The sequence below is a fragment of the Salvelinus fontinalis genome, chromosome 40 (assembly GCF_029448725.1).
Source record: "Salvelinus fontinalis isolate EN_2023a chromosome 40, ASM2944872v1, whole genome shotgun sequence".
NCBI classification, from domain to species: Eukaryota; Metazoa; Chordata; class Actinopteri; order Salmoniformes; family Salmonidae; genus Salvelinus; species Salvelinus fontinalis.
In genome coordinates this window covers 25,059,559-25,131,647 of record NC_074704.1, presented here as the reverse complement: position 1 = coordinate 25,131,647, position 72,089 = coordinate 25,059,559, and the positions used below count along the sequence as shown (strand labels likewise).

General features: G+C 45.7%; 1 protein-coding gene across 2 annotated transcripts; it reads left to right on the top strand.

Annotated features, from left to right (window-relative positions):
* The first annotated feature begins 17,465 nt into the window (after positions 1-17,465).
* Positions 17,466-53,198, top strand: LOC129839357 (protein jagged-1b-like). Of its 2 annotated transcripts, none has more exons than XM_055906741.1 (26): positions 17,466-17,788; positions 18,278-18,595; positions 24,351-24,408; positions 26,610-26,867; positions 27,693-27,753; positions 28,980-29,110; positions 29,433-29,552; positions 31,437-31,550; positions 33,484-33,597; positions 38,666-38,779; positions 39,520-39,566; positions 40,142-40,315; positions 41,022-41,172; positions 42,049-42,213; positions 43,589-43,702; positions 44,706-44,819; positions 45,039-45,152; positions 45,250-45,366; positions 47,205-47,232; positions 47,612-47,697; positions 48,253-48,366; positions 48,764-48,873; positions 49,030-49,263; positions 49,475-49,606; positions 49,849-49,999; positions 50,285-53,198. In XM_055906741.1, the coding sequence occupies exons 1-26, from the start codon at positions 17,717-17,719 to the stop codon at positions 50,818-50,820; spliced, it is 3,747 nt and encodes a 1,248-aa protein (XP_055762716.1). In that variant the 5' UTR covers positions 17,466-17,716; the 3' UTR covers positions 50,821-53,198. The 2 variants fall into 2 exon arrangements, with proteins under 2 accessions (XP_055762716.1, XP_055762715.1); XM_055906740.1 differs by having other exon boundaries at positions 50,282-53,198.
* Positions 53,199-72,089: the final 18,891 nt, after the last annotated feature.

Sequence of the window (72,089 nt, the reverse complement as noted above, 5' to 3'; positions counted from 1 at the left end):
GCAAATGATAAATAGCTGTAGGCATGTGTGCAGACTGCAGAGGCCCATCGGTTGGAGTCTTGACCACTTTGAGCAGGCCAAATCTGATGCAACAAGAACAGCCACAGACAGAAAACTCTACCAAGAATTGCAAAAGTGGCTGTCCTCAAAACAGTTTGTTATGAACTTAGGGATCACATACGATGCACTTGAACTCGCCCTACTGTCTGAGTGCTTAGAGGTGGTGCATTTCTGTAAGCTATCGCGTATGCAGACAAACTGATCCGCCGTGTGAACCTTATCATCCCACCAACGAGATCTAGGATCCAAATTCACTGCGTGTCTGCCTTGAAGTTCATAAAACTCCACGGGCCCCCTCTTGCGCAGTGGAACCCAGAACAATAATGTGACCACGTGGTTACGGTGCTGTCCATTCAGCACCACTATGCGAAGGGCGCTCAATTTGCTTAAAATAACCTCAATTTGCTTAAAATTGCCTATGCCTAAGTCATATTCACCACTTATTATGATTATATTACAAATAGAATATTATCATTTCTCACAATGGTGCTCATTTAGTAGGCCTAATGTTAGATCAAAACTGAATCAATATCTCGCAAGATCACATAATGATTCAGTAGTATTTTACATAGCCTAACAGAACCGAATATAACAGCATATACGGTAGCATAGTAGGCCAATAATATGTTACACCAAAAACACCTCCTTAGTCATTTCTTATCTGAAGCTTAATCGTCAACAACAGCAAAAATCCTGCGCCAAAACTCAACACCGCATGCCAATAGGCAGGATATATGCTTTGAATGAAACAAAAGAGGCCTATAAGAAAGGCTAATAGTTTGATAAGACCATCTGCTCACCAAACAGTAATTCAAGAAGATCTAAAGGCATATTCCCATAAAACTGATTGAGATCAATTGATTGGCAGGCAGATGCAGTTTGGACATTTCACCGGTAAAACATGAAGAATTATCATTCCCGATTGACAGTGAAGATGGCCTATTTAGAAATGAGGTATGCCTAATTTGTTGTTTAAGGGTATTAAAAATATAACATTTTCTTGGAATTTTATACATGGGCCTATCCTACAATGATATTCAATAGGCTACATCCATAAGTACAAACGTTGATTGAGAAATTATAACATAATTTTTTTTTTTAAATGCGCTCCTTCACCTAACAACATAGCACGACACTGCTGGTGGTTTTCCCTCTATCCATGCAGCTCTCCAGTTTGTACGAATGGAACAAGGTCGACCATCCCTACTCAAGTCTGAACTAGTAATGCTCCACCACTCATATGGGAATTTGATCAAGTATTTCCGGGGAGTCAAACTCAAGAGATTCCCTAATCTTGTTATTTTATTGGCTCAAGACAATGAACAACTCCTGCACTTTGAATCGGTTCCAATAATATGACGTCACATTAAAACCCTGCAATTTCTTCCATCGATTCTCCACTCAACTCTCTTCCTTTCTCCACCTTCGCTGGAATGACCAAGCCGCGGTAATGTGTAGCCGTACCAGGTTCCTACACAAGTGGATGGTTGATCATGTGATTCTTCACGGTGCAGCGCAGGGAAGCAGAGAAGGGGCATGTTGTTTCATGATCCCCCCCCCCGTTCCCCCGCCGACTGCCTCTCCGTATCGACCATGGAGTAGGAAAACCCGTAATGGTGGCATTAGGCGAGGAGAGAGGTTGGTAAGGGGAAAGAGACACATTTCCAAATATCAGAGAACGACACTCCTTGATTGCCTCCTTATCTCTTGAAATGAGAAGCCACATGTTGGCTAAGGATATTGCTCTCTACCTTTATCTCTCTATCTCACATTGGCACACCTTAAAGACCCTTAGGACATTTACGGTTGATTGCAACTCTATTAGGTAATGCCACCACATCCAGGGCGTATATTATGGGAAGACTCAGTCAACCACATGAGATTGTTGATTGAAATACATTGACAAGGCCGATTTAAGAGAGACCGCCACGAGAAAAGAGAACCTCAACAAACTGGATTAAGCTCCATTTCATTCAAGTACTACAGATGTTGGATCTTTTTTTAAATGTTTATTTCACATGTGTTTAACCAGGTAGGCCAGTTGAGAACAAGTACTCATTTACAACTGTGAACTGGCCAAGATAAAGCAAAGCAGTGCGACACAAACAACACAGAGTTACACATGGGATAAACAAACATACAGTCAATTACACAATAGAAAAGTCTATATACAGTGTGTGCAAATGTAATAAGATTAGAGAGGTGAGGCAATAAATAGCCATAGTGGTGAAATAATTACAATTTAGCAATTAAACACTGGAGTGATAGATGTGCAGAAGATGAATGTGCAAGTAGAAATACTCGGGGTGCAAAGGAGCAAAAAATAAATATGGGGATGAGGAAGTTGGGAGGGCTATTTACAGATGGGCTAGGGACAGGTGCAATGATCGGTAAGCTGCTCTGTCAGCTGATGCTTAAAGTTAGTGAGGGACAAATAAGACTCCAGCTTCAGTGATTTTTGCAATTCATTCCAGTCATTGGAGGCAGAGAACTGGAAGGAAAGGCAGCCAAAGGATGAGTTGGCTTTGGGGATGACCAGTGAAATATACCTGCTGGAGCGCGTGCAACGGGTAGGTGCTGCTATGGTGACCAGTGAGCTGAGATAAGGTGGGGCTTTACCTAGCAAAGACATAGATGACCTGTAGCCAGTGGGTTTGGCAACGAATATGAAGCGAGGGCCAGCCAACGAGAGCATACAGGTTGCAGTGGTGGGTAGTATATGGGGCTTTGGTGACAAAACGGATGGCACTGTGATAGACTACATCCAATTTGCTAAGTAGAGTGTTGGAGGCTATTTTGTAAATGACATCGCCAAAGTCAAGGATCGCTAGGATAGTCAGTTTAACGAGGGTATGTTTGGCAGCGTGAGTGAAGGATGCTTTGTTGCGAAATAGGACGCTGATTCTAGATTTCATTTTGGATTGGAGATGCTTAATATGAATCTGGTAGGAGAGTTTACAGTCTCACCAGACACCTAGGTATTTGTAGTTGTCCACATATTCTAAGTCAGAACCGTCCAGAGTAGTGATGTTAGACGGGCGGGCGGGTGCGGGCAGCGATCGGTTGAAGAGCATACATTTAGTTTTACTTGTATTTAAGAGCAGTTGGAGGCCACGGAAGGAGTGTTGTACGGCATTAAAGCTCGGTTGGAGGTTTGTTAACACAGTGTCCAAATAAGGGCCAGAAGTATACAGAATAGTGTCGTCTGCGTAGAGGTGGATCAGAGAATCACAAGCAGCAAGAGCGACATCATTGATGTATACATAGAAAAGAGTCGGCCCAAGAATTGAACCCTGTGGCACTCCCATAGAGACTGCCAGAGGTCTAGACAACAGGCCGTCCAATTTGACACACTGAACTCTATCTGAGAAGTAGTTGGTGAACCAGGCGAGGCAGTCATTTGAGAAACCAAGGCTGTTGAGTCTGCCGATAAGAATGCGGGGATTGCCAGAGTCGAAAGCCTTGGCCAGGTCGATGAAGACGGCTCCACAGTGCTGTCTATTATCGATTGCGGTTATGATATCGTTTAGCGTGGCTGAGGTGCACCCATGACCAGCTCGGGAACCAGATTGCATAGCCGAGAAAGTACGGTGGGATTCGAAATGATGTGTTTGTTAACTTGGCATTCGAACATTTTAGAAAGGCAGAGTAGGATAGATATAAACTCAGAAAAAAAAATGTCCTCTCACTGTCAACTGCGTTTGTTTTCAGCAAACTTAACATGTGTAAATATTTGTATGAATATTACAAGATTCAACCACAAGTTCCACAAACTTGTGACTAACAGAAATGGAATAACATGTCCCTGAACAAAGGGGGGGATCAAAATCAAAAGTAGCAGTCAGTATCGGGTGTGGCAACCAGCTGCATTAAGGACTGCAGTGCATCTCCTACTCATGGACTGCACCAGATTTGCCAGTTCTTGCTGTGAGATATAACCCCATTCTTCCACCAAAGCACCTGCAAGTTCCCGGACATTTCTGGGGGAATGGCCCATGCCCTCACCTTCCGATCCAACAGGTCCCAGACGTGCTCAATGGGATTGAGATCCGGGCTCTTCGCTGGCCATGGCAGAACACTGACATTCCTGTCTTGCAGGAAATCACACACAGAATGAGCAGTAAGGCTGGTGGCATTGTCATGCTGGAGGGTCATGTCAGGATGAGCCTGCAGGAAGGGTACTACATGAGGGAGGAGAATGTCTTCCCTGTAACGCACAGCGTTGAGATTGCCTGCAATGACAACAAGCTCAGTCCGATGATGCTGTGACACACTGCCCCAGACCATGACGGACCCTCCACCTCCAAATCAATCCCGCTCCAGAGTACAGGCCTTGGTGTAACGCTCATTCCTTTGACGATAAACGCGAATCCGACCATCACCCCTGGTGAGACAAAACCGCGACTCGTCAGTGAAGAGCACTTTTTGGCAGTCCTGTCTGGTCCTACGACGGTGGTTTTGTGCCCCTAGGCGACGTAGTTGCCGGTGATGTCTGGTGAGGACCTGCCTTGCAACAGGCCTACAAGCTCTCAGTCCAGCCTCTCTCAGCCTATTGCGGACAGTCTGAGCACTGATGGAGGGATTGTGCGTTCCTGGTGTAACTCGGGCGGTAGTTTTTGCCATCCTGTATCTGTCCCGCAGGTGTGATGTTCAGATGTACTGATCCTGTGCAGGTGTGTTACACGTGGTCTGCCACTGTGAGGGAGATCAGCTGTCCGCCCTGTCTCCCTGTTGCGCTGTCTTAGGCGTCTCACAGTACAGACATTGCAATTTATTGCCTTGGCCACATCTGCAGTCCTCATGCCTCCTTGCAGCATGCCTAAGGCACGTTCACGCAGATGAGCAGGGACCCTGGGCATCTTTCTTTTGGTGTTTTTCAGAGTCAGTAGAAAGGCCTCTTTAGTGTCTTAAGTTTTCATAACTGTGAACTTAATTGCCTACCGTCTGTAAGCTGTGTCTTAATGACCGTTCCACAGGTGCATGTTCATTAATAGTTTATGGTTCATTGAACAAGCATGGGAAACCGTGTTTAAACCCTTTACAATGAAGATCTGTGAAGTTATTTGGATTTTTGCGAAGTTTTTGGGATTTTTACGAAAAGAAGAAACCCTACAAAGAATACAACTATTCCAAAACATGCATCCTGTTTGCAGCAAGGCACTCAAGAAATACTGTAAAACAATTGGCAAAGCAATAAAAAAAAAATTGTCCTGAATGCAAAGTTTTATGCTTGGAGCAAATCCAATACAGATTACTGAGTACCACTCTACATATTTTCAAGCATAGTGGTGGTTGCACAATGTTATGGGTATGCTTGTAATCATTAAGGCCTGGGGAGTTTTTCAGGATAAAAAAATCAACAGAATGGAGCTAAGCACAGGCAAAATCCTAGAGGAAAATCTAGTTCAGTCTGCTTTCCACCAGACAATGGGAGATTAATTCACATTTCAGCAGGATAATAATCTAAAACACAAAGACAAATCTAAACGTGAGTTTCTTACCAAGAAGACAGTGAATGTTTCCGAGTGGCCGAGTTACAGTTTTGTCTTAAATCTACTTGAAAAACTATGGCAAGACCTGAAAATGGTTGTCTAGCAATGATCAACAACCGATTTGACAGAGCTTGAAGAATTCTTTTAAGAACTTAGTGACTTACCCAGAAAGACACAGCTGTAATCACTGCCATTGGTGCTTCTATAAAGAATTGACTCAGGGGAGTGAATATTTATGTAAAATAGATATTTCTGTATTTCATTTTCAATAAATGTGCAAACATTTCTAAAAACATGTTTTCTTTTTTTTAATGTGGTATTGTGTGTAGATGGGTGAGAAAAATAATCAACTTAATCTATTTTGAATTCAGGCTGTAACAAAACAAAATGTGGAATAAGTTAAGGGGTATGAATACTTTCTGAAGACATTTTAGCTAATTCAAGTGGCCCCAGGCACATTTGTCACCAGACATTCAAACAATCTCCCTCTGTTAACTTCTCTCAGCTACGGATCCCTTTTACGGGATCACTTTCCTAAACAACCGCTAGAATTGCAGGGCGCCAAATGCAAAAATATTACTACAAATATTTATAATCATGCAATCACAAGTGAAATATACCAAAACACAGCTTAGCTTGTTGTTAATCCACCTATCGTGTCAGATTTTGAAAATATACTTTACAGCGAAAGAAATCCAAGCTTTTGTGAGTGTAGCTTTCAATGCTACAACAAGCTAGCCTTATATTAGCTTGGTTAGCTTGGCCACGAAAGTCAGAAAAGCAATGAAATTAATCGCTTACCTTTGATAATATTCGGATGTTTCCACTCACGAGACTCCCAGTTACACAAGAAATGTTCTTTTTGTTCGATAAATATTACTTTTATCACAAAAAAACGCCATTTGGGTTGTGCATTATGCTCAGAAAATCAAAGCCGTTCAGTTCGACAAATTCCAAAAAGTATCCGTAATCGTTGTAGAAACATGTCAAATGTTTTTTATAATCAATCCTCAGGTTGTTTTTAACAAACATAATCAATATTATTTCAACCGGACCATTACCTATTCAATAAGAGACAAACGGAAAATGGGGAGCTCCTCTCGCACGTGCAGGAACTATTCGGAGGACACTTGACTAGTTTTGAAAAAACTCGTTCATTTTTCAAAATAAAAGCCTGAAACTATGTCTAAAGCCTGGTCACAGCCTGAGGAAGCCATTGGAAAAGGAATCTGGTTGATACCCTTTTAAATGGAGGTTAGACAGGCCAGGAAACACAGTTAAAAAAATATATATATATTACTTCCGGGTTACATTTTCTCAGGTTTTCACTTGCAGAATAAATATTGTTATACTCACAGACAATATTTTGACAGTTTTGGAAACTTTGGAGTGTTTTCTATCCTAATCTGTAAATTATATGCATATTCTACGATCTGGGCCAGAGAAAATGTCCGTTTACGTTGGGCACGTTATTTAAAAAATAACCCCTAGCGCTAAGAAGTTAATGAGCAAGCTAATCCAAGAGGGACTGATGTCACACACTAAGAAACACACATGCTTGACAGAATAACTTCCAGCGAATAAACCCTTTTGACAGCATAAACATTCACATAATTACTCCTCAATATTCTGAGATGTATTACTCGGTGTGTCATGAATTATGCTCATGCACAAATAAGGCTAATGTATGTGGCAAACAGTCATACAGCAGCTTAGCAGCAATCTCGGTGTTGTGAAATTTGCATATGACTAATTAATATTCATCATCTCATTTGGATCTCCTTTTGTCAGATGAGAGAAAATAACACAATGTAAAGTAAACTTCTTTGCACAATGAGTGTAACGTCTGCTTCCAACTCACACCCTCAAACACGTAGATCCCCTGAACGCAGCTCACTTTCCAGCCCACTTTCCAGCTCACACTCTCAAACACCTAGATCCCTTGAACACAGCTCACTCTCCAGATCCCAGTCACCTGAATTCTAATCACCTGTTCACACACCTGTATGTCATTATCACAGACTCTTTAGTTCAGTTCTTTGCACCCCGTCACTGTGAGGTATTGTTTGTTTTGTGACACACGTCTTTCAGGGCGCTGGGTTTCCTGTGATTTACTCCTCCCGTGTGTGATAGTTTTTGCCTGCCTCACTAATCACGCCTATTCCCTGCCTGTACTTTAGCCTTTCAGTTTTCCTGTTATCTACCTATTGCCTGATCTCCCGGACTACGTTACCAGCCTTTTCCCTGCCTGTACTGTTGCCCTTTTGGACCCCCTGTGTATGACCTTTCTGCCTGCCCCTGGACCCAGCCGCCTGCCTCCTCCTGTGGTCCTTTGCAATAAACACCTGCAGCGCCCCCACGCTTGAAATCAGCTCTCTGTCTCCCTTCATGTTCATTACAATGAGAACAGAAAAGCTAAAGAACACCTTCAATGAACTACTCTTCAAACCAACCGATTGAATCACCTGATCACTTTGCCACAATGCAAAATGGATGATGCTTAGCTCAACATTATGCAATGGCAGGTTTGTCAAAAATGTATGGAATTATAAACTGAGTTGAGCAGGGCAGTGGGAGATTGGACTCCACTGCCTAATACCTGAGATTTGACATATCTGGTTATATGCAAATCTAGATTGGGGGTGGGGTGGGTGACCACCAAATGTCCTTTGAGGTGGATTCGGTTTTATCTTACATTTTGGGGGGATGGATAGAGCAACTAACACTGGATTTCAAATGGTCTATCTGGACCAAAGCAGAGTAAGACAACAGTGCTCGGAATGCCAGATGGGGCCTACCCCCCCCCATACACACCCTCATTAGTTACGTATTGGAGCCCATTGAGGTAGAGATCCAAACAAGGAGCTCCTTCATGTTTATAATTCATTTGTTGAAATAATTTGTCAATTCATAAGAATACGTACCAAGAAAACCACTCCCTTGTCTCTTTTTATACTGTACCAATACAACCAGAAAAGGAGAGACTACGTCCCAAATGGCACCCTATTCCCTATATAGTGCACTACTAAAGCCCTTTGGGCCCTGGTCAAAAGTAGTGCACTATATATGGAATAGAGTGCCATTTGAGACGCATAGTGTTCTTTTACATGGAGTGTTGTCATTAAACATACTTGCCTCTATTTATACTGCACCAATACAACCGCAAAACCAGAGTACTATGTTATACAAAGTTTTGTCATTAAACAGACAATTGTATATAAATTCTCTGTGTTACATTGAGCCAGGTAGTTGACACCTCATTATTATTGAAGTCCTGGGATGCCCTGGCACCATTCTTTAGCTACACACTATGATTCCTCAAATGAATACGATAAATCTAGAGTGAACCAAAAAGGGAAACCCTTTGTCATAAGAATGCTATTTACCGATGGGTGCTCCTGCCAAGCAATTTAATTTGACAAAACAAAGAAGGAGCTTAGTTTAATTGCATTCCTTTCAAACAGACTCGAGGGCTCTCTCTGCATTTGTCAGTAAACACTGGCATATTGGTTAGCCCTGCCAAAAAAGACAGAGCTTGAAGTGTTTTCTAAAGGAGTGCACGCTAGATTAACTTAGTGAACACACTATCTGAACTGAAACATTTTGGGGTCTCATTTTAGCATTGCAAATACACAGTATACTGTTTTTATATGGGAAAGTAAGCCTGGGTTGCCACAATTCCTGTTATATTGACAGTAGGCCTGTCTGAGAAACTTCAGAATTATGTGACCTTTCTCAACACATTGAGAGTGGACTGATGTTCAGGGAACATCTGAAAAAGCCAATGACCCAAAGTCCCGTGCACAAACAGACACCTTTCATCCAGAGACAGGTAGAGGTTAACCTGTGCAATTCCAACAAAGCACCTACTGGTCAATCCAGATGAGCAGCCAGTGTCCCTGTCAGTAAACACACGACTCACAACATGTAATTGAAAGCAGATGGGGGATACTCTGAAAGCCAATGCTAGCTAAACTAACATAACCCTCTGCGAGCATTGATAACATTTCAATCATCTAAAGATACGCTACTATGGTCAATAAAGTGTATCAAAAGTTGTTTGACTACTATACACCCTCTGGTCAATACATGACTACTTGAATGACTACTTGAGGAATGCACTTGTTTGACTTGCATGTGATGCATAACCTACATACTACAGTACCCGACGACAGACCGCATTAAGACTACACAATGATTTCCCAATGAAGTCAGCCATTCAGCCATCGCCCTTGGCTTTCTATTGGACAATCTGTCTGGCTCTCCTGAGAAAGTGTGTTGACTTCGTGAACCAGTAACCGAGTGAATCATTGATGCGGTGCAGGCTGGAACATTACATTGGTAGCTGATTAACCCACCGGTAGAGCCGCCGTTTCGCAACCGACAGCCACCTCCCTACGGGAGGGAACGACACTGAGGTTGTAGGCAGAGCAGTGAGGTGGGAAAGCGTGGGAACTTTTCACACAGCCAAAGTGTTTGACCTTAGTGTAGAGAGAATCAGTCATTTATCTATGGACAGAGCCGGCCGCGCTGCTCAGTTCTTAGAACGTAGCGCTGTCTCATCTGGGGGTGGGGACGGAGGGAGGAGATAGAGAGAGACAGAGAGAGAGAGAAAAAAAGACAAGAGTGTGGAAAACTGGGCCAAAATACCGAAAGCACTGGGCAGCAGAGAATTAGAAAGTAATAGACCTGATGTCCAAACTTGCAGGCCCACCTCACTGCAGATTTACAGAAAATGTCCACTCTGTTGCTACAGGGGCAACTGCAATGAAAACAAACTAAATCATGAAATTGGCAGGCCTAATGCCTAGTGGAAGAGACAAAAAGGACAGCATTCTTATTAAATGTTCATAAAAACGAGACCAGACACACACGGACATATTAAGAGTCAACAATGGCGAATTCGTGACCTTTCAAATACAGTAAAACAGCACTTGTTAATCCACCCTAAAGTTTGTAAGGAAGGGCGGGAGAGAGGGATGACTAAACAAAGAGGAAGGTGACCAAAAAGACAGACAGTGGCTGCAAAGAGAGTGAGTCATCAGTAGGAGACTTGAGTTATGGGAGTGAGACTCTTAAACCGTGTTCACATTAGGCAGTTTGAAGTGACTCAAATCCTATTTGTATATCTGATTCAAATCTGTTATTTTTCCTGCAGTCTGAGCAGCCAAAAAGCACATGGAATCTGATATTTCAAGCCACATATGAAGGTGGTTTGAAGTCAGATAGAAATCTGATTCCTGGCCATGTGACGGTCAAATCGGATTTATTTACCCTCAAGAGTTTTTTATGCTGTTATTCGGCATATCTTGTTGCTTGCTAGCTCCTCTGTTGACAGTTTGACAAGAACATGACATTGTAGCTAACGAGCTTGTTAATTGCTTACAAACAAATTTGTGAATATACTGGAAAGCCAAACAGCTACCTAGCTAGCCAGTTGACTGCTGTGGCTAGCTGAAAAGGACTAGCTTTGAAAGTTGGATCATCTTGTCCTTTAAGGCTTTCAAAGTGTTCTTACCCTATGACTTTGAACAATCAAAGCAACTAGGAAACTTCCATGGCAGGCATTTTTGTCACCTTAGCTTGCCGCATAACTTCTGAGTGATAGGAAGCACCACCACCAATCAGCCTACACCACTGCACACACACCTGTCATTACTATGACAACTAGCGTATCCGTGTCAGCGAATGACTTCTGTCTGAACACACACAAATTCGATTTAGCCACGTGTAACTTGCTGTTTGGACAGTCAGTAGTCCCAAACAGATTTGAAGACAAAACTGATTTGAGCATTAAAGCCAGCAGTGTGAACAAGGCTTTAGTCGTTTGCAAAAGAAGAAAGCCCATCAATGATATTGTCCATCTAGCAATGTATGACAATAAGGTATCTTTACACACCACCACCAGGGGGTGGCGTAAGTAAGGAGAATAGTTAAAAATAGACTTGAGGGTGTGCTCCCTCTCTTGAGAGTACTTCTCTTGGGGGATGTAGATGTCTTTGACAATTTGGGAGGTGGCCAACAATGATATTTCAATTGTTAGGGGGGGGGCTGATTTGCCATGGGGGTGCCTAGCCCCCTTGTTATTTGAACCGTGGGGTAAGGAAGGTGAACAGAGAGCAATAGCAATGGCAAATTGTTGTATGCACTAACTCCACCATGGTTAGTTGGACAAAACCTATGTGGAAATGAATAGAGTTTTTGGAGGGTTTTTGGATAAATGCCGAAAATAAGGTCAATGATAAACACAGTCTTAAGAGATCCTATACATGTTGTTCCTATGAGATCATCTGAATCAGCTAACTTCACTGTTTTGTGAATTTTGATGCATTTATGTCATCAAAAAAAGGACATAAAGCACATATAGGCTTCATAATTCACAAAGGTCATGTTAACGGACTGATATTATCTCATAGAACCAAACTTCTAAGATCTCCTAAGCCCGTGTTAACCTCAGCCCTTATTTTCGGCATTTATACCAAACCCCTATTCTTTCCCCATTCATTTTCCCCATAGAAATGGCTGAACAAACCAGAGGTAACCCATTTCCGTTTTTTTACAACTGCAAACTGGTGAGCTCTACACTGGACAGACAGCACATGAAATTAGAATAGTGATACCCAAACGTTTCCTAGGTCTGGGAGTATCAGTGTGCTGTGGGTGGCACGTAGCCTAGCAGTTAAGAGTGTTGGGCCAGAGAATCTCTGAGCCGACGAGGTGAAAAATCTGTCTATGTGCCCTTGAGCAAGTCACTTAACCCTAACTGCTCCTGTAAGTCGCTCTGGATAAAAGTGTCAGCTAAATTACATAAATGTCATGTGGGAAGTAGCCCAAACCATTTCTGAAGCTTATTGGTTGATATACTTGGAATTGGCAAACCTTTTTGCACAATCCTGTACAATGTTATGATGAGAAACCCTTGACCTGGGAAGCATAAGCACGGTAACAAAGGGTTACACAACTTGTTTAACAACTGCTCAGAAGACAATCTCTCCTACACCACCCTGCCTCAGTCTCTCTCTCAGCTCGTAAAGCCACACACACGTGATGGAGCCATCGCAAAAGCAACCACAACTACCTTCCGCTCCCCCCTGTGCTACACACTGGCTGCATGCATCTCAATAGTCTGAAGTGGCATCCTCTCCTCGTCTCCTTTCTTTCATCATCACCAAGAGGAAATGACTGGCGGGTGAATGAAAGGAACTACGTGAGAGTCACCCCGCGTATTGTGGATGAAGTGCAGATTAAGGAGAAGAGATGAGGAGAGCAAGACACTTTACACTATTGAGATGCATCCATTGTTTTATATATAGCGACACAAGCTCAGAGAATGGGACCTCTGAGTGCTGAAGTGCGTAGCACGTAAAAAATTGTCTGTCCTCGGATGCAACACTCACTACCGAGTTCCAAACTGTCTCTGGAAGCAACGTCAGCACAGAAACTGTTAGTTGTGAGCTTCATGAAATGTGTTTCCATGGCCGGGCAGCCGCACACAAGCCTAAGATCACCATGCGCAATGCCAAGCGTCGGCTGGAGTGGTGTAAAGCTCGCCGCCATTGGACTCTGGAGCAGTTGAAACGATGAATCACGATTCACCATCTGGCAGTCTGACGGACGTATCTGTGTTTGACAGATGCCAGGAGAATGCTACCTGCCCAAATGCATAGTGCCAATTGTAAAGTTTGGTGGAGGAGAAATAATGGTCTGAGGCTGTTTTTCATGGTTCAGGCTAGGCTCCTTAGTTCCCGTGAAGGGAAATCTTAATGCTACAGCATACAATGGCATTCTAGACGAGACAGGTCTAATTACCCACATCAGTGCCCGACCTCACTAATGCTCTTGTGGCTGATTGGAAGAAAGTCCCTGCAGCAATGTTCCAACATCTAGTGGAAAGCCTTCCCAGAAGAGTGGAGGGAGGGTGTTATAGTAGCAAAAGGGGGACCAACTCTATATTAATGCCCATGATTTTGGAATGAGATGTTTAACGAGCAGGTGTCCACATACTTTTGGTCATGTAGTGTATATACACATACATACATACATACATACATACATACATACATACATACATACATACATACATACATACATACATACATACATACATACATACATACATACATACATACATACATACATACATACATACATACATACATACATACATACATACATACATACATACATACATACATACATACATACATACATACATACATACATACATACATACATACATACATACATACATACATACATACATACATACATACATACATACATACATACATACATACATACATACATACATACATACATACATACATACATACATACATACATACATACATACATACATACATACATACATACATACATACATACATATATATATATCAGTCAGCGTTCCAATTCATCCCAAAGGTGTTCGATGGAGTTAAGGTCAGGGCACTGTGCAGGCCAGTCAAGTTCTTCCACACCATTTCTGTATGGACCTCACTTTGTGCACTGGGACATTGTCATGCTGAAACAGGAAAGGGCTTTCCCCAAACTGTTGCCACAAAGTTGGAAGCACAGAATCGTCTAAAATGTAATTGTATGTTGCAGCGTTAAGATTTCCCTTCACTGGAACTAAGGGACCTATCCTGGACCATGAAAAACAGCCGCAGACCATTACTCTTTCTCCACCAAACTTTACAGTTCGTACTAAGCATTGGAGCAGGTAGCGTTCTCCTGGTATCCGCCAAACCAAAATTTGTCCGTTGGACTGCCAGAAAGATGGTGAAGCGTGATTAATCACTCCAGAAAATGCATTTCCACTGCTCCAGAGTCCAATGGCGGCAAGCTTTACACCACTCCAGCCGACACTTGGGATTGCGCATGGTGATTTTAGGCTTGTGTGCGGCTGCACGGCCATGGAAACCCATTTCATAAAGCAGCCGACGGAACAGTTCTTGTGCTGACGTTGCTTCCAGAGGTAGTTTGAGTGTTGCATCCTAGGACAGACAATTTTTACGCGCTACGCGCTTCAGCACTCGTAGGTCCCGTTCTCTGGGCTTGTGTGGCCTACCACTTCATGTCTGAGCCGTTGTTGCTCCTAGATGATTCCACTTCACAATAACAGCACTTACAGTTGACCGGGGCAGCTCTAGCAGGGCAGAAAACTTAATAACGAACTTGTTGGAAATGTGGCATCTTATGATGGTGCCATGTTGAAAGTCACTGAGCTCTTCAGTACGGGCCATTCTACTGCCAATGTTTGCCTATAGAGAGTGCATGGCTGTGTGCTTGATTTTATACACCTGTCAGCAATGGGTGTGACTGAAATAGCCGAATCCACTAATTTGAAGGGGTGTCCACATACTTCTGTATACATATACAGTACCAGTTAAAAGTTTGGAAACACCTACTCATTCAAGGGTTTTTCTTTATTTTTACTATGTTTTACATTGTAGAATAATAGTGAAGACATCAAAACTATGAAATAACACATATGGAATCATGTAGTTACCAAAAGAATTGTTAAACAAATCAAAATATATGAGATTCTTCAAAGTAGCCACCATTTGCCTTGATGGTTGGGATGAGTTGAGTGAAGGAAGTGGAGTGAAGGAAAAGCAGCCAACAAGTGCTCAGCACATGTATTTTTTCTCTGTAATACTACTAGCCACCTGGCAATATTATGAAGTTGGCTTTAAATAGCCCAGATAGGTTCCCAATCTCCCAACCTCATAACTAGCTACCAATGAAGTTAGAGTAGCTAGCTTGTCAAACAATCTTAGCTGGCATGCCTGCTGTCAATGTTGGTAGACTTTAGAAAAGCAAGCAATTACTAAATGTATAAGACTCACATTCCTTCAATCTTTTACCTAGATTTTAGCAGAGATGCAGTGAAGCATATTTAGGTTCCAGTCAGGAGGATACAGACAACTCAAAAGGTATGTTGAGATATTCAGAAAATTAAACATATTTTTTACATAGAATTAAGCATCATGACTATGGCTCTAGATTGCAGGAAAAAAAGGTGTTTCAGGTGTTTGAAAAATGCTAAATTCTCTAATCTCCGTACTCCTAAATTCACAACCATCCATACTTTGTAGCCTCTCAGATTTTTGGGATGTATGACGCCCGGGGACCTCAAATCCTCAACCTTACAGCACATCAGGTTGAGGATTTGAGGTCCCCAGGCGTCAGGCACCCCAAAATGCTGAGGGACTCTATCTACATCAATGGGTCAAAATGATCTGGTTTGTAAAAGAATCCTGGAGACAAAATAATCAATGGACATGTCATACAGTATATTCAGACTTCTGGTTGTAGCACGTGCTTGGGTTGGATACAATTTTTCTCATCATGCTTTTGTTCGCACATTGACTAGACCGAAGGGGCACTGCAAGGCCCAAAACACCAGATGCAAGTGGGCGCCATATCAGCTTAACCCCTAACCACTGGCTTTTGCTCCAATGGCTTCTCTTTCTTCTTTGCCAGGAGCGAAGCAAAGCTTTCATCAGGATCATAGAGCGCATGCTGTCTCCTTTCCCTAAGTAGATTGAGAACAGAGTGAATGGACGAAACGACAACCGTCGCAGAGATTTGATTCCTGCGGGCAGCAGGCAGGCAGTAGCAGCCCACTTGCCTTTTCAGATTTAGCCGAATCACCGAGGCACGAGCAGAGAGGTTTGTCGTTCGACCACAACCGTCGACTTAATCCATTGAAAACCTTTGGGGGCCTATCTTTGCCTCATTAAACCCTCCTTCTCTGTTGTTGTCGTCGGGTAAATGTCACGCAGTTATCCAGGCGACACTTTCCCCAATGCAAAGCGGGGGGTTGTCTCTATTGAGTTAAGGGGCCATAATCTATTCATGGGGGCTCTTTAAGGGGGAAGAGCCCAGCTGCTCTAATTTGAGAATAAAGACTGTCCCACCTTTGTCTCTATTTCATACGGGAATCAATGACCCCCTTACTACACCCCTTCACCCTCCCATCGCTCTCCAGTGCACTCCCCATTATGGGATTATTCTCATGCTGTAATTTTGAATAGGGAGCGACTTCGTTTGGAAAAAGGGCTCTCACAGTCACCGCAATAGGTGGACCCGGCGGTAAGTCTCCCCTTACCCTCACGGGTGTCCTCCTGGTTTGTCAATCATAATTTGTGGGACAACCACAGAAAAACAGCAAATCTCCTTATACCACACAGCTGTCCGTTTGGGATTTGGCGACATAGCCCGGCTTTCTTTGTCACTGGGCTCCACAATGGCCGTGTCAGTGGGGTCAACTATAGGGGTATCCGCAACATAATACGATATTAATGTGGATCATATGGATCCCAGCTCACTAAAAATAGGCAGTAGATGTACGAGGATGCAGGCATGTTCCTTGTCAAACAAGACAATAAGACACATGATGATGATGGTTACATCATCAAATGGCTTTCCTGCGAATGTGCATGAATTTTGTTGGACATATCCCATGTACTTGTCAGAGATATCGAGGGGTTTTCACATCACTGTATCATCTTGGTCAGGTTTAGTAGCCCCATTAGAATATGTAAATGTTGACCAATAAAAGCAGAATAATTAACTATCTTGCTCATTACCACCAGATTGGTTTACACAACACAAGATCAATAAGCCCACTGCACAAGGCTTAATCTCAATGCATGATTATGAACCAAATACGAAGTACTTTTCTGTGTGCTCTATGGACTTATTTGAAAGTATGATGTATGATGGCACTTGCACAGTTGATTGTGGAGTTAAACACACGATGCAGGACAGATATGCATATTCAACATTGGGTGTGGCTTCGATCTCAGGGCCTCTCCTACTTATGAATATTAAACAGTTAACTTGGTTTGCCCCCGCCCCCTCTTCCCCTGAACTTGCTGTAAAATCTGGGACAGTCATTCGGACACAGACGGCGCTTTCTTAGCTCGTGGGTATTGTTGTATCAGAGGCGATCAGAAATATATTAAGAAAAAGAACAATAGTCGGAAGGACAAAAGAGTGAAACAAGGGGGCAGGTTATTTTGCATTGGAAACCTATGCTCTTTTCAAAAAGGTGTTGTTCTCCACTCGTGCATGTTCACATCGGAGGAGTATATAGAGCCGTAGGTCGGCCGGACTTTTAATTTCGCAGCAAACGGCACTATCAAACAGAAGGCATGATTTTGAGACCGAGTTCAAGCTGTGCTGCTTTTTCTATTCATGTCTTCATGCAATGCATGTGGATGAAGGTACGTGAATATTCAAGCCTTTTTCTAACCTTTTGTCCATACAGTATTGCTCTAATTTGACAGTTTTCAACATGCACGTTTTCAAAAACTGGTTGTGGGTTTAGGAGGATGCGCTAGAGAACTTGAGCATGTTTTCATGTCGCCATCAATTTGATTTTCCAAAGTTCCAAAATAACAGCAGTAACGCGTTCCTCTGTAAAATAACAGTGAGGGTTTCTTTGCAATAGTTTGTTGCAAGTTAGTAACTACAAATCACACACTTAGCTAATGCCGATATTAGCTTGCTAACAAAATTGTATCTACCTACTTTACCTTGGGTAAGATTTGTTGCAGTTACCTACGTCCTATTTAGCTGTTAGCTAACGTTACTTCTACAGTTGGAAATATTCAAGCTTGCATGCATGTTGATTGACAGTTTGAAATGAAGGTATCAAAAGGCAAGACGCATTCAAATCAAGTAATGTTACACATTTTGTCCCCAAAAAACAGGTGGCTGTGGCATCAGGACACTTCGAATTGCAAATTGTGTCGATGCAGAACGTGAATGGCGAACTGCAGACTGGCGTGTGCTGCGATGGCTCTCGGAATGCCGCCGATCGCAAATGCACGAGGGACGAGTGTGATACCTATTTTAAAGTGTGTCTAAAGGAGTACCAGTTGAAGGTCTCTTCGGCGGGCCCATGCAGTTTCGGGACGGCTTCAACACCCGTGGTCGGAGGGAATACTTTTTCTTTGCGGAACGTGAGGAGTGACAAGTCGAGGAGTGACAAGTCGAGGATTGTGTTACCTTTCAGCTTCGCTTGGCCGGTGAGTTGATTGTGTCGTTATGTTTATGTAACACGTTCTCCCTCTCGGGCGCGCGAGTCTGCTGAGAACGTGAACCCTCAAATATTTTGTCTCAGCAAAGTGCAATTTAGATTAATAGACATGAATAGACTACAAAAACGAAGGGCAAATTAAGTAACTTTTGGATATGTCAATGTCAACATGTCATGTGAGGCAGGCGACTTAATGGGCCACAAGACAGGGTAACGTTTTTTTAGGGGGTAACCTTATTCTTACAAAAACAGTATATTATTGTTCAGTCAGATTGGCAGAGAATAAAATGATTTCATCCATAAGCGTCGCGCTGTCTGAATACTCATCACTAGTGTTCATGCGATAGTTATTGGGAATAGGCTGAAATGTTAAACCAAAATGGGCAATTCCAAAGAGGTTGAATCGTTTACGAAGCGTCGCACCAGTGACGCGCTGCCTCAACGGGATTCATTCCCCACTGTCTCTTCCTAAAGAGCGCGACCATTAGCCGAGCCTCAAACAATGGCTTGTGCAAGAATAGCCAATAAAACACCTAGGTTATCTAGCCACGGCATTTGCACACAGTGCGCTCCCAGGAAGTAGAGGCTTCACTCACTTAACTATACACATTCCCCAGGTTGACTGTTCACTTTTTTACCATGCCATAATTGACATGAAGCCATCCCATGTTTTGAGCTCATTTAATTCCTGTGGCTCTGTGAGGTTGTTATACTGTAGTCTTTGAGAATTGAGAGGAAAACTCTTGAATGAGATAGGCTAGTTGTACACCGCAATTATTTTCAAGGATTAGGCGATAGTTGACCTAAGAGCATGACAACCAAAATGGAGGGATGATATTTCAATGTGGATAAGTTGCCCTGGCTGCATCAAAATATGTTTTGGACACACAAGGATGTGGCCCCCAAATGTTTTTCGAGACATGCTCCAATATCACTCTGAAAAGACCTAGCTAAAAAGCTTTATTGTCCTATTGCATATTTTCTTTTCCATCCAATTTCTACCTAGCAATTTGGAAACGTGGTTAATTGCTCAAGATTGTTCGCCCAGAAATACAACAAAGACAAGCTCAGGGGAAAACTTAATGAAATATTGAATGGGGGAATTGGCTCTTTTTTTCTTTTTTTTCCCACACGTAAATTTGTGGTCATACAATAACCCCTGTTTTGTATGAATTGTAAATTTGTGCCTCATCAGCATTCAATGAAGAGGTGCCAGGTCATCAATGGGATGAAGTGATTGGATGTTTGAGGGGAGTTGCTAGGTAACGAGGCCTCCCACTGGGAGAAATGGAACTGGGAGCAAGAGAGGGAGGACAGCATCGGCAAGGGGGGCATGGTTGATGGAGACAGCTTCCCCCCCCCCCCCCCCCCCCTCCAAACCCTTTACTTATCCCTTCCACAATGGAGAACACTATGTTGGATTTATATTGATATTCATATAGAATCATGATCTGGATAAAAACATGTTTTATCTCTAGGTCGATTGTCAAGAGGATATTCCTAGAAATAGGGGGCTTTTGGAACTATGCCAAAATTTTGTTCTGTTTAGCACAGGTGTGGACACTTGAGATTCCTGAGTATGGAATATTCCTAAATATTTCATAAACTGAACCGTCAGCCAGCGTTTAGGACACGATGCCACTACTGTATAGGGGCAGTCGACATTGCCTAAGTCACAAAGGTCTGGGCGTGTACCCTCGCCCCTGACCTTAACACAGGCAGTATAAAGGCCTCTTGTTCCCCCACCGCCCTTTGTCAACCTGGGCGGTTGCGCTTGACTGGTCCCAAGACATTCCATCTTTTTAACCCCGCCACCCTATAGTAACTGGTGTGTTAAATGAAGCAGTCACCGTCCCCTTACTTCGAAGAAGCAGGGGCGTATTCATTAGTGCACACCATAGAAAAACATTTAACTACGGAAAACATTTTGCAACAAAAATTAGTTTCTCATTGAATGACTTTAGGCACGTCCCCCCCCCACTTTGGTCCGTTTGCTTCTGTTAGTTCCTAGTGAAAAATACACCCCAGGCTTGGCTAGACGTTTTGGGCTAGGCTAGAGTGGCCCTGGGTCTGTTTTATACGTCCACAACCCCGACCCCAAATTGGCACGGGCGAACCAAGACAACCTCACTCTGTGCGTCAGTCTGTTTATTGGGCCCTCAAATGGCAGCCTCTTGCCATGGCCAAAAGTATCGCCAACAACATCTTACTTGCGGTTGTTGAACTTTCATTCCCCCTATTTTTCCCCCTCTCATTTTTGAACACTCACATGTGACACAGGCCACTGTTCTCCTCTCATTCTTTTTAGAGCTTGGAGAGAGGAGCTCTCTCCTCTACTCTCCTCTCTCTCGGCCCTGGCTTGACGGCCCTAGCCAGACAGAAGCAGTGACAGCTTATATTAACAGGAGGGGGGGGCTGAACAATAGCCTCGGGCTGGCAGCGAGGATTATGGGAGATAATGGGAGGCCAGGATGGGAATAATGTGGCTGGGGGGAAGCAACAGGATGCAGCAGTAGACTCAGCAGTGCCGCGGTTCGTTCGGCGGCTCCCTGACTAAACCGTTGTGCTGAAGTTGCCATTATTTAGAAGTTCGGCCCCTATGGCCCATCGGTTGCCTTACTCGCGTCATGCCGGGAGGCCTATTATTCCACCAGCCAGCAGCCCCCAGAGCCAAAGCCTAGAGAAGGATAGAGGCCAGTGGGGATAGACCCCCGCCACCACCCACGGTCAAACAGCGGGCTGGTGTTCAGCCAGAGTGACAACATTGATGCTAGGATTTTTTTTCCTCTGTTCATTTGTTGTTGTTTTTCACTCTCACTTCTCAGCAAGGATTATTCTATTGGTCTCGCTCATCTCTCGTTCTATTTTCTCTCTCCAATCCATCTGTCTGCCTCTGTTTCCCCGTGTCTCTTTCTGTTTCTCTCCATCCCTCTCTCCGTCTCCCTTACTGTCGTAAAAGCCTCATCTACCTTGCATCTGGCCTAGTGTGTGTGTGTTCAGGAGAGGCAGGGGGAATGCCTAATAAAGAGGGAGAGGTCCGACAGTACAAAGCTGAAAAGCACACAGTGACTTATGAGGCGAGGGTAATCCGAACCGCCTGCTTGTATCTTCAGCACAACACTTCCAGGTAGACGTTTCATTTGAGTGTTTATGTCAAACTGGACATTTTGACCCGACACACATACTGGACATGTTATGTTCGAGAAGCATTGAAAGCTTGTAAATGTCAAAACACTATTGGCTGGTTTCCTAGACATCGACTTACGACTAGTCCTGGACCAACAAAAAGATTGCACTGCAGGATTTCCATTAAATGTGTTTATAGTCCAGGACTAGGCTTAATCTGTGTCTGTGAAACTGGCCCCATATCAGTTGACCTTTGATAAAGGGCTTCCGGTGGTGAAAAAAGCATGATTTAAAAAAATCCACAATTGTGGTTTCGTTCAATGTGGGCAACGATGATTTTATCCTTTCTTCCCCCCCAAAATAATAGCCTTATCAGTTTCCCTTTATAGGTAGAGGCCAATCAGTCCACCATAGCGTGAGCCTTGCTCCTACTGCTCTGCACAGCACAGGCACTAACTCACCCTGCCTACTCCCTTCCTGGACGTGCCCAGGCTTGTCTGCTCATTTCACTTGCTTTTTCCCACACTTATCTCAGCCTAACAAAAGCGCCCGGCCGTGCCTCTGTCCTCAACCAAAACTAGGTATGAAACATGTAGTTGGGCACCGATCCCAAAATACTCAATCGTATTGCAGGAAGGAGGGCGTGACGTAGGGGGGAAAGTGGGCGAGGCACCACTAGTCTGGGGGAAAGAAGGGATGGTGTGCTTTGCTTTCTTACCTGGCTGCTATTTACCGTTTTAGTAAACATTACTTTGGCACAGTCGAACAGTGGCATGTACTAACCGAATGGGTTTGGGAGGGGGAAATGTTTTGAAATGATTTTTCTTTGATATTTGTGAGGAAAGAACCGTTTTGACTGGAGTTTATTTAAGGACAGTGATTTTTAAATTGTGACGCTAGCCAAGTGAAATCCCCAAGCTTTGGGTAGTACAAGAAAGTTGACTCGGCTCCCACTGTTTAGCTCGTCTCTCCATTTTCAATGGTTATCATCACGAATCGGGATGTGCAAAATGGCTGCGCACACAGCTGGACATCATCTGGACATCATCTGGATTCCCTGGGAGTAATAACCAGGGAATTAGACTGACATCCATATAAGATAACGATCGGTGATTCAATGGAACAATGTAGCTAGCTGCTAGGCTGTGCAGGGCTGTGTGTGCCAGCTAACCAGCGTCGTGTTTGTTTAAATTGGACAAAGTGGCAAGGCCGTAAGCCCCACACAAGAGGCCCGGGCATGCCTCCAAGGGAAAGACCGAGCGAGTGCTGTCTGCCCCGACCACCCCGACCCCCTCATCACCCCCCCCCTGTTTCCACCACCACACACTCTTTGCCTCCCCTCTCATATTTTTGGAGCTTCATTGACAAGTGCTACAAGGAGTGCTCATGTGAATGTTGGCAAGTGAGTGTCGCGAGTGGAGAGAGGCCCTCTGGCTGGAGCCAAGTATGGACCCACACACACTTGCATTTCTGGCACGCACGTACACTTATTAGCGTGCACACAAACCGATATATGATGCACCCAGATGAGAACTCATGATCCTGTACACAACAGTCTCAAATGAATGAAGGCCCGCATACACACACTTTTGGCACCCCCCCCTCAGCCCAGCCCTCCACGGCTCTCCGCTGTCTGTTATCCGATACCGGTGAGAGCGATGGGGGCCTTAAGAGAGACAGAGTTTCAAAGAGGTGCCGAAATAATGGACCCCCGTCCCCATGACGCACAAGTATACACACACTGAAATGGCCTTTTACTCTCACACACACACACACACACACACACACACACACACACACACACACACACACACACACACACACACACACACACACACACACACACACACACACACACAGCAGAGATGCAAACCCATTACCTCAAAACCATTCTACCTATTACAGCGCCCTCAAGTCACTCCACACACAACTACTCACAGTGCACTGGAAGGGGAAAATATAGGTAAGGAACCCAGGATGGTTTTTAAACAATGCCAGCGGTTTGCTCTATCGCCACCCTTGATCTCTCTCTATCCGGGGAGGAGAAAGCAGTGGGTTAGCTTTGGGGTGGGTTGCTGGAAGGGAGAGTGGCTTAGCCCGCCCAGATCAGAGGGCTGCTGGCGCCTCGGGGGGGGGGGTAGCCGCGCTCTCTCTAATCTGCAACATATGGAGAACGGCCAATGGACAGACACGGCGTTAAACGCCACCATACCCACTCGCTTGCGGCTCTCTGGTGTGTGTGTGTGTGTGTGTGTGCGCTCACGAATGGGAAGGAGTTTGGCTGTATTTACGCTATTCCCTGTGAATGTGTGCCTATAAATAAATGTTTTTTATTGATCAAGGTACACGCTGCATTAATGTTATACCAGATCTAAGAACAGTTATTACCTCAGATGGGACTTCCTCTTCCCCAATTCTTTAGATTTCTGCCAATATGTTATGTCCATTCAAACAGTAGGCTAAATAAGAAGTCGCCTCTAGACAAGTCTGTTAGCAGGAACTATGCAGAAAGGAATCTGAAAGTAAACCTGTATCAGCCAGGGGTGAAAGGACTAACGCACCTGTGACTTATTTTACCTGGCACCTCTCTCTGTCTTATCAATGTTCTCTCTCTCCAGAGGTCCTATACGTTGATCGTGGAGGCCTTGGACTTCAACAACGACTCTTCTACGGGCAGTGAGTATTATCCCCCACCATTGTTACTACTATATATATATATTAATTCCATTAATTCCATTCGGTTTCACATTACAAAAGCATCATGAACCCGTGACCTGGAAGTGGTGATCCCAGGACAAAAATAAGGAACCTGTAAAGCAGTCACTTGTGTAAAGGGGCAGAGGTGTGTGTGTGTGCTGGGTGGGGGGCTTAATTTCTTGGTAAGGGACATTTGGGGGGTGGGGTGCAGGGGAATTTTACTTGTGCTTATAAAAATGTATTTAAAGGCTGATGGCAGATGCAGGCCATGGTCATGCCACCATTCTGTGTGTGTGGGGTACACACTCACACACTGGCCTTTATGATACTCACATTCACCCCCCCCCCTCCCCCATTTGAAAAGCCATTGGTTGGCATTACTGACCAACATTGGGCAGAAAACTATCAAGCATAAAGAACCTTGAGTCGTTCCCTCTGGCTCTCGTACTCCCCGACCATCGATATAGCGCTCAACTGTCATTTTACACAATACTCTCATTCAGAAAACAGTGACGGTAGTATAGACTAGTGAGGAGGAGATGGAGAGAGATCACACTACAGATTTGAGCGTTGTTTGTTTTCAGCCCGACCGTTAGGCAGTCAGTGGGAGTTAAGGCTGTGTGTTGCATTTGGCAATCCTCAGGGAACCATTCTAGTTCCCGTGTTAAATCGGCCCCAGGGTACGCTGACCCCTGTCCAGGTGTGCTTTGGCCCAGGAGGAGGGCAGGGCAGTAGTTCCACCACAGCCAAGTCTACACCGAGCATGAAACTAATCACCGCATTCGGGCCAAAAAAGCCCAAATGCAGAAAGGTTAGTGTGAGGTTGAAGACTTTATTTTTTCGATTGCCCTCCCGCCGACAAGCACACACAACAAGCCAGCTAGATCAATGACAACGTCTGCCAAGGAAGAGGGCCAAACGAGGACAGGCCAAATATTGACCGTCTCACTTAGCGTCAATATGCTAAGTGCTCTGGGCACGTGGCCAGTTAGCCTCCAATAAGCAGACTCATTTAAAGCCTATCACAGTTGTGCTGCTAATGCTATCCAGATACACTGCTACGGCTAACCTTAGTCTAGAGTTAGCGTCTCTAAATTGTGCTTACATAAGCTTAAATTACAAGTTACCGAGGTAACTATCATGTCGGTGCCGACTCGTAGCCCCGAGCGGTATTCACCACAGAACTGAGAGGTTTAAATGTTTGGTCAAATCACCAGGACAGTACAATTTCTTGAGGTTGGCTATTTCTCCCACCGTCAACCGCCCCAGGGCTTTCCTGTTTGATATGGTGGGTCACAGTTTGCTTCCAGGTCTTTTTTTTTTTTTTAAATGGTTAGAAGACCCTGGGTTAATTTTGTTCATTTTGCCAAACGACAACCCCCTCGCCGTCAAACTATTCCGGGCTTCAGGTAGTGAGAGGGCGTCACCTCACCCCGACCACACTTTGCACTCCACTGGCGAAATACCACATTGGTGCTCAGGGTTCTAGAACGGCATGGAATATTACTACTACGGCCCACCACTACAACTAGCACTGCCGTAACAAAGCAGCTTTCCCTCCAAGAAACGAGTAAACAAACTCGACGCTTAAGTTTTTGTTCATTTTCGCGCCCCCTTGTCAAAGCTCGCAGAGGCTGAACAGAATTTACGTGGGCAGACTGTTTTGGACCGTAAAAAAATAGAATAATGTGTCGTTTGCATTACTGCCTTTCTGTATTTCTTGACTACCAGAGGACTTCTTCATGGAAAATGGGATTAGGAGGCCGTGACTGCCCTACCATAGTGGCATGGCAGCGCTGGCATGGTAGGGATGCCGTCCCCTTTCCCTCGAGGGCTGACCCCTGCAAAGTAGAGTTTGTTTGGTGGCAAGGTGGGCAGGGACAGAAGGGGGCATCACCTCTTATGTCTGTTGGCAGCCGTAGACTTGGATGGCAATTCATATTTGGGCATTTACCCACTGATATTTGGAGACCCTGTACTAGTAAAGACCGAGAAGTGGCATTTAAAATGACCCAAAGCAAGACGCTTGGTCTCGCTGAATGGGCATTCACATCATGTGTTGACTTCTGTGTATGTATTGCATGACTGCGTTTGCCTTTGCCTCCACCTTATGCCCATGTGTTTCCTACCAGTCCCTCTGACTCCTCTCTCTCTCTCGGCAATCCATTTCCCTCCATCAGGCGTGGGAGGCGAGAGGATTGAGAAGGCTGTTCAGTCGGGCATGATCAACCCCAGCCGCCAGTGGCAGAGCCTGAAGCACAACGGACCGGTGGGCCAGTTCGAGTACCAGATCCGGGTCAGCTGCGACGAGCACTACTACGGTTTCGGCTGCAACAAGTTCTGCCGTCCGCGCGACGACTTTTTTGGCCACTACAACTGCGACCACAACGGCAACAAGACCTGCCTCGAAGGGTGGTCTGGACCAGAATGCAGCACTGGTAAGAGGGAGGGATTCAACCAAAGTAGTTGTCTGTAATTTTACAGCAACGTGAAGTCAAGCTAAAGAAGTTATTTTTTTCCCCCATGAGGCTAGACATTTGAACAAAGCTCAAAAGGCATTCATCAAGTGACATTCATCAACAATCAATTGGAATATATAATTCAAATGATATAAATAACAGTGGGCCTTTTTAAGGGCAACTTGTGCTTTAGCGACTTTTGTTAGCAAGCTGTCATTATGGCAAGTCCAAAACTATTGAAAGTAACAATGGCCCACAATTGACAGCAATTGTGTTGAGGTGAAACCGACCAGAGAGAGCAAATGAAAACTAGGCTAAATTCTATAATTTAGGGGTGGGGTCAAGCTGGCTTCTTCACCCGTTGACACGAGGGCATATTGTCTTAACGCAGCAGATTGTGGCCACGGCTGGCCCGGCAGGCTTTTACAAATAGTTAGCGTTGCCGTTTGGAATTTGGCCTGTTTGCTACACACCAGCGCACCCCTTAGGCCTTAGTATCCTAGCGGGGAGCGATGGCAGGGCTCCGGGATAAGTCTTGGATTTTGTAGGATTACTGCCCCGGTTGGAGCTTAGGACATTCCCACGAGTTTGGAGATGGGATGGGGGAGGGTGAGCTGTCTGACATCATCATGCTGGCTCTTCCTGTTTTTTTTTCTCTCTTGTCACTCTTACTTTCTTCCCCCCCCCCCCCCCCCCCTGTGAATTTCTTGCTGACTCTCACCGTCACAACACTTGACATTCTTTCTCTCCCTCTCTCGCTTTCTCCTTTTACTTCCTCCCTCATTCTCTTTCTATCTCTCTCAGCTATTTGCAGGCAAGGCTGCAGCACTGAACATGGTTCCTGTAAATTGCCCGGCGATTGCAAGTAAGCACACCTTTTCCCAACGCAACCATTTTCAGCTGACCTAAGTTAGTAAAAAAAAAAGCTCCCTGAAAAGAGCCAGACTCAATCTCACTGCGGCTTGTCACTCGGCAACACCTTTGTTCCACATGCTAATAACACCGTTGGCAGGGGGAATTCCCAATACCATGCGTTCTGCCCACTTTGGATTGGCATCAGACTCGATGGAGACCTAGTCATTTTTGGCAGTGTCTTAGATAACACTGTATACGTTATATACGTGGCAATCAAACTCGCAACCCTTGATCGTGACGTGTTCGTTGGGCACCAAACAGAAGGAAACAGACTGAAGCAGGAAGTGACTGTTTTAAAGTTTTACATTGCGTGCCCTACTAAGCACAACCCAATGAATCCCCCTCCCGTCATCCAGAGCTGTGAAGGGCCTGAACCTTTGCATGTTTTGGGAAGGGAGTTTGTGGGGTGGTTGGAGATTATCGCGACCCCCCTTTGCACACGTTTGCCAGGGGCCCACAGAGTGGTGAGAGCTTAATGGCGGCGGTGGTGGAATCTGGTCTCGAAGACCGCTGTCAAATTCAAAGGATCTTTTTTTTTCTTTCTTTCACCTGTCTGTTTCCCCGCCCTCTTTCACCTCCCTTCAGCGCAATGCTTTGATTTAGCCCTTTTAGTCTCGCAGCCAAGAAACAATCGGAAGTGGCGGTAGGAGAAGTTAGCATGTTGTGGCGATTCTGGAGACGCTTCTATGGCTTCTTCTGCACTCAAACACACATCTGATTCTTACGAGAGGCTGCAGTGAAACGGGCACTTTTTGATGGTTTCATATTTCCTCCATTTTGATAGATTTTGCAGCTCTCATTCAAGCCTTTCAGTAGCAAATTATGTATTCGGTAGGAGGTGTATGTATAGCGTATCTGGGATAGTTATCCATTGCATGAAGCAAAGGTGGGCTGGGCATGGATACCAGGAATTAATGATAAGTGGGGGGGGGGGGGGTGTATACGATTCGCTCTTATCCTAATGACTCAGTGAAAAGTTTACCTCTGCTAGTGCCCTGTCCAGACAAGCACTTTTACTTACTCAAGGAGCAGCCTTGGCCCGGCCCAACCCATTCGCGTGTGTGTTACATTGTGTGTGTGTTTAAGCGGGATAGTGTCGAGCACCGAATGTGTATTTTTGTTAAGATCGGTTGTCCCGTGCATTGAATGCTTATCGAGTGCGTGTGTGCCCTGCAGGTGTCTGTACGGCTGGCAGGGCGAGTACTGTGATAAGTGCATCCCTCACCCGGGCTGTGTGCACGGAAGCTGCGTGGAACCGTGGCAGTGCCTTTGTGACACAAACTTTGGCGGCCAGCTCTGCGACAAAGGTAAGCATACACATGCACGCATGCAAATACACACCAGAGAGGTATACTACAAAGCATGGTCATTGAGTTGGCCAGCTAACTTTGATAACAACCATAAATAGGCCTACTGATTTTCTGGTTCAAGCTAAGCTTAGATGTTTTTGGTTGTTGAGTCAATGACAGTGTGTGTGTGTGAGAGATGCCTAAATATATATATATATATTTAAGTTAGCTGGCTAACTCATTGATCCTGCTTTGTGGTATACCCCTCTGCTCTGTAGATATACAGCTGATAACTGGTGCCCTCATAAACACACTCGTACTTTCCCTCCCTGTCTTCCAGACCTGAACACATGTGGTACGTTCCAGCCCTGTCTGAACATGGGAACCTGCAGCAACACTGGACCTGACAAGTACCACTGTGCCTGTCCTGACGGCTACTCTGGTGTCAACTGCGAGAAAGGTGAGTCACCTGACAGACACATACGTGTGTGTGTGTCGCTTGTAGTGTCTAGGGTCTGGTTACACTCTATGTTTATTCCTTATGAGAGTGAAATTGGAGTAGAAAACAAGATAGGATAAGATTAACTTTATTGTCCCAGAGGGAAATTAGCTGCGCTTGAGTGTCCAAGACTAATCTACTACGTTGGAGAATCTCTCTCCTGTCTCCCACTCAACTTTTTTCATTTTCTGGTGACGATTGAGAGAGAAAAAGGTATTTGTTTTCTCAAGACTGGTCGGTGAGATCTTGAGTCATGTGGTGCGACGGGGTGGGAAGTCGAGGGGTCATGGTTCAGGGGTTAGGGGGGGTCAGCCCCGTGCTTAACCCCATCCAGGGAGGTTCCGTTCGTGGGGCGGTCTCCCGCGTCACTCCGGCCAGGAGGTGACGACCTCATTAAGGTATCGTCAAGGGAAACGGGAACGGAAGGAGACCCAGTAACGGAGCTAACCTTTCTGTGAGGGTGGATTGTAATTCCAGCTTCATCAACAAATCTAACAGTTACCTCACATCTTCAAGTTGTTGAAATGTGTCAATTGTTTGAGTTAGAGTTTTGATCATAGGGATGTCATAGAGTTTTACATGTCCTCAACTCAAACAAAGAAAAGAAGACGTTTCAATGAATTTGGGTCGAATTTGATCATTAGGGTAAGTAGATGGCCCTTGTTTCGTTTGGGGGTCAATGGAGGCATGACTCAGCTAATTGAGGGGAAAGCTCCCTCTAGGCGTTGGCAGTCAAACACGCCCGCTCTGTGTTTGTCTGGGACAGTTGCCACTCTGTTTGTAGCGAGGGTTTGAAAACTATCACCGGTCATCTTGAGAGCGAGGGAGGGAGAGAGAGGAGGAGGAAGGAGGGAGAGAACGAGGGAAAGAAGAGGGGGATTCCAGCTTCCAGCCAAGCCTGAATTCTCCTTTTCTTTTTCTCTCCCAGCCAGACCCAACAACATTAAACCCCCCCTCCTGTGCTCCTTCTCTTCCTCCCCTGCCCCTAGCCCGCTGACACCAATCAACAGTCATCTCCCTCTCGCCTCCCCCCTCGGTTCGAGTCCCAAATGGCACCCTATTCCGTGCACTACTTTTGACCAGGGACATAGTGCATTATATAGAGAATAGGGTGCCATTTGGGACGCAGCCCCTCGATCTGCCAGCCAAGGAATGCAGAGCATTAATTGATTTGAGCGGAGGAATCCGTCGTGACTTGAGTTTGCTATTCTCTTCCCTCCTGTCTTCTCTCGTCCTCCCGCGAAGGGATGGACAATGATTTACGCTTGGGTGGAAGTCACGGCGCGTCGCTCGGCGGGTCAGCATGCCGTGACAGACGATTTCCTGCTAGCTGGCTAGAGTAAACGCTAAGGCTATAGGGCGAGGGCCCTGGGGCGGCTAGTGAGAGTGAGATGGGATTTTTTTTTCTAACGACGTCGGCCTAGTGGGGGAACGGACCCTCTGTCTTTCTCTCGCTTTCTTTCTGGTGTCTTTTTTCTCAGTGAGAAATGTTGTTCTTTCTCTTGTTCTGTTTATTTCCCTTGCACTCAGCACTCCTCTTTATCTTTTCCTATCTCTCTTCTATCCCCCTCTCGCTCCTCGTCTTGCGGTCTGGTCCAGAGCTGGTTAGTGAGAGGTCAAAGGGGCTTTCCACTCCACTGGTTGTAGCCAAGCTGGGCCAGAGAAAGCCGCTGGGACCGAGGGGAAAACCCACCCCACCCTCCTGCTGTGTGCGAACTATCCCGAGTTTAGGAGTTTAACTATCTGTTCTCCACCTCTCTCCCCTTTCTTTCTCTCCCTTCTCACTCCCATCCCTCTCCCTTTTACCCACTCAATCTACCTCTTGCTCTGTCTCTCGGTCCATAGCGGAGCATGCCTGTCTTTCAGAGCCCTGTTTTAACAGAGGGAGCTGTGTGGAGACCAGTCAGGGCTTCGAGTGCCAGTGTGCCCCTGGCTGGAGTGGCCCCTACTGCAGCATCAGTAAGTAATACGTTATAGTATGTAATACCTGAGCTTTAGTACTTTTAAATTCAATATTATACTGGCCTTGTTCGTGCCAATGTCGAACCATTCTAACAGTCAAATATATTTCATATATGCGATCGTAAAAAATAATTATCTGGTTGTGTTTATGAAGGTCTTAGGCAACATTAAAATAACGTATTTTGAGGGGGGTGAAAGAACAATATTTTCTTTAGTGTACGGTACTGTATAGAAAAATCACTAAACATAGAATTTCAAGTGTAAAATCTATTTTATTTGTGGAGTGCCTTTGTTAAAACTATGAAAAGCATGTGCGTTGGAACACGGTAACCGCTTCTTTTTATAACGACAAAACAATTTACAAGGACCCAAACCAACGAGACACATGATCTCTCAGCAAGACGCGCGGTCAATTGAAGAAATTCTCAGTTGCATAAACATCAGTTGGATCTTTATTTAGGTGTTCACATCCCTTGTTCTAACAGTCGTCACACATTTTGGGAGCTTGCACCACTTCGCACAAACAAGTCGCTTACAGCTGAAACAGGTTTTGTGTGTTTTGTTGCGAGTGCATCTGCCCACCTGGCAGTTTCTACTCGGCTTGCGCAATTGCTTGTGTGGAATCTTTGCTGCTGCCTTGGTCCTCGTATGTCTCTCATTTAGCCCGTGTGCTAGACTCATGATGAAGTCTCTCCTGCTCATGGGGTTCATGCACTGCTTAAACAACATGTGCGTGTTGATGGCAGCCAAGTCAAGCATGTTGTAGAACAGTGACAGGCCAGCGGCGAGTTCCTCCTTTCACTGTACAGCTGTGCCATCTGATCCCAAAAAATCCACAACCTATAGAATGAAGTAGAAATCCTTAGGGTTATTTTCTCATAGGGAAAAACGCATTGTATAAGTTGATCTATATATGACGACATGTACAGTGGTGGAAAAAATAACACTTGTCATACTTGAGTAATTTTCTATTAAGGTTTCAAAGTATTATTTAATATACTTAAGTATCAAAAGTAAATGCTATAAATCCTTTCAAATTCCTTATATTAAGCAAACGAGATGGCATGATATTCTTTTTTTGGGGAGGAAGCCCGGGGAACAATCCAACACTGACGTCATTCACAAACTAAGCATTTGTGTTTAGTGAAACAGCCAGATCCGAGGCAGTAGGGACGACCACATGTTCTCTTGATAAATGTGTGAATTAGACAATGTTGCTGTCCCGCTAAGCATTCAAAATGTATGGGAGTAAAAAGTACATATTTTCTTTAAGAATGTAGTGGTAACCCCAAAATATTCAAGTAGTACTTCAAAGTAGTTTTACTTACTTATTGTACACCACTGGGTGCGTATTATGTTGAAATAGCTTTGTCCGCTATTAGTTCATAATAGTTTTCTCTTTGTGTCCCTGTCGACGGTGCTCATGACACAAACGTTATTTCTTGCCTTGCATTGGTAAAGTGTGACAACACTCATTCTTCAGCACCATTGTGGAGTACTGCTGATGTGCAGGTGCCTTATTTTGCACAGAGGGAGGGGAGCTCCATTCTCGCTTTGTTCGTGGTGCCAGCCAGGCTTGTTTTCTTTGCAAGCAACTTGTTCGCCAATGACTGACGGGAAGAAATTGTCCGTGTTGACATTTCTCCGCTACCGTTTCTGAGATTATAAATTGAATAGGTGAATGACATGCCCTCCTAAAACTGGTTCTAACTCCAGTTATGTTTGTGATATTGATAGGGGGTTAAGATTTGAACAGCCGCAGTGTGTTTAAATAGACTTATTTAGGAATAGGCGAGGATGGCAGGGACATGACTTTAAAAACGTAAATGTGTTTTGTGTCATTATGACGCCATCAGCCTTTCAAGCGCTAGAGACCTAGCCATAGTCATGGACTTTTGATTTGACGTTCCACATGTTCCCCCCCCCCCAGATGTGGACGAGTGTCTCCCCAACCCCTGTGGCCACGGGGGAACCTGCCAGGACCAGGTCAACGGCTTCAAGTGCACCTGTCCCTTCCAGTGGAGCGGCAAGACCTGCCTCATCGGTCAGTTAGTCCTCTATCCCATAACACCCTGCACCTCCTCTTATTATACGGTTGTCACTATTTGGCCAAGTTGCAAAGTCTGACTTTGCATCTTGGCCATCTAGTTTGAACCCTATCATACAACCACTGAGCTCTCATTCATCCTCGATATTCCCCCCTCCCTTAACTACACCTCCTCTATCCCACAAATCCCTGCACCTCCTCAATCATACAACCACCAGGTTTGCTGTCATCCTCTATACAAAACATTTTTAACCTCCTATATCCCACAAACCCCATGCAACTCCTCTACTATATCCCCTCTGTCACAAAAACAATTGTACTCTTATATCCTACTATATATATATATATATATACCTCTACCTTCTATCTCACACCAACAACCTAGTCCTTCTCTATCCCACTACCACCTATATATCCTACAACCATAGAGAGAGTATTGATCTCTATGCCCACTACGGAGTTGGTAGATTATATACTTTATTTGGCCCACTGATACAGGATCAAATATCTCTTCTCTCACTAATGGTTGAAGTTAGTTTCTTAGATCTGGTTGAGGGCGACTTCTAACCACCTTGCTACAATTAGAGGATTTCCTTAGGACACAGACCTAGGACCAGTTTACACTCTCCAAATCTGAACCTTAACCATTAGGGGGGTAATCTCCAAACTGACATTAGGTAAGCTTCTAAGTGCAAATGCATCATACCACCCTTGTCTTTTGGTGGCGCTCTAGTGTGAAGATTTGAAAACGGGCATGCCAGGATGGGGCAAAGTTCCTTCGGCATTCCATTCCATGGCTGCTTTTGGGAATCCTCTGGGGGCAGGGATAATGTGGGGTTTCCTAAGCCGGGGGATCATCCCTTGAGGAATGGCAGTGTGTTTTAAAGTGCAAAGAATGAGGAGTGAGAGGATGGGTGCCACTAACTCTTCACTTCTGTCTTAATCCACTAACAACTACCCCCCCACTCCTTCTCACCCTCCACTAACAACTACCCCCCCACTCCTTCTCACCCTCCACTAACAACTACCCCCCCACTCCTTCTCACCCTCCACTAACAACTACCCCCCCCCCCACTCCTTCTCACCCTCCACTAACAACTACCCCCCCCCCCACTCCTTCTCACCCTCCACTAACAACTACCCCCCCCACTCCTTCTCACCCTCCACTAACAACTACCCCCCCACTCCTTCTCACCCTCCACTAACAACTACCCCCCCACTCCTTCTCACCCTCCACTAACAACTACCCCCCCACTCCTTCTCACCCTCCACTAACAACTACCCCCCCCCCACTCCTTCTCACCCTCCACTAACAACTACCCCCCCCCCACTCCTTCTCACCCTCCACTAACAACTACCCCCCCACTCCTTCTCACCCTCCACTAACAACTACCCCCCCCCACTCCTTCTCACCCTCCACTAACTACCCCCCCCCCCAACTCCTTCTCACCCTCCACTAACAACTACCCCCCCCAACTCCTTCTCACCCTCCACTAACAACTACCCCCCCAACTCCTTCTCACCCTCCACTAACAACTACCCCCCCCCAACTCCTTCTCACCCTCCACTAACAACTACCCCCCCCAACTCCTTCTCACCCTCCACTAACAACTACCCCCCCAACTCCTTCTCACCCTCCACTAACAACTACCCCCCCAACTCCTTCTCACCCTCCACTAACAACTACCCCCCCCAACTCCTTCTCACCCTCCACTAACAACTACCCCCCCCACTCCTTCTCACCCTCCACTAACAACTACCCCTCCCACTCCTTCTCACCCTCCACTAACAACTACCCCCCCCCCACTCCTTCTCACCCTCCACTAACAACTACCCCCCCCCACTCCTTCTCACCCTCCACTAACAACTACCCCCCCCACTCCTTCTCACCCTCCACTAACAACTATCCCCCCCCCACTCCTTCTCACCCTCCACTAACAACTATCCCCCCCCCACTCCTTCTCACCCTCCACTAACAACTATCCCCCCCCACTCCTTCTCACCCTCCACTAACAACTATCCCCCCCACTCCTTCTCACCCTCCACTAACAACTACCCCCCCCCCACTCCTTCTCACCCTCCACTAACAACTACCCCCCCCCCCACTCCTTCTCACCCTCCACTAACAACTACCCCCCCCCCACTCCTTCTCACCCTCCACTAACAACTACCCCCCCCCCACTCCTTCTCACCCTCCACTAACAACTACCCCCCCCCCCACTCCTTCTCACCCTCCACTAACAACTACCCCCCCCCCCACTCCTTCTCACCCTCCACTAACAACTACCCCCCCCCCACTCCTTCTCACCCTCCACTAACAACTACCCCCCCCCCACTCCTTCTCACCCTCCACTAACAACTACCCCCCCCCCACTCCTTCTCACCCTCCACTAACAACTACCCCCCCCCCCACTCCTTCTCACCCTCCACTAACAACTACCCCCCCCCCACTCCTTCTCACCCTCCACTAACAACTACCCCCCCCCCCACTCCTTCTCACCCTCCACTAACAACTACCCCCCCCCCCACTCCTTCTCACCCTCCACTAACAACTACCCCCCCCCACTCCTTCTCACCCTCCACTAACAACTACCCCCCCCCACTCCTTCTCACCCTCCACTAACAACTACCCCCCCCCCCACTCCTTCTCACCCTCCACTAACAACTACCCCCCCCCACTCCTTCTCACCCTCCACTAACTACCCCCCCCCCACTCCTTCTCACCCTCCACTAACAACTACCCCCCCCCCCACTCCTTCTCACCCTCCACTAACAACTACCCCCCCCCCCCACTCCTTCTCACTCTCCACTAACAACTACCCCCCCCCCCACTCCTTCTCACTCTCCACTAACAACTACCCCCCCCCACTCCTTCTCACCCTCCACTAACAACTACCCCCCCCCCACTCCTTCTCACCCTCCACTAACAACTACCCCCCCCCCACTCCTTCTCACCCTCCACTAACAACTACCCCCCCCCCACTCCTTCTCACCCTCCACTAACAACTACCCCCCCCCCCCACTCCTTCTCACCCTCCACTAACAACTACCCCCCCCCCCACTCCTTCTCACCCTCCACTAACAACTACCCCCCCCCCCCCACTCCTTCTCACCCTCCACTAACAACTACCCCCCCCCCCCCACTCCTTCTCACCCTCCACTAACAACTACCCCCCCCCCCACTCCTTCTCACCCTCCACTAACAACTACCCCCCCCCACTCCTTCTCACCCTCCACTAACAACTACCCCCCCCCCACTCCTTCTCACCCTCCACTAACAACTACCCCCCCCACTCCTTCTCACCCTCCACTAACAACTACCCCCCCCACTCCTTCTCACCCTCCACTAACAACTACCCCCCCCACTCCTTCTCACCCTCCACTAACAACTACTCACCCTCCACTAACAACTACCCCCCCCACTCCTTCTCACCCTCCACTAACAACTACCCCCCCCCACTCCTTCTCACCCTCCACTAACAACTACCCCCCCCCACTCCTTCTCACCCTCCACTAACAACTACCCCCCCACTCCTTCTCACCCTCCACTAACAACTACCCCCCCCACTCCTTCTCACCCTCCACTAACAACTACCCCCCCCCACTCCTTCTCACCCTCCACTAACAACTACCCCCCCCCACTCCTTCTCACCCTCCACTAACAACTACCCCCCCCCACTCCTTCCCACCCTCCACTAACTACCCCCCCCCCCCCCACTCCTCCTCACCCTCCACTAACTACCCCCCCCCCCCACTCCTCCTCACCCTCCACTAACAACTACCCCCCCCCCCCACTCCTCCTCACCCTCCACTAACAACTACCCCCCCCCCCCCACTCCTCCTCACCCTCCACTAACAACTACCCCCCCCCCCCCCACTCCTCCTCACCCTCCACTAACAACTACCCCCCCCCCCCCCCCCGCTCCTTCTCACCCTCCACTAACAACTACCCCCCCCCCGCTCCTTCTCACCCTCCACTAACAACTACCCCCCCCCACCGCTCCTTCTCACCCTCCACTAACAACTACCCCCCCCCCCCGCTCCTTCTCACCCTCCACTAACAACTACCCCCCCCCCCCCGCTCCTTCTCACCCTCCACTAACAACTACCCCCCCCGCTCCTTCTCACCCTCCACTAACAACTACCCCCCCCCCCGCTCCTTCTCACCCTCCACTAACAACTACCCCCCCCGCTCCTTCTCACCCTCCACTAACAACTACCCCCCCCACTCCTTCTCACCCTCCACTAACTACCCCCCCCCCCCCCGCTCCTCCTCACCCTCCACTAACAACTACCCCCCCCCCCGCTCCTTCTCACCCTCCACTAACAACTACCCCCCCCCCCCGCTCCTTCTCACCCTCCACTAACAACTACCCCCCCCCGCTCCTTCTCACCCTCCACTAACAACTACCCCCCCCCCGCTCCTTCTCACCCTCCACTAACAACTACCCCCCCCCCCCCGCTCCTTCTCACCCTCCACTAACAACTACCCCCCCCCCCCCGCTCCTTCTCACCCTCCACTAACAACTACCCCCCCCCCCGCTCCTTCTCACCCTCCACTAACAACTACCCCCCCCCCCGCTCCTTCTCACCCTCCACTAACAACTACCCCCCCCCCACTCCTTCTCCCCCTCCACTAACTAACCCCCCCCCCACTCCTTCTCACCCTCCACTAACAACTACCCCCCCCCCCCCATTCCTTCTCACCCTCCACTAACAACTACCCCCCCCCATTCCTTCTCACTCCTTAGTGTGAGGAGCAAGAGGATGGGTGCCACTAACTCTTCACTGCTGCCTTGATCCACTACCCTTCACCCTGCCTGGCACATCTTGTGTTTGTCCCCAATTGCCTTTTGCCATGGGGACCGGCTCTGATGCGGTTTGAATGCAGACCACCAGGAAAGACCATAGAAATAGAATTCCTAGAATAGGCATCCCCAAGTCAATGGGTGGGTGACGGGGGAAACGATTCTAAATTCTATTCCTATGGCTGCCGACACCTCGCAGTTGCATGCGTAATGCCCTGTAAGAGGAATGAAGGAATTAAATGTTTTGTGGGTTTCAGACGCCAATGAGTGCGAAGGCGACCCCTGTCTGAATGCCAACTCCTGCCGCAACCTGATTGGAGGGTACTTCTGCGAGTGCCTCCCTGGTTGGATGGGCCAGAACTGCGACACAAGTGAGTACATTTTTTTTTTTGTAGTTATTTTTTTCTCAATGAAAAGGCCTGTCGCTTGTTCTAATGCAGAGGTGGGCAAGTCTGGTTCCAGGGAGCAGCAGGGGAAACAGGATTTTGTTCCAGCCCTGCACTAACATGGGTAATTCAACTAATCATGGTTGGCAATTGAAAGCATGACTAGTTGAAAGTGTGTTCGTGCCTGTGGTAGAACAAAAGCCTGCTCACCCTGCCATTCAATCTCCAGAGTCAAAAGTTGCACACCCCTGTTCTAAAACGAAGCAATGGCACGTCAAGTGCCAGTAGCAACTTTAAACGACTGTTCTAGGGCCAGTTTTGGAAGTGAGTTTATGACAATGACGGCTAGGACTGAGGCTGGCTCAGTGTTTATTTTTTATTTTTTTAAATGGTCCTGGACTAATAGTTCTGGAGTGGTCTGTCTGAAATTGGACGACAGAAAAAACAAATACAAAAAATAATAATAATAATAATGCACGTTTTTATCTCGAGTTATTGTCTGCTTGCACAGCCGGGCAGACGATAACTTCCAAATAACATGGGTGCTCAAACAATCGCGTGAAGCCCCAGCGCACCGAGGCCTTGCATGAATCGCCCCCCCCCCCCCCCCCCCCCACACACACTCATTCTCGAACAAGGCTTATCTTGAGGAAAGCTTGTGGGAAATCTTGACAGTTGTATACGTTTGTTTATTTTTATTTGATTGTTACAAATTGTTTCCACAGATATTAATGACTGCCAGGACCAGTGTCAAAATGGGGGAACCTGCAAGGTAGGTTGATTGGGTTTCTCCCAAATGGCATCCTAGTCCCTATATAGTGCACTACTTTTGACCAGAAGCCTATCATGGGGAATAGGGTGCCATTTGGGACACGTGTTCTTATTTTTCTGGAATGTACCGGTCCTGGTCGATTGACATACTTCGGATACTTCCTGGCATATTGGAGTTGTTTTTGGCTGCTTTCTCTCCCCCCCCTTCACCTCTTTCTCCCCCTTTTTCCCTTTATGGCAGGTTTAAAAATGGCAAACTGCTGAGACATGCTTTCAGAACACAGACATGACAGAGTTGCTCGGGCAATGCTAACAAAGAGCGGGGCAGAAGACATGAATGCTTGTGGAGAATGGGAGGGAGGGAATAGGCGGAAGGTCTTCATGACTACAATAGATCAGATTACCATAAACATTCTCGTCCCCTTTGCCAGGAAAAAGAAATGTCTTCATTATTTTCCAACCCTTTCACAATGGTTTATTTTCCTTACCGCCCCGTTCCGTACCTCACACACTCACCCACAACACCCTTTTTTTCTCTTTTAAATTTCTTTTTTTTCGTTTTCCTCCCCTCCCTAGGACATGGTGAACGGGTACCGCTGCGTTTGTCCGTCGGGCTTCAGCGGCGAGCACTGCGAGAAGGACGTAGATGAGTGTGCCAGTGGCCCATGCCTGAACGGCGGCCGTTGCAAGGACGACGTCAACGGCTTCCAGTGCCTGTGCCTGCCCGGTTTCTCTGGCAACTTCTGTCAGGTGAGCAGAGATTGGCACCACACCCCCTCACTGTGCCCAGAGCCTACCCAGAGTTGGTTCAAGTCACCTCAAACCATAACACTGATCCAGGAGCAGATATTGCTGCATCCTTCTAATGGTTTATGGTTAGGATTGAAGGTAGCATAAGCTGATCCTAGATCTGTGGTTAGGGCCAACTTATCTTGAATAAATCCCGAGTAAGTTGCAGTCACCTCAAACCACTGATCCAGAGTCAGATACCGTATTTCCCCATACCTTTTAATGGTTAAGGTTAGGATTAGAGATGGCCCTAGATCGGTGGTTAGGGCCAACTTTCCTTGACCTTGACTACCTCCCTCTCTCCTGCGTGAATCTTCTCACCATGATCTGTTTTCATTGATATCCTCTTCAATAGTTTTTGTGCCACCCTTCCATCCACCCCACTGTAGTCGCACCTGCGTTTCTCTCTGCAATCGTTTCTCTTTGCAACTCAAAACCGGAGCTTTGTCGCGCCTGTTAACACTTGTGAACCTCCCGTCTGGGCTAAGTCTGTCTTCTCTTTTCCCGCCTCCTCCAACTCCCCACCGCTAAGCGTTTGTTTATGGGTCTTTAGCAGGTTTCCGTGGTGAAGTCGACAATGGGTTATTATGGAAAAGGTAAAATGTCAGGTATTATTTTACATGGCTTATGTCTAAACCGTTCTCTGTTTTTGTTCTCGCCTTCTCAGCTGGATATCGACTACTGCATGCCGAACCCATGTCAAAACGGGGCCCAGTGTTTCAACCTGGCTACCGACTACTTCTGCAAATGTCCCGAAGACTACGAGGGCAAGAACTGTTCCCATTTGAAGGACCACTGTCGTACCACACCCTGCAAAGGTTCATATTTTCTTTTTGGTTCAGCCTTGTGCAGTCTTTACCATGCTGTAAAAGTCTGTTGGTTTTCAGTGTTAGCCTAGCCAGTTTCGGCTAGCTTGGCTAATGCTAATGAAGGCTAACCCAAACAAATTTAGGTCACTCATCTCCCTTTGCTTTTTTTTTTACTGTAAATCTGAGTCTGGGGGCTTTTTAACCTGCAGAGCCTGTAATCTAATCCGCTAACTTGAGGCCATTGTGCCGGGTGTGTGTCACACCAGTGTGTGAAGACCTAAGGTTAGCAAGCCCGCGCGGCACAAACCCGTTCTCCGCCGGTCCCCCAGGGCCTCGTTACCATGGGAAGAGTTGAGATTTGGTTTCATGTTTTCGAGCCGCTACTGCTGCCAGACTACTTTTTTTTGACAAGACACTCCCTTTTAAGAACCCCCCCCGCCCACTCCTCCTTCTGACAAATGGCCTCTGCTTCTTACATTTTTCCTCTCCTCCCTTCTAGACTGTGTTTGTCTCTTCAGAACGCCCCAGAAAAATCTGGCAAACTGAAGTGCTCTGTGTGTTCCTCCTGCTAAAAACTCGATAGACCCCCTTCATTTTCTCTCTGTGTGTGTGCTCGCGCGCATTTTTGAGAGTAATTACAACAGTCCGATAAGGGTTTATACGCTTGTATTTAGTTGGGCTGCTTTTATCTAAACACACACCACAGATTGAAGAAATTAGGAGGACTTTGGCATGTGTTGAATATTTATTTATGAGAATCTTTAGCACCCAACGCGCTTGTGAAGGTTTATACGATGTGTGGTAATGTCACTTCTGTGCAATACATATCAACATTTGTGATGGCCATATATGCACACTGTCCTGACCTCGCCCTCTCTCCCTCAGTGATTGACAGCTGCACGGTTTCCGTGGCATCCAACAGCACCCCTGGGGGCACGCGTCTGATTTCGTCCAATGTGTGCGGGCCCCACGGGCGCTGCCGGAGCCAGGCTGGCGGCCAGTTCAGCTGCGAGTGCCAGGAGGGCTTCACTGGGACATACTGCCATGAGAGTAAGTGACTCCCCCAGTTCCAAGGGGTGAAGAATGGTGGATGAATGGCTGACTGGAGGATGGCTAGGGAGGTGGATGGATGGAGCCTTGGCTAGATGGTGGATGAATGGCTGACTGGAGGATGGCTAGGGAGGTGGATGGATGGAGCCTTGGCTACATGGTGGATGAATGGCTGACTGGAGGATGGCTAGGGAGGTGGATGGATGGAGCCTTGGCTAGATGGTGGATGAATGGCTGACTGGAGGATGGCTAGGGAGGTGGATGGATGGAGCCTTGGCTAGATGGTGGATGAATGGCTGACTGGAGGATGGCTAGGGAGGTGGATGGGTGGAGCCATGGCTAGATGGTGGATGGCTAATGTGTGAATTAAGGGATCAATGTGGGGGTGTGATGGAGGCATGGATAGAAGAGAGAATGTGGCAGAATTATGAGGAGGATAGGGCAGAGCATGGAGTGAGAATGGTATTGCAGGGGTGGTAGAGGACAGGATGGGCCCTTCTTGAGAAGCGGATCTTCTTTAAAAACCCTGCTTCGTTCCGACCACAAGTACACCACAAGAATCTCCCTCCCCGTTATAACGATTGTTCCTGGCGCTTGACAAGATCTCTCTCTCTGTCACTACACACGCATCCTTGGGTTCGAAGCGTGCTCTCGCTCCCTCCAAACCTGGCGACTTTGTTCTCACCAACACTTCTTTCAGGGGAGTGTTGACCCCCCCCCCCCCCCCCCCCCCCCCTTGACAATTAATTATTAGCTCCCTGTTTGATGGATGGCCGTTTTAGCTGCCAGCTCCCTAGCCCAGAGAGGTCAGGCGGGCTAGACCTGGCCCTGCCAGTCACTGGGTTATCAGCTCTAATGGAGGACTGGAGGCCCCAGGCGAGGCCTATGCTGTCTCTGACACAGGCCTTGATTAATGACCCTGTCCAGCCTTCGCTAGCCTGTCAGGGGGTGGGGAAGTTGTTAAATGAGGGGGGTTCCATGCCTCCCCACCCCTAACTCTCATTTTCTCAAGCCAGGAAGTCTGCCTGTTCTTGCCTGGCCTTGTCTCTCCCACGCACTCACACACCCAACACCAAGCGCTCTGTTGTGGTTTTGGGTGACAGAAGAGGGAGTTTTGGGAAGGGCTTTTGGTGGGAGGTTACTTGACCGGAGACGACAGTCAAAGTAAATGGGGCACTAGGGAAACCGCAAGGCCTCCGTTGGATGTGTAATGTGGAAACAATGTGAGTTGTTCACTTGTTCTAAGAAACTCTAGAGAAATGGTAAATAAGTCCTTGAAGGGATTTCATGGTGCACGCCTTGATTGCACGGCTTGATATTGTGCATATTCCTCAGTCTTTTGCTTACTTATCCTCTTTCTTTCACACACTCTCAGATATAAATGACTGTGAAAGTGGCCCGTGTCAGAACGGGGGAACGTGCATTGACAAAGTCAGCCTGTACCAGTGCATCTGTGCCGAGGGTTGGGAGGGACCCAACTGCGACAACAGTAAGTTCATTCTCTTCTCACCACACAATACTGTTATGTAGTCATATTTGTTTATATGAATAATGGATTTCACTTTCTTTGACCCACCGGTGGATAATACATTGTTATTGAAGTTATATACAAGTTGCCTACAATCACCCCACAACGTAGTACAGGTGTTCATAAAAGCTCATGGTTCTTTTGGTTTGTATTTAGTCTATACGTGTGCTTATGCATTACATGCAGGTGGAACAGTGCATTGACTTCTTTATCTGTCTGGCTTTTTAATATTGAGGACTTGTTATCAGCATTATAACGTCTGGTAGGCTATACATAACACTTCTATATTGCATTCCTAATGCATAGGCAACACACAAAGTGCTACCAGATAATCCCGCTTGTTTCAAGCCTTCAAGTGACAGGGGATATGGATGATCATTAGGCCCATATTGAAACTTTTCTGGTTCTAAAAAAAAAAGGCTTAGGTGTTCGGGGGTGGCAATGAGCGGCTACATTTGAGAGAATTGTAGAGGCATTTTAGAATTTGAAGCTAATTTGCTGCAATTCTACACATTTCTCCATGGAGCTGAGATTCTTTTTTTTTGTAATTTTAAAGCTAATTTCTTGGAATTATGATGTTTTTGCCTAACAGTTGAGAGAATGTTTCAGTTTTAAAGCTAGTTTCCGGCAATTCTATGCATTTTGTCATGGATAATACGGTGTTCTTTTGCTCAAACATAATAACAAAATGAATACCGCTAAATTAATTCCCCAAATAATGTTCTATTCTCCCTGACTGTCTAGCTTTTATTTTGGTGATTTGAGAACTAACAAAGATCACGTTATGAAAAGAATATATAGGTCCATTATCTTTTATACATACTTTAAAACCAGATGTAGTCATTGAATTTTACACTTTGTGTTTTTCCATTCTGAAAATTTGACTTTTGCCACCTGAAGATGCCAAACAGGCAGTTTTTTTTAGTTTTGTCATTTCATGTTTGTCTCTGTCTTGTCTCCTCAGACATTGACGACTGCAACACCAACCCCTGTCGCAACCGCGGCACGTGCCGGGACCTGGTGAACGACTTCTTCTGTGAGTGTAAGAACGGATGGAAGGGCAAGACATGTCACTCAAGTAAGCCCCCTTACTACAGTATCTCACACTTTTTTTATTTTCGCCCTTGGGCGGCCATGTGAAGTGTGATGTAAGCATGTGTGCATGCTTCTACGTGTTCGAAAGGGTGTGTTTATGTGCATAAATTAAACCTATATATGCAGGTATGTGTTAGGGCCTAATGGTTTCCTGACATTGACTATGAGCAGTTGCTAACATGTCGTCTTTTTTTGCTTCCAGGGGAGAGCCAGTGTGACGAGGCTACATGCAACAATGGCGGAACGTGCTACGATGAAGGGGACACCTTCAAATGCATGTGTGCCGCCGGGTGGGAGGGTGCCACCTGTAATATAGGTATGTAGCATAGCCAGCAGTGCTAAATTATTGCAGCTAGCTCTGTAGCATTTTCCAGCTAGCTAGCATGTTGGCTAAAGGTTGTTTGCTTCTCCAGCTAAGAACAGCAGCTGTCTGCCTAGCCCTTGTGAGAACGGAGGCACCTGTGTGGTCAGTGGAGACTCTTTCACCTGTGTCTGCAAAGATGGCTGGGAGGGCCTGACCTGCAACCAAAGTGAGTGATCCCAGAGTGTGTCCTCCCTTGTCCCCGTGACTGGGGTAGGTAATACATCTTTCGTAGAGAATTGTAGTTTTTTTTGCACTTAGTTGTTCATAACAACTTGATAGTGTAATATTCAGTTGCACTACATTTTAATCTGCCATAGTAGATGAGTGCAGTTTGGCCTTTGTCCATTATGTAAAGAATGTATCTAGCTAAATCTTAACAATAGGATACTTTTTATATAAGTGTCCTATTTTATATAAGTGTCCTATATATCCCACTTTTTATATACTTTATTTCTTAGATTAATGGTATATGTGGCCTCTCGGCTAGCCACACACTCATCATGAGTTAGTATTCAAACATTCACTGTGTTAGAGGTCGAGCGATTATCATTTTTCGATACCGATTATTGGAGGACCAAAAAAAGACGATATCGATTAATTGGCCGACTTATATATTTTTTTTAAATAATATATATTTGTAATAATTACAACTGCAACAATACTGAATGAACAATGAACACTTATTTTAACTTACTGTAATATAATGCATAAATAAAATCAATTTAGCCTCAAGTAAATAATGAAACATGTTCAATTTGGTTTAAATAATGCAAAAACAGTGTTGGAGAAGAAAGTAAAAGTGCAATATGTGCCATGTAAAAAAAAGTTACCGTTTAAGTTCCTTGCTCAGAACATGAGAACACATGAAAGCTGGTGGTTCCTTTTAACATGAATCTTCAATATGCCCAGTTAAGAAGTTTTAGGTTGTAGTTATTATAGGACTATTTCTCTCTCTACCATTTATATTTCATACACCTTTGACTATTGGATGTTCTTATAGGCACTTTGGTATTGCCAGCCTAATCTCGGGAGTTGTTGATAGGCTTGAAGTCATAAACAGCTCTGTGCTAAGAGCTGCTGGCAAACGCAGTAAAGTGCTGTTTGAATGAATGCTTACGAGCATGCTGCTGCCTACCACCGCTCAGACTGCTCTATTAAATCATAGACTTAATTATAATATAATAAACACACAGAAATACGAGCCTTTGGTCATTAATATGGTCAAAGCTGGAAACTATCATTTCGAAAATCAAATGTTTATTCTTTCAGTGAAATACGGAATTGTTCCATATTTTATCAAACGCATGGCAACCCTAAGTCTAAATATTGCTGTTACATTGCACAACCTTCAATGTTATGTCATAATTATATATACAATTCTGGCAAATTTAATTACGGTCGTTACACAGTTCGCATCGAGCCAGCAAGCCCAAACTGCTGCATATACCCTGACTCTGCTTGCACTGAACGCAAGAGAAGTGACACAATTTCCCTAGTTCATATTGCCTGCTAACACAAACTTCTTAACTACATATACAGGTAAAAACAATATATACTTGTGTATTGATTTTAAGAAAGGCATTGATGGTTAGGTACATTTTTCCGCGACTTCCCTTTTGTTACATCATCCGTTTGGTGAAGTTGAAGTAGGCTGTGATTCGATGATTTAACAGGCACCGCAAAACAAGTTAGTTAACTACACACGGTTGACGATAGGTTAACTGGTGATTTGATTGATTGTTTTTTATAAGGTAAGTTTAAAGCTAGCGAGCAACTTACCTTGGCCCCTTGCAGCCACAAGGTCCTTCTGATACTGCACTCGCGTAACAGGTGGGCAGCCTGCCACGCAGTCTCCTCGTGGATTGCAATGTAATTGTCCAAAAAGGCCGATTTACAGATATTTGTTATATGAACTTGAAATCGTCCCTATTATTATTATTTTTTTTGAAATCAGTCAACCTCTACTGTGTCTAACCCAACTTTCTTATAATTCTCATTTTACAGATTCCAACGACTGCAATCCCCACCCTTGGTAAGTCAAGCCAAGTTACCCAGTAAACATATCTGCCCTCAGGAATGTCCTGTTGCTGATAACACACACACACACACTCTCGTATACACTCAGCGTCAACAAAAGAGCCACAAACAACTCACGTAACCCTGTTTGCTCAAGTCTTCACAATCACACCTTGTTCCACTTCCTCTTCTACCCAACGCCATTTTTAAGAATAATATAAATGTATCTGTTAAACTATTTTTTGTGGTGAAATCATTTAATGCAGAGGGAATTCTGAGTGATGCTTATTTAGATATTTTCTAAGACATGGAATTATATTTCCTACCCATTTAGTCAATTCTTATTGGTTAAGAGCTATGACCCCTGACCTCTGTCTCTATCCTTATCTCTGCAGCTATAACAGTGGAACCTGTGTGGACGGCGATAACTGGTACCGGTGTGAGTGTGCCGCAGGATTCGCAGGACCAGACTGCAGGATTAGTGAGTGTTAACCCTTTGCGTTCCTCTCCCCCCCCCCCCCCCACCCCCCCCTTACTATTCTTAAGCTGTGACAAAAGTCAGTTAAGTCGGGGCTAAATCAGGTTTGTCTTTTGGATTTGGTGGTGCTTGTAGGACAACACAATGGAGGATGAGGCAGTTCACGCTGCGGTTAGCCCTTTGATCCAGTTAAAGAGAGCTCAGATGGAGAAGTTGATCACCTGCACTCATTCCCAATGATAACTTGACCACCCAGAGTTAGTCCAACTGTTAACTAGGAATGAAACTAGGGTAGAGTTTGAAAGTATTTGATCTTCAAATGTTTTATTTTGGTTATGAAGTTATACTACTTTGTAATTGGCACAGTTTGGTCTGTGGCTCTGGGGGAAAATACCAGTCTAAGGAAAATGGTTCCCAAGACGTATGGTGTTTCATTTGGAAGTCTGACTTGTAATCACTGTCTGTTAGTCAGTAGGCTAGATGGACTGATGCATATAGATTGAAGTGACAGAAATAGAGTAGTACAACGCATAACAGTTGCCAATCTGGTCCCCCCAGACATCAACGAGTGCCAGTCGTCGCCTTGCGCGTTCGGCTCCACCTGCGTAGATGAGATCAACGGCTACCGCTGCCTGTGTCCGCCAGGGAGGGCCGGCCCCAGATGCCAAGAAGGTAAGACCTATACCCTCCATGTGTTCCTTTGGCGGCTCATACTGGCTTCAATAAATACATTTCCCATCATGATCAGCAGTGTAATTATCCCTGTTGGATTTTGCCATGACAATGGACTGTATTTTAGTTGGAAACGTAGGTGGATTTTTTGTTCCGTGTGCTATAGCTCTTTAGGTGGTGTTTACCTAACTATAAACGGGACATCAGATCAACGATGTATAAGTGCACGGTACAATAGCTTTATTGACATCACAAGAACCTAAGTCTTAACGAGAGTCAATGTAGGTGTAAACAGTCAACCGGAATAAAATACAGTACATCTAGGATTTTGGGCATCTATAGCAAATGTTAAGGTTCAATCTTGATGAGACTAAACTCGCCCCCTCCTGCGTTGCAGTTACTGGGAGACCCTGTGTTGTCAACGGTCTGGTGGCCGTGGACGGGGCCAAATGGGACGACGATTGCAACACCTGCCAGTGCCACAATGGGAAGGTCACCTGTACAATGGTACGAAACCACAGGTTTTACGACAAGCTGGCTTTTTTTTTGTTTTTGTTTGTACCACATTCAATCCCCATAGTGATGTGAGCTAGCTATGCATTGAATGACCACAAATGATCACCGCCACTGACCAAAGTTGACCACATTCCTGTCCCCCTCCAGATCTGGTGCGGTCCCAAATCCTGCCGGGTCCACAGTAAAAGCCCCAGCGGTGGCGAGTGCCCGGTCGGTCAGATGTGTGTGCCCGTCCGGGACGAGTTCTGTTTTGTCAAGCCATGCCCCAGCCAGGGCGAGTGCTGGTCGGCCTCCCGCAGTCCCAAGCCCCACGCAAAGTGCCACCCCGAGAGCAACTGTGCCAACGTCACCTTCACCTTCAACAAGGACACCATGCCACAGGTGAGTTGGCACAAGCCACATCATAAAAACATTTATTCAAACTTAAACTAGGAAGTCAATTTAACCAATGGCAAAACCATTGTCACATCCAGTTTGGCAGCATTTCATATTCCTTTGTAAGACTAGGAGCAGTATGCAGATTAACTGTGATGCCGATACTTTAATACTTGTGAACTTATACATTGAACTTTTTGACCTCTGTGTGTGGCAGGGCTTGACTGTTGAGAACATCTGCAGCAAGCTGAGGAGTCTGTATGTGGTGAGGAACCTCTCGTCAGAGTACTCGGTGTCCATGACATGCGAGCCATCGGCCACAGCCAACAACGAGATCCATGTAGCCATTGTAAGTACCGCGTGGCAAATTCTCTTGCCCTCAATTCCATAATTGTCAAGAACAAGCAAATTACCATTTTGAAACATACATTAGTCATTTAGCAGACAGTCTTACCCTAAGAATAACTACAATGGCATACGGATTAATTTGTCCTGTTTCTCACAATATACGCAATATTCTTTCAAATGCGATATATGGAAGTTACAAGCTTCTCGTACGAAGACTTCACTCAATTAGTTCTTATTTTTTAGTCGACGGAGGACCCCAGAAGAGGCAAGGCCCCTATCAAGGAAATCACGGACAAGTTCATAGACCTGGTCAGCAAGCGAAACGGCAACGGCACCATCATCACAGCCATCATCGAGGTCCGCGTCCAGAGGAGGCAGAGCCACAACCCCAATGGTCAGGGCACAGGCAGCCATTTTTTGTTTCTGCAAGGACATTGACCTTCACTAGTAGTGGGATGGTTTTATGTACCTAGGTTTGAAAAATTCCTGAACATTTCCCATGTTTTCCAGAAACCCTGGTTGAAGTATTTTGCAGTTCAAAATTGTTAATTGGAAGAGGGAGAAGATCATATTTCTGCTGCTGTCAACTTCTGCTCAAACTATAGCTCTCGATATCTGTGTCTCCCTCCTTTGTTCTAGTCTTTTGATAACACCTTCCCTCCCTTTCTCCTTCCAGCAGACTACCTGGTCCCCCTGCTGGTGTCCGTAGTCATCGTCATCTGGCTCCTGGCTGTGGCCTCTGCGTTTATCTGGTGCCTGAAGCGGCGAAAGCCCAGCACCCACACGGGTGTCAACACCCAGCCGTCGTCCCCGGCGACAACCGCCGAAGACACCAACAACGCAGTCAACAACGTGCGCGAGCAGCTCAACCAGATCAAGAACCCCATCGATAAACACGGTCTGACCAACGGCCTACCCCCAGTTAAAGAACACCCCAACCACTATCACTACGAGGACAAGAACTCTCTTATCAACGGCAAAATTAGAACAAACAACTCCGACGTGGGTAGCCACCATTCGGATGACGAGGAGTCTGAGAAGAGGTTTCAGAAGGCTAGGTTCCCAAGGCAGACGCCATATACGCTAGTGGACCGGGAGGAGCGGAGCCCACAGCCGCTCAGCACGGCCTGCAAACACCCCAACTGGATTAACAAACAGGACAACAGAGACTTGGAGTCGGCACAGAGCTTAAACCGAATGGAATTCATTGTATAGCGCACAGCTTGGTGACCTTGGCCTGACCACTTCAAGTGGTTTCTCATCGTTGGAAGGTCAACTGAGGGGCGCTCCACAAAGTTGTTGATACTGTTGTCATATTTTTGAATCAAAAAGTTGTGATTTACCCTTCACAAAGAAGACAAATTTCCATATGTTTAATTTATGTTTCGACAAGCTGGCTCACACTGGCAATAACGGTTGACTGTGGTTTGGCTGGATTTCCGGGTGCTTGCATTTGCGTTTATTTTTATTTTTTAAACCAGTTGACTTCAAGGCGGCACTTCTGTAAATGTATGTGTAAGAACATCTCTATGTTGTTCGGTAAGCTGCTGTCGAAGGCTTTTTACAGGCTTTTACCCGGTAGTCATACAAAGTGTACAATTTAATATTATTGTGGGTTTAGCCTCGTAACTGGTTTTGTATTTGTACGCGCTTCCGCATCACCATACCACAGCAACTATCAAAACGTTATTTATTTTTGTTTCAAGCAGGTTGAGTCTGTCAGCAGTTGCTGCCAATATGAAGAATTTGTGTCAAATGTAGAATGATGTATAGATCTGTAAATATTTTTTTTTATTAATCATTGTGTATATTTGATTTATTAACTTAATAATCAAGAGCCTTAATATCATTCCTTTTATTTATATGCATTGTTTAGATTTGAAGTTTTGACAGCTTTGTAAGCTTACAACTTCCTTATTTTTGAAAATATTGTTTCAATATATAGTCAGGTCCAATATATATATACAGACATTGACCATTTTTGTTGTTGTTTTGGCTCTGTACTACAGTAATTTGGATTTGAAATTATACCATGACTGAGGTTAAAGTGCAGACGGCCAACTTTACTTTGAGGGTATTTTCGTACATATCGTATGAACTCTTTTTTTTAAATGACCTTTTTTTCTGCGTGATCTACCCATTTTCAAGGAACCAAAAGCATTTGGACAAATTCACTGACGTGTGTTATTAAGTTGAGTATTTAGTCCCATATTCCTAGCACGCAATGACTACATCACGCTTGTGACTCTACGAACTTGTTGGATGTCGATTCTGTTTGTTGTTTCAGATTATTTGCTGCCGAATTGAATGGTAAATAATGTACCATGTGTATGACGCGTGCAATGCCAGGATTGTGGTTTCGGTTAACTAAACGTCAATGTCATTTGAGTCACTTATTGTAAATATGGATAGGATGTTTCTGAACACTTATACATTAATGTGGATGCTACCATGATTACGTACAAATCGTGAATAATGAGTGAGAAAGTTGGAGGCACAAAGATCATACCCCAAGACATGCTAACCTCTCTCCATTCTCAATAACGTGAGAATAGCGTATTTTGTGAAGGGTGTGAGATGTGCCTCAACTTTCTCACTCATTTATCATTATTCATGATTTTCTGTTGTCATGGTAGCATCCACACGAATCAATGAAAAATAGCCTCAAATTAAAGCCGACTGTCAACAATTTAACTTCAGTCATTGTATCATTTCATAAAGTGCTAGAGTACAGAACCAAAACAACAAAATGTTTCACTGTCCAAATACTTTTGAACCTCACTTTGTTTCATAAATGCCAAAAGTGTTCTTGAAAGAATCGTTTATTTTTGAACAATTAGATGGGCATTTTTGTCCACACCAAAAAAAAAAAAAAAATTGTACGATGTCTGTTTGAAACCATTTCTATGGTATATTTGCCAGGACTCTTTTGTAAGTACTTAAATGTAAATGGCATGGCAGGGGAAAGGACAAAATAACATGGAGGGTCATTTGAAACAACGCAATGTGGCAGACACATTGCTTGCCAAGTAAATACTTTTAAGGGAACTTTTTTTTTTGGTAGCCTGATGTTTGAATGTACAGCATAACAAGTGTCAAGAACAGGAAAAAATGTCCTTAGATCCTTTGTAAAACAAAAAACAAAAAAAAACTTTCGATGTATGTGATTACTTTGCATATATGGTAATGAACTCTAATAAATGGTGGGATTCGTTTTGCGTGCCCCAGGTGGGTGGAGGTTTCACTTAAGGACTAATGGAATGGTCTTCAATGAGTAAACTCGGGTCACCGGGCCATGCAAAAAAAACTTGACCATTGAGATACTTGAAGAGAGGAGATCCAATATGAACACTGTAGAACTGTCATGTGACACATATCCTTTCTGGATTGGACGGAGACCACCAGGCTGTAAACATCTTTATTTATTTTTTGTTTTCCCTGAAAATCATGATTTAAGAGAAAGTATGTGTACATTTCACTTTAGTGTGTAAAGAACTTGAGAATTAAAGTATTTTGGGGGGGGAGGTTGTTCCTGGCAAGTCTTTGTTTTGTTTTGGAAAGTAATATTTATTAAAATATTTTGTACTAAAAGAGCTTAGTCTTTGTTTTCTATTTCTTTCTGGGGCAAATGGTCTGTCTGGTGGCGTAAGTCGGCGGTTGTAGACTAGACGACATGGCGGATGAGCCGCATTTGCTGTTGAGTGTTGAACAATGACGAGCCTTTGAGCCTCGACTATCCCTGTCCTCTCACACATGCACTAACAGTCTCAGCAGAAACGTGAGGGAGTTTAAAAGGCCTGTACACAGCCATAACTTGCGTGGGAACAAGCCTGTCTTTCACCTAAATAAACAGGAGACACTTGCAAATGCATTTATAGAGGAATCACTCCAAATGGAAAAAAACAAGCAAGTTTTTTTCCTCCTGTTTGACTTGACCCTGACTGAGATTTCATTTTTATTCAACTTGATTTGTCCCTACTTATTACGCTGCGGTTGAAAAATGGGAAAGTAGCATTTGTGTGTTTTATGCACGAGGGGGTGTGGTATATTGCCAATATGCCACGGCTGAGGGCTGTTATGAGCAACGCGGAGTGCCTGGATACAGCCATTGGCCATATACCAAAAACCCGAGGTGCCTTATTACTATTATAAAAATGTTTTGTCGTACCCGTGGTATACGGTCTGATATACCACGGCTGTCAGCCAATCGGCATTCAGGGCTCGAACCACCAAGTTTATTGCAATTATACAAATTACACAAACTTTGTCATTGGGAGGAGAGAGAGAACCTACTTCTCATGTAAAACGGAGTCTGAAAGTAGTGAAAGTCTTCAGGATCTAGTGATTATTGGGGTATAATCGGAGTGTTGGAGTTTAGTCGTCTCGTTCCCAACTATCAAGCTATGTCCCAAATGGCACCCTAGTCCTTATATAGTGCACTAAAGTTTTTATTGCCTCGGTCTACTTAATAAGTAGTGCGCTTTATAGGGAACAGCGTACCGTTTTGGACACACTCTCCACCACTGTGGTCTCTCAGCTGACTCCTCGCCAACGAATGCCAACTCCTCTCTTCCTGGTTTCTCAGCAAAATATGCTTTTATTTCCCCAGTCTCACTTTAAGGGAGTTGAGGTTTGTGGGTGGTTAGGTGTGTCTTTGTTTATGCATATGCATGTTTGTGTGTCTTTATGCATGTATGAACATGAATCAAATTAACGTCATAGTTATGATCTGTAACATTGCACTCTGTGCACTTTCCGCGAGGTCGGAAGAAAGCGGATGCTTCCGGATTTCAAAGCTAGTATTTTCAATCTGTGGGGACTCCGCTCAGGTGTCTTTTTATGCTTGCTACATTAGGTTACACCGGGGGGCGAACTCAATAGACTTTTGAATGAACTCAAAAAATCTAATCGAAACTGTGTATAAATGATGGACCTATATTCATACAGTTTTTTCTTGTCTATGTCCAGCTCGCTAATAATCACAAATGAAAGCTAGACAGTCAGGTATAATCGAAAATGAATATGGATTGATTTCGACAAGGAAATATAACCAATTTTCAATGCAGCCCTCCGGAATTCATTGAAGACTGAATGCGTCCCACGGGGAAAAATGAGACACCCTGCATTTACCAAGGTAAAGTAGGTTTTATATCAGAAATTCAACATTAGCCTATTTATAAGTTGACAACTATTTTAGGGTCCTTAGCTTAGTGATGGGCTTTGAGTGCACCATGGGGTTGAACGCTGAGGTTTAGTTAATGAACAGCATACCCGTGTAGGTGTTCCTTTTGTCCAGGTGGGAATGGGCAGTGTTGAGTGCAATAGAGATTGCGTAATCTGTAGATCTGTATGGGCGGTATGCAAATTGGAGTGGGTCTAAGGTTTATGGGATTGATGGTGGTGATGTGAGCCATGACCAGCCTTTCAAAGCCCTTCATGGCTACAGATGTGAGTGCTATGGGTCTGTAGTCATTTAGGCAGGTTACCTTGGTATTTTGGGGCACAGGGACTATGGTGGTCTGCTTGAAACATGTTGGTATTACAGACTCGGCCAGGGAGAGGTTGAAAATGTCAGTGGAGACACTTGCCTGTTTGTCAGTGCATGCTCGGAGTACACGTCCTGGTAATCCGTCTGGCCCTGTAGCCTTGTGAATGTTGACCTGTTTAAAGGACTTCCTCACATTGGCTATGGCGAGCATGATCACACAGTCGTCCTGAACAGCTGGTGCTCTCATGCATGCTTCAGTGTAGCTTGCCTCGAAGCGTGCATAGAAGTCATTTAGCTTGTCTGGTTGTCAATGGGCTTCCCTTTGTAGTCCGTAGTAGTTTGCAAGCTCTGCCACATCCGACAAGCGTCGGAGCCAGTGTAGTAGGATTCAATCTTAGTCTTGGATTTACGCTTTGCCTGTTTTATGGTTCGTCCGAGGGCATAGCGGGATTTCTTATAAGCATCCGGGTTAGAGTCCCGCTCCTTGAAAGCGGCAGCTCTACCTTTTAGCTCAGTGAGGATATTGTCTGTAATCCATTGTTTCTGGTTGGGGTATGTACGTAAGGTCACTGTGGGGGACAACGTCATTAATGCACCTATTGATGAGCCGGCAACTGATGTGGTATACTCCTCCATGCCATTGGATGCGTCCCGGAACCTATTCCAGTCTGTGCTAGCAAAACAGTCCTTTAGCTTAGCATCTGCGTCATCTGACCACTTCCGTATTGAGCAAGTCACTGGTACTTCCTGCTTTGGGTTTAGACCCCATCATAGCACTGAGACTGCACTTGTGAAGGTGGTAAATTACCTTTAAATGACGTCAGACCGAGGCTCTGCATCTGTCCTCGTGCTCCTAGACTTTAGTGCTGCTTTTGATACCATCGATCATCACATTCTTTTGGAGAGATTGGAAACCCAAATTGGTCTACACGGACAAGTTCTGGCCTGGTTTAGATCTTTTCTGTCGGAAAGATATCGGTTTGTCTCTGTGGATGGTTTGTCCTCTGACAAATCAACTGTAAATTTCGGTGTTCCTTAAGGTTCCATTTTGGTACCACTATTGTTTTCACTATATATTTAACCTCTTAGTGATGTCATTCGGAAACATAATGTTAACTTTTACTGCTATGCAGATGACACACAGCTGTACATTTCGATGAAACAGGGTGAAGCCCCAAAATTGCCCTCGCTGGAAGCCTGTGTTTCAGACATAAGGAAGTGGATGGCTGCAAATGTTCTACTTTTAAACTCGAACAAAACAGAGATGCTTGTTCTAGGTCCCAAGAAACAAAGAGATTGAATCTGACAATTAATCTTGATGGTTGTACAGTTGTCTCAAATAATACTGTGAAGGACCTCGGCGTTACTCTGGACCCTGATCTCTCTTTTGACGAACATATCAAGACTGTTTCAAGGACAGCTTTTTTCCATCTAGGTAACATTGCAAAAATCAGAAACGTTCTGTCCAAAAATGATGCAGAAAAATGTATCCATGCTTTTGTCACTTATAGGTTAGACTACTGCAATGCTCTACTTTCCGGCTACCCGGATAAGGTACTAAATAAACTTCAGTTAGTGCTAAACACAGCTGCTAGAATCTTGACTAGAACCCCAAAATTTGATCATATTACTCCAGTGCTAGCCTCTCTACACTGGCTTCCTGTTAAGGCAAGGGCTGATTAAGGTTTTACTGCTAACCTACAAAGCATTACATGGGCTTGCTCCTACTTATCTTTGCGATTTGGTCCTGCCGTACGTTCGCTACGGTCACAAGACTCAGGCCTCCTAACTGTCCCTAGAATTTCTAAGCAAAGCTGGAGGCAGGGCTTTCTCCTATAGAGCTCCATTTTTATGGAATGGTCTGCCTACCCATGTGAGAGACGCAGAACCGGTCTCAACCTTTAAGTCTTTATTGAAGGCTCATCTCTTCAGTAGGTCCTATGATTGAGTGTAGTCTGGCCCAGGAGTGTGAAGGTGAACGGAAAGGCCTTGGAGCAACGAACCACCCTTGCTGTCTCTGCCTGGCCGGTTCCCCTCTCTCCACTGTGATTCTCTGCCTCTAACCCTATTACAGGGGCTGAGTCACTGGCTTACTGGTGCTCTTCCATGCCGTCCCTAGGAGGGGTGCGTCACTTGAGTGGTTTGAGTCACTGACGTGATCTTCCTGTCTGGGTTGGCGGCCCCCTTTGGGTTGTGCCGTGGCGGAGATCTTTGTGGGCTATACTCAGCCTTGTCGCAGGATGGTAAGTTGGTGGTTTGAAGATATCCCTCTAGTGGTGTGGGGGCTGTGCTTTGGCAAAGTGGGTGGGGTTATATCCTGCCTGTTTGGCCCTGTCTGGGGGTATCGTCGGACGGGGCCACAGTGTCTCCCGACCCCTCCTGTCTCAGCCTCCAGTATTTATGCTGCAGTAGTTTATGTGTCGGGGGCTAGGGTCAGTCTGTTTTATCTGGAGTATTTCTCCTGTCTTATCCGGTGTCCTGTGTGAATTTAAGTATGCTCTCTCTAATTCTCTCTTTCTTTCTTTCTCTCTCTCGGAGGACCTGAGCCCTAGGACCATGCCATAGTACTACCTGGCCTGATGACTCCTTGCTGTCCCCAGTCCACCTGGCCGTGCTGCTGCTCCAGTTTTAACTGTTCTACCTGCGGCTATGGAACCCTGACCTATTCACCGGACGTGCTACCTGTCCCAGACCTGTTGTTTTCAACTCTCTAGAGACAGCAGGAGTGGTAGAGATACTCTGAATGATCGGCTATGAAAAGCCAACTGACATTTACTCCTGAGGTGCTGACATGTTGCACCCTCGACAACCACTGTGATTATTATTATTTGACCCTGCTGGTCATCTATGAACAGTTGAACATCTTGGCCATGTTCTGTTATAATCTCCACCCGGCACAGCCAGAAGAGGACTGGCCCCCTCTCATAGCCTGGTTCCTCTCTAGGTTTCTTACTAGGTTCTGGCCTTTCTAGGGAGTTTTTCCTAGCCACCGTGCTTCTACACCTGCATTGCTTGCTGTTTGGGGTTTTAGACTGGGTTTCTGTACAGCACTGAGATATCAGCTGATGTAAGAAGGGCTTTATAAATACATTTGATTTGACTTTAGTTTTTTCTTGTAAGCAGGAATCAAGAGGATAGAATTATGGTCAGATTTGCCAAATGAAAGGCGAGGGAGAGCTTTGTACGCGTCTATGTGTGTGGAGTAAAGGTGGTCATGAGTTTTTCCCCCCTGTTGTTATACATGTAACATGCTGGTTGAAATTAGGTAAATCTGTAGGTAAATCTACCAATGTGTAGCCTAATAAACTGTATGGTTTCCCGAGTCATAGTGGGAGGACCGCACAACATACCATTGTGTGACTCCAACTTTACTTCTATATGATGGTTATTATATCAATATATGCGCATTAAGGCGTTTCCAGACACAAAAAGATTCCATCATGTCGAGCTAAGGAATTATCTGTCTGCATTTATAAAATTGTACCTAAACTTCCTGTTTCCATCACAGCTGTCTGATTTTTTTTTTAATACTGTATGACTTTACTTGCATAAAAACTGTAGATGGAAATGTGGTTAGTGATGTGGTTAATTCCATTTTATTTGTATTTTTTTTCATCTTTTAACTGCAATAACTTATTGATCGTTACATAAACCTAAAATAAAATAAATGAACAAAAAGCCTGGCCTACTTTTACAACCTTTGATTTGTATAAAAAGTTAGTTGTTGATTTGATAGAAAAAATCAAATCATATAAAATTGCATTTAAATCTCTTATCTGCAATAACTTTTTCATGGATTGTCAAAGTAAAAACAAATTATTCAAACCAGACCCATAATGGAACTGCCGCATGTAATCACTGCCTCAAGTGCCCTTATAGCGATTGCAATTTGCGATTGCAATTTCACGCCAGTTAAAAAACAAAAAAAATGTAATGCTATCAGAAAACATTGGCTCGTGAAAGATCCTTTGTAGTAATCAGAGAGGAATGGAAATTGTTGTCAACGTTTAAATAGGTTAACGGCGAATTTCAGTTGAATGTCTGGTCTGTTAAATGTCTGAAACAAAACCTACTTTACCTCGGTGGGAAGCAAATGCTGTTGTAGCTATATTACCAACCTGGTCTCAGAGCATTTCGTATTATTCTGTATGTAAATCCAGTGCCCTCCATATAGTATGATATGTTTTGTATTGTTTGTAATCATTTGTGGATGTCCATTGCCCATTTCATATAATATGTAACAAATTACAAATCGTATTACATGTTACGAAATTGCAAAACGTACAATATGTTACGAATTTTCAAAACATAATGTATGTTTGGAATTTGCAAAACGTATGATATATTACGAATTCTAGCTAGGTGGATAACATTAGCTAACTGGCTAAGGTTAGCTAGGCGAAGGGTTAGGGTTAAGTTTAGGAGTTGGGTTAAAGGGTTTAGGTTAGGGGAAGGGTTAGCTGAAAGGGTTAAGGTTAGGGATGGGTTAGCGAACATGTAAATTGCAAAAAAAAGAAGTAGGTAGTTGAAAAGTTGCTAAATTGCTGAAGTTGTCCTTGATGAGATTTGAACTCACAAACTTTGGGTTATACGCCTAACCCTCAACCCCGACCAACCACCCTACTTTCATTTTTGTCTTATGTAAGCATACCTAATATATCATACTAATTTAAGTGTCCCGGATTTTGCTTTTACTATGTTAAGTCTATGAGACCAGGCTGACATTACATTACTTTAATCCACATAAACCGGATTCTGGTATACTCAATGACATGAGCAAAGATGTTAAGATGCTCGTCATGGCTGGCTTGATGATAAATTAGCTCCTTACATTTTGATCAAACTAAGTCACTTCTTAGCAATACTTTGGCTGAGAAAAGAGTGGGCTTAAAGTTGTTGAAGGAAAAATGCCTACTCAGAAAGATACACACACAACAACCACACCCCTCATAGAGCAGTCTGTTATGAAAACACAGTTGTGTGCACGTGCACGGATTCATGTGCGCAAGTATGTGTGCGCGCTTGTGCGTGTGTGGCAGTGCATACTGTATGACTCAGTGTGGGACAGAGTGTGTGGGAACTGCAGGAGTTGGAGAGAGGAGAGAAGCATGATGACAACTCTCCCTCTGGCTGGAACTCACCCAGAAAGAGAGGGAAGTAGAAAGAGAGGAGAGAGAAAGAGAGGGAGGGAGTCATAAATAACAGACAATGACCATCCTCTGTGCCAACGACTGCTTTCAAAGCTTCTGTCTTCCACTTAGCATTTTTTTCCAACAATCAGATAAACATGGATTTCACAGGGTTTCACAAACAAGCTCCCCATATATTTTTGGAAGCGGACATCTCTATTCTTTGTTGGATGAATGAAGCTTGGATGTTGTGGTGTTTTGTTATGGTTATATGTTATGTTATGATGGCTTGACTGACCTACATTTCGAAGTGTGGTATTACCGGACTGTATCTCATAGTGAGGTACAAATATTTCTGAAATTGATTACTGAAAATGTAATTAAAGCTCACTAAACAAATCAGTAACAATTTAGTAACAATTTAAAACCGGCAAAGCTATCCAAAACAGTATCAAAACAAAGGGTATTTCAGCAAAACACCTCCTGAAATATTGCCCCACAGTGTTGTTGAATGGTAATACATATTGTAATTAAGATAAATAATTATAAACTGGGTGGTTTGAGCCCTGAATGCTGATTGGCTGACAGCCGTGGTATTTCAGACCGTATACCATGGGTATGACAAAACATTTATTTTACATTTTCTAATTACGTTGGTAACCAGTTTATAATAGCAATAAGGTACCTCTGGGGTTTGTGATATATGGCCAATATACTACGACTAAGGGCTGTGTTCAGGCACTCCGCATTGTGCATAAGAACAGCCCTTAGCCATGGTATATTGGCCATATACCACACACCCTCGTGTCTTATTGCTTAAATAAACCTCTTTCATGTAGAAGTCTCAAGGTATTGCTCGCCTGAGGTAGAGTACCTTATGATAAGCTGTAAACCACACTATCTACCAAAAGGGTTCTCTATATTATTCATAGCCGTCTATTTACCACTACAGACCGATGCTGGCATTAAGAGTGCACTCAACTAACTCTATAAGGCCATAAGCAAACAAGAAACTGCTCACCCAGAAGCATCCTGGTAACCCATCTGGCGCGGCTTTGTGAATGTTGACCTGTTTAAAGGTCTTAATCACATCGGCTACCGAGAGCGTTATCACACTGTCATCCAGAACAGCTGGTGCTCTTGTGCATACTTAAGTGTTGCTTGCCTCAAAGCGAGCATGAAAGGCATTTAGCTCGTCTGGTAGGCTTGCATCACTGGGCAGCTCGTATCTGGGTTTCCGTTTGTAGTCCGTAATAGTTTTCAAGCCCTGCCACATCCGATGCGCATCAGAGCCGGTGTAGTAGGATTCAATCTTAATCCTGTAGTGGCCGGGGACATTAATGCAGGCAAACTTAAATCAGTTTGACCAAATATACATATTTTTTTTGTCACATGTGCAACCAGAGGAGAAAAAAAAGAAATCATGACCACCTTTACTCCACACACACACAGATGCATACAAAGCTCTCCCCCGCCCTCCATTTGGCAAATCCGACCATATTTCTATCCTTCTGATTCCTGCTTACAAGCAAAAACCAAAGCAGGAAGTACCAGTGACTCGCTCAATACGGAAGTGGTCAGATGGCGTGGATGCTACGCTACAGAACTGTTTTGCTAGCACAGACTGGAATATGTTCCGGGATTCATCAAATGGCATTGAGGAGTATACCACCTCAGTCATCGGCTTCATCAATAAGTGCATCGACGACATCATCCCCACAGTGATCGTTCGTACATATCCCAACCAGGAGCCATGGATTACAGGCAGCATCGAGCTAAAGGCTAGAGCTGCCGCTTTTAAGGAGCAGGACGCTAATCCCGACGCCTATAAGAAATCCCGCTATGCCCTCAGACGAACCATCAAACAAGCAAAGCGGAAATATAGGATTAAGATTGAATCCTAATACACCGGCTCTGACGCTCATCAGATGTGGCAGGGCTTGAAAACTATTGCGGACTACAAAGGGAAACCCAGATGCGAGCTATCCAGTGACGCAAGCCTACCAGACAAGTTAAATGCCTTTCATGCTCGCTTCGAGGCAAGCAACACTGAAGCATGCACTAGAGCACCAGCTGTTCTGGATGACAGTGTGATAACGCTCTCGGTAGCCGATGTGAGAAAGACCTTTAAAAAGGTCAACATTCACAAAACCGCAGGGCCAGATACATTACCAGGACGTGTACTCAAAGCATGCACGGACCAACTGGCAAGTGTCTTCACTGACATTTTCAACCTCTCCCTGACTGAGTCTGTTATACCTACATGTTTCAAGCAGACCAAGGAAGTGAAGGTAACCTGCCTAAGTTATCACTGCCCCGTAGCACTCATGTCGGTAGCCATTAAGTGCTTTGAAAGGCTGGTCATGGTTCACATCAACAGCATCCTCCCGGATACCCTAGACCCACTCCAATACGCATACCGCCCCAACAGATCCACAGATGATGCAATCTCAATCACACTCCACACTGCCCTTTCCCACCTGGACACAAGGAACACCTATGTGAGAATGCTGTTCATTGACTACAGCTCAGTGTTCAACACCATAGTGCCCATGAAGCTCATCACTAAGCTAAGGACCCTGGGACTAAACACCTTCCTCTGAAACTGGATCCTGGACTTCCTGACGGGCTGCCCCCAGGTGGTAAGGGTAGGCAACAACACATCTGCCACGCTGATCCTCAACACTGGTGCCCCTCAGGGGTGTCTTCGTAGTCCCCTCCTGTACTCCCTGTCACCCAAGACTGCGTGGCCAAGCACAACTCCAACACCATCATTAAGTTTGTTGACGACACAACAGTGGTAGACCTGATCAACGACAACGATGAGACAGTCTATAGGGCAGAGGTCAGAGAACTGGCAGTGTGGTGCAAGGACAACAACCTCTCCCTCAATGTGAGCAAAACAAAGGAGCTGATCGTGGACTACAGGAAAAGGCGGGCCGAACAATCCCCCATTAACATCAACGGGGCTGTAGTGGAGCGGATCGAGAGTTTCAAGTTCCTTGGTGTCCACATCACCAACAACCAGTCATGGTCCAAACACACCAAGACAGTCATGAAGAGGGCACGACAAAACCTTTTCCCCCTCAAGAGACTGAAAATATTTGGCATGGGTCCCCAGATCCTCAAAAAGTTCTACAGCTGCACCCGAGAGATTCCTGACCAGTTCCATTGCCGCCTGGTATGGCAACTGCTCGGCATCTGAACGTAAGGCGCTACAGAGGGTAGTGTGTACAACCCAGTACATCACTTGAGCCAAGCTTCCTGCAATCCAGGACCTATATAATAGGCAGTGTCAGAGGAAAGCCCAAACAATTGTCAGGAGTCTCCAGTCACCCAAGTCATAGACTGTTTTCTCTACTACCGCACGGCAAGCAGTACCGGAGCGCCAAGTCTAGGACCAAAAGGCTCCTTAACAGCTTCTACACCCAAGCCATAAGACTGCTGAACCATTAATCAAATGGCCACCAGAGTATTACATTGACAAACCCCCCATTTGTTTTGTACACTGCTGTTTATTATCTATGCATAGTCACTTCACCCCTGCCTATATGTACAAATTACCTCTAACCTGTCTCAGTACCAGTATATAGCCCCTGTATGTAGCCTCGTTATTGTTATGTTATTGTGTTACTTTTTATAATTTTTTACTTTAGTTTATTTGGTCAATATTTTCTTAACTCTTCTTGAACTGCACTGTTGGTTAAGGGCTTGTAAGTAAGCATTTCACGGTAAGGTCTACACTTGTTGTATTCAGTGCATGTGACAAATAAAGTTTGATTTAATTTGATTAGATCATATTGGCCATATACCACACCCCCTCGGGTCTTATTGCTTAAATAAACATATTTTCATGTCGTGAATTATACCATTTTAATATGATTCAGTTGTATGATTCAGATTATAAAACCTGTTCTAAAAGTTTCATTTTCTACTGGATGTGAAATCAAAGGACATTTAGAAAAAAACTATAAAAAAAATATATGTCTTCACCGTAGAAAGTATTACAGCTAAATCAACAGAAAGAAGGGGAAACACATCAGGCAGTCATGGCTCATAAGGTCTCTTTCAAGTGAAAATGGGATCTTTGGTTACGGAGATGAGAATCTACACGCGACATCAAAGCTACAGACTTCCGAGAAAATCTGAAATATTTGTTTTTAAAGTATTATACAGCTAGGGGGGGGGGGGGGGGGGGGCAGTGACAATAAGGTCTATGCTCAGATTTACAGTATACAGAGTTTAGTCCTGGACTTTCAAAGGAGAATCTCCACTGCTTTTTAGACCAGTATTTGTGTTAATCTGTGTCCAGGAAACCAGCAGATATTGCGATGAGCAAGATGCAAGACTTCGCTCCCACACGGTTACACACAGTATCTGCACATGTGCACGGGTTCTCTTTACACTTTTACAATGTGGTAGCCACACGGGCAGTGGTGAAAAAAGTACTCAAGATAACTTAATAGAAAATGACTGAAGTAAAATATAAATAAATAAAATAGTACAGTACAGATACCCCCCCCCCCAAAAAACAACTTAAAAGATGCACTCCTGAACTTTTGTATAATTTCAGCCAGTAGTTTTGAAAGTGGTGTTCACGGCACAAAACTGGTCCCCGTTTTTTGTGTACTATGTCATCCAATTGTGAACTACATTATCCATTTCGTGATATGTTACAAATTTTGCAATTTGTATGATATCATATGAATTTTGCAATTCGTGTGATATGTTACAAATCCAATCTGTGCGAATTTGTTGTGCTTAAGTGTCACGCCCTGGCCTTAGTATTATTTGTTTTATTTATTATTTTTGTTAGGTCAGGGTGTGACATGGGGTATGTGTGTGTTTGGGGTATTATATGGTAGAGGGGGTGTTGGTTGTAGTGTATGGTTTTGTGTTGAGTGTATGTATCTAGCTGTGTCTATGGGTGTGTAGTTTTCTAGGAAAGTCTATGGTGGCCTGAATGGGTTCTCAATTAGAGACAGCTGGTTTCTGTTGTCTCTAATTGGGAGCCATATTTAAGGCTGCCATAGGCTTTAGCTGTTTGTGGGTCATTGTATATGTATATGTCGAACGTAAGTAGTGTGTGTGTGTGTGCACTTGCGTTTTAAGTTTCACGATCGTTTGTTGTTTTTGTTAGTGTGGTTTAAGTGTTTCGTGTTCATCTTCGTTGTTATAAATTAAAGAAGATGTATTCATATCATGTTGCGCCTTGGTCCTCTCATTCACGTCAATACGATCGTGACAGAATGACCCACCAATCTACGACCAAGCAACATGACCAGCGGCAACAGGAGCAGCGCAAGGAGGAATGGAAATGGGAGCGTAATCTGGACTACACTACGTGGGAGGAGATCGACAGGTGGGCGATCGACCCAGGGCGAGTGCCGGAGCCAGCCTGGGATTCTCTGGCGCAGTGTGAGGAGGGATACCGGCGAATGGAGGCAGCACGACGACGCGGTAGGAAGCGGGCCGAGGGCAGGTAGGAGACCTGCGCCCACTTTCCAGGCTAACCGTGGAGAGCGGGAGTACGGGCGGACACCGTGTTACGCAGTAGAGCGCACGGTGTCTACTGTACGTGTTCATAGCCCGGTGCGGGTTATTCCACCTCCCCGCACTGGTAGGGCTAGATTGGGCATTGAGCCAGGTGCCATGATACCGGCTCAACGCGTCTGGTCTCCAGTGCGTCTCCTCGGGCCGGTATACATGGCACCAGCCTTACGCATGGTGTCCCCGGTTCGCCTACATAGCCCGGTGCGGGTTATTCCACCTTCCCGCACTGGTCGGGCAACGGGGAGTATTCAACCAGGTAAGGTTGGGCAGGCTCGGTGTTCAAGGGAACCAGTATGCCTGCACGGTCCGGTATTTCCGGCGCCACCTCCCCGCCCCAGTTCAGTTCCACCAGTGCCTACACCACGTAACAGGCTTCCAGTGTGTCTCCAGAGCCCTGTTCCTCCTCCACGCACTCGTCCTATGGTGCGTGTCTCCAGCCCGGTACCACCAATTCCGGCACCACGCACTAAGCCTCCTGTGCGTCTCCAGAGTCCTGTGCATCCTGTTGCTGCTCCCCGCACTAGCCCTGAGATGCGTGTCCCCAGTCCGGTACCACCAGTTCCGGCCCCACGCACTAGGCCTAATGTGCGTCCCCAGGGTCCAGTATGCCCTGTTCCTTCTCCCCGCACTAGCCTGAAAGTGCGTGCCTTTAGCCCGGTGCCTCCAGTTCCGGCACCACGCACCAGGCCTACAGTGCGCCTCATCCGGCCAGAGCCATCCGTCTCCCCAGCGCCGTCTGAGCCATCCGTCTCCCCAGCGCCGTCTGAGCCATCCGTCTCCCCAGCGCCGTCTGAGCCATCCGTCTGTCCAGAGCCATTAGAGCCGCCCGTCTGTCCCGAGCCGTCAGAGCCATTAGTCAGTCAGGAGCCGCTAGAGCCATTCGTCAGTCAGGATCTGCCAGAGCCACCAACCAGACAGGATCTGCCAGAGCCCCCAACCAGACAGGATCTGCCAGAGCCGCCAACCAGACAGGATCTGCCAGAGCCGCCAACCAGACAGGATCTGCCAGAGCCGCCAACCAGACAGGATCTGCCAGAGCCATCAGCCAGCCATGAGCGTCCAAATCCGTCAGCCAGCCATGAGCGTCCAGATCCGTCAGCCAGCCATGAGCGTCCAGATCCGTCTGCCAGCCATGAGAAGCCGGATCCGTCAGCTAGCCATGAGCAGCCAGATCTGTCAGCCAGCCATGAGCCGTCCAACCAGAATCCGCCGGAGCCGTCATCCAGCCAGGATCTGCCCATTATCCTGGTGCTGCCCCTTATCCTGGTGCTGCCCCTTATCCTGGTGCTGCCCCTTATCCTGGTGCTGCCCCTTATCCTGGTGTTGCCCCTTATCCTGGTGCTGCCCCTTATCCTGGTGCTGCCCCTTATCCTGGTGCTGCCCCTTATCCCGGTGCTGCCCCTTATGACTATGGTGGTGGTGCGGACCACGACCAGTGCTGGAGCCGCCGCCGTGGAAGGAAGCCCACCCAGACCCTCCCCTAGACTATGTGCTGGTGCGCCCGGAGTTCGCACCTTAAGGGGGGGGTTATGTCACGCCCTGGCCTTAGTATTATTTGTTTTATTTATTATTTTAGTTAGGTCAGGGTGTGACATGGGGTATGTGTGTGTTTGGGGTATTATATGGTAGAGGGGGTGTTGGTTGTAGTGTATGGTTTTGTGTTGAGTGTATGTATCTAGCTGTGTCTATGGGTGTGTAGTTTTCTAGGAAAGTCTATGGTGGCCTGAATGGGTTCTCAATTAGAGACAGCTGGTTTCTGTTGTCTCTAATTGGGAGCCATATTTAAGGCTGCCATAGGCTTTAGCTGTTTGTGGGTCATTGTATATGTATATGTCGAACGTAAGTAGTGTGTGTGTGCACTTGCGTTTTAAGTTTCACGATCGTTTGTTGTTTTTGTTAGTTGGTATAAGTGTTACGTGTTCATCTTCGTCGTTGAAATAAAAGAAGATGTATTCATATCATGTTGCGCCTTGGTCCTCTCATTCACGTCAAGACGATCGTGACATTAAGATCCCGGAGTGTATCTTTAAGTAGTACTTTAAAGTATTTTTTACTTAAGTCATTTACACCACGGGACAAAAACAGCAGAGAAGTTGAGCCTCGCGCTTTAACGCTCCTAGTTGTTGTGGAAATTGACCAACTATGCTGTTTACCTTCTGCATCTACGTCATATCGCTGACTCTACCATTAAATGTGCTCGACACTTAAATAGTCAGGAACTAACTCAATTACTATCTAAATGACTTAAATGTCTTATTTGTGATACCTATAGCTTTCTATAGCTGTGTGAGGCCTGTTGTTGTTTGTCATTAACGCATTTGTGGAGTGCAATATCAGCAGCACGTGAGATAATAACCCGTTATTAGTGTCTCTGGCAACTACATACCTGCCATAGGTGGATAAGTTAAGTCTTGTCTTTGGTCATTGATTGAGTGTTTTTCTCTTAGATGTTAAGTCCCTTATTTGGGAGACTTTGAGAGGTTCTGGACCGGTTCCGACTGACATTTTGGCGCTCTGTGAATGTTGTAGGGTGCAATGCCTTATAGTGCCAAAAAAGCCCCATCTCTCTGCTCTCCACTCTCACTCTCTCAGCGGAAATGACTTGAAGTGTCATGTTTCAGACAAACATTTGCATAGCGTGTGACGTGTCAAAGGAACTATTTCCCATGCCTGTGAAACTCACAGCTGTCCTTGCAATAGTGTGTATGAAACGGGAGAGTCCAGCAGATGCATGCAACAATAGTAGTCTAATCTCGCTGTGATATTCTCAGCCGGATTTAGAGCTCTCAACATGAAAAAATACGAAATACTTTTATTGAAGTGGAACAAGACCACTTTCTCTTGGTCACAGACAGATGAAATCCCTTTGTGCTTAAATCTGAAGTTGTAACGAGTCTGGACACATTTGAATGGTGTCTCTGCACCATTCAGTGGACGTTTAGGAGAAAATTCTCTGTCATTAGTTAAATTAAATAGTGACAGTACTGTGTTGTAATTTAGTATGATTAGATTTAGATTACAGTTATAAAGGTGAAATCTTAGTTGTTTATAATTGTATTGTTGCTATATTTAGAAAATATTTCAGTAATTTCAAGCCCTATTGGCCCCCCTTTGTTGAATAGAAATATATATTTAATTATATATATATATATATATATATACAGTAATCCCTCGTTTATCGCGGGGGTTACGTTCCGAAAATGACCCGCGATAAGTGAAATCCGCGAAATAGAATTTTTTTTTTTTTTTACAATTAGCAACTATTACATGTATACAAATACAGTGACTCACGTGTAGGCCGTTTCACTGCTCTTCAGACTGGGCCGCTGCATCCTGACTGCGCTCTGCAGTGTTCTCTTCTTCTGAAGCCCGCGGTGCAGGTGTGTTTGTTCGGGAGAAGAACATAGTGATAGGCAGCTGTTGTCGCTCTTTTTTCTTCTTTGCAAAAAGATCCTTGTACACCGACATGCCACCATCGATTACGTTGGAGAACTGTAATGAACGGCTCATCAAAGGGTCCCATTCCTCAGCTACTCGCTTAAGTTCAGTGGCCATTCGCACCATGGTTGCTAAGCGATGTACGTACACATAACTGCACGAGACGACAAAATGATAGCACAATTCGTAGCATGTTTTGATACAAGAAGCGGGAGTGAGTTTTTAGCGAATCAGAATGCAGAGCACAATGCACCAAAAAAAAAAAAAAAATGCATTATGAAAATCCGCGAAATAGCGAATCCGCGATAAGTGAACCGCGAAGTGGCGAGGGATCACTGTATAGGAACTGTCACGCCCTGACCATAGATCGCTTTGTATGTTTCTAGGTTTTGTTTGGTCAGGGTGTGATGTGGGTGGGACCAATGCGCTATGTTGTATGTCTAGGTTGTATGTCTAGGTTGTTCTGTTTCTATGTGTTTGGCCTAGTATGGTTCTCAATCAGAGGCAGGTGTCAGTCGTTGTCTCTGATTGGGAGCCATGTTAACATATTAAGGTAGCCTGTTTTCCTTTGTGTTTTGTGGGTGGTTATTTTCTGTGTCTGTGTTTCACCATACGGAACTGTCTCGGTCGTTTGTCAGTTTATTGTTTTTGTTCATTGTTCAAGTATTCTTAATAAAATGGATACTTACCACGCTGCGCATTGGTCTGACATCTCTTCTCATTCCAACGATGCACGTTACAGAACCACCCACCAAAAAAGGACCAAGCAGCGTGGTATCGGGCAGCAGCGAGTTCTGGACTCTTGGACATGGGAGGAGCTTCTAGACGGAGAAGGACCCTGGACACAGGCTGGGGAATATCGCCGCACCAAGGCAGAGCTGGAGGCAGCGAAAGCTGAGTGGGCGGCTTTGTTCTAAGCGCAAAGTCTTAGAACAAAGCCGCCCTTCAGTCAGGAGCCGCCTGAGCCGCCCTTCAGGCAGGAGCCGCCTAAGCCGCCATTCAGTCAGGAGCCGCCTGAGCCGCCCTTCAGTCAGGAGCCGCCTGAGCCGCCCTTCAGTCAGGAGCCGCCTGAGCCGCCCTTCAGTCAGGAGCCGGCTGAGCCGCCCTTCAGTCCGGAGCTGCCCCTCAGTCCGGAGCTGCCCCTTAGTCCGGAGCTGCCCCTCAGTCCGGAGACGCTCCTCAGTCCAGAGGCGCTCCTCAGCCCAGTGGTGCCCTTTATTAGGGTCCCCAGTACAAGGTCTGCGGTGAGGGTCGTCGCTCCAAAGACGGCACTTAAGCGGGCTAAGACTATGGTGGAGTGGGGTCCACGTCCCGCGCCAGAGCCGCCACCACGGACAGATGCCCACCCAGACCCTCCCCTATAGGTTCAGGTTTTGCGGCCGGAGTCCGCACCTTTGGGGGGGGGGGGGGGGGGGGGTACTGTCACGCCCTGACCATAGATTGCTTTGTATGTTTCTAGGTTTTGTTTGGTCAGGGTGTGATGTGGGTGGGCATTCTATGTTGTATGTCTAGGTTGTTCTGTTTCTATGTGTTTGGCCTAGTATGGTTCTCAATCAGAGGCAGGTGTCAGTCGTTGTCTCTGATTGGGAGCCATATTAAGGTAGCCTGTTTTCCTTTGTGTTTTGTGGGTGGTTATTTTCTGTGTCTGTGTTTCACCATACGGAACTGTCTCGGTCGTTTGTCAGTTTATTGTTTTTGTTCATTGTTCAAGTATTCTTATTAAAATGGATACTTGGATATTGGATATTCTTATTAAAATGGATACCGACATCTCTTCTCATTCCAACGACGAGCGTTACAGGAACGTCCTCTCACTGTCAACTGCGTTTATTGTCAGCCAACTTAACATGTGTAAATATTTGTATGAACATAAGATTCAACAACTGAGCCAGAAACTGAACAAGTTCCACAGACACGTGACTAACAGAAATGGAATAATGTGTCCCTGAACAAGGGGGGGGGGGGGGGGGTCAAAATCAAAAGTAACATTCAGTATCTGGTGTGGCCACCAGCTGCATTAAGGACTGCAGTGCATCTCCTCCTCATGGACTGCACCGGATTTGCCAGTTCTTGCTGTGAGATGTTACCCCACTTTTCCACCAAGGCACCTGCAAGTTCCCGGACATTTCTGGGGGGAATGGCCCTAGCCCTCACCCTCCGATCCAACAGATCCCAGACGTGCTCAATGGGATTGAGATCCGGGCTCTTCGCTGGCCATGGCAGAACACTGACATTCCTGTCTTGCAGGAAATCGCGCACAGAACGAGTAGTATGGCTGGTGGCATTGTCATGCTGGAGGGTCATGTCAGGATGAGCCTGCAGCAAGGTTACTACATGAGGGAGGAGGATGTCCTCCCTGCCACGCACAGCGTTGAGATTGCCTGCAATGACAACAAGCTCAGTCCGATGATGCTGTGACACACCGCCCCAGACCATGACGAACCCTCCACCTCCAAATCGATCCCGCTCCAGAGTACAGGCGTCGGTGTAACGCTCATTCCTTCGACGATAAACGCGACTCCGACCATCACCCCTGGTGAGACAAAACTGCGACTAGTCAGTGAAGAACACTTTTTGGCAGTCCTGTCTGGTCCAGCGACGGTGGGTTTGTGCCCGCTGTTGCCAGTGAAGTCTGGTGAGGACCTGCCTTACAACAGGCCTACAAGCCCTCAGTCCAGCCTCTCTCAGCCTATTGCGGACAGTCTGAGCACTGATGGAGGGATTGCGCATTCCTGGTGTAACTCGGGCAGTTGTTGTTGCCATCCTGTACCTGTCCCGCAGTACAGGATGGCAGTGATGTTCGGATGTACCGATCCTGTGCAGGTGTTGTTACATGTGGTCTGCCACTGTGAGGACGATCAGCTGTCCGTCCTGTC

Coding starts and splice junctions, on each gene's coding strand:
- LOC129839357 (XM_055906740.1), top strand. CDS start 17,717: ATGATTTTGAGACCGAGTTCAAGCTGTGCTGCTTTTTCTATTCATGTC. Junction 47,233..47,611: donor GACTGCAATCCCCACCCTTG/GTAAGTCAAGCC, acceptor TTATCTCTGCAG/CTATAACAGTGGAACCTGTG. Junction 48,874..49,029: donor GGAAGGTCACCTGTACAATG/GTACGAAACCAC, acceptor GTCCCCCTCCAG/ATCTGGTGCGGTCCCAAATC.